Source organism: Diplotaxodon limnothrissa, linkage group LG22 (assembly GCF_057381915.1).
Source record: "Diplotaxodon limnothrissa isolate DT_005_m linkage group LG22, D_limnothrissa_male_GT1.1, whole genome shotgun sequence".
Lineage (NCBI taxonomy): Eukaryota > Metazoa > Chordata > Actinopteri > Cichliformes > Cichlidae > Diplotaxodon > Diplotaxodon limnothrissa.
The window spans coordinates 27,672,013-27,744,101 of NC_140616.1; the positions used below are offsets into that span (position 1 = coordinate 27,672,013).

General features: G+C 40.1%; 1 protein-coding gene across 1 annotated transcript; it reads right to left on the reverse strand.

Moving 5' to 3' along the window:
* Window positions 1–6,642: 6,642 nt before the first annotated feature.
* On the reverse strand, window positions 6,643–34,135 carry oprd1a (opioid receptor, delta 1a). Its single transcript, XM_085346220.1, has 3 exons — window positions 33,885–34,135; window positions 11,422–11,777; window positions 6,643–7,172 (listed from the first exon to the last, which is right to left on the reverse strand). Exons 1-3 carry the CDS (start codon window positions 34,133–34,135, stop codon window positions 6,643–6,645), a joined length of 1,137 nt encoding a protein of 378 aa, XP_085202346.1.
* Window positions 34,136–72,089: the final 37,954 nt, after the last annotated feature.

Genomic DNA, 72,089 nt, shown 5'->3' on the forward strand with positions numbered 1-72,089 from the left:
AATTCTTCACATATCTTTAGTCTTGTATAGCACCAATTTAAAACTCACTTTTACACTACATTGAGGGACAAGGTATGTGAGGTAGTGAATCTTCGATATCTCAAGTGAAAATTTCACAGTGTACACAGCCTTATATTAGCTTACAGAATTGCTACTACGCTGTTGACTTTGAGGTTTTATATTGATAAAATAAATATTACTGTTGGTAAAATGAGTCATTTATCACTCTTCCTAATTCAAAGGAAACTATTATACATCTCTAAACATAACCATTACAAATGTAAATGATGATCTAGTTGAGTTAGAGTGTATATTGTAGAGAAAAGATCCTTTATGTCCTCATGGACACACTTTTTAAAAAGGTCCCAGTTTATTATGTTATTATTTAAATAATAATTACTTATTTTAGCTGCCTAATATATTTCTCTCAAAACACAGTTACAGTGGTAATCTTAAATAAACAGGATTGTTCATCAAGTTCAGGAGTCTTTATTCTGACAGTAGAATGGCAGAAGGCTATCCTGCATGTCAGAATACTCTTTTGAATACTTAGGTCAGGGATTTGAGCCGTCCCCTTGCTTGTTAAAGCGGTCAGCCCTTGGCTAATCACCAGGGAGGTGTCTCTGTTGTTGTGGGTAATTGATGAGTGGCTGCTACAGAAGGAAAAAGTCATCATTAAATTGAAACTCTTCAGCTCTTTCACTAGAGTATTCTTTGGCTGAGGTGACTGTCAGTCTCCATGGCAACTGCAAGCTGCTGACATGTATTTGCAAAGTTGGGTGTTTAATTTCCTGCTGGCGGTGAGCAGCACACTCTGGGACTCAGAAGAGCCTTGGGTCACCTCTTGCGTGTTTATCCATGCACCCGTGGAAATGCACTTTGCCACGACTGACCAAAGAGAAGCACTCTTAGCTGTTAACCTCAATCATGTTCATGCAAGATGGATTGTTCCATTATGAAACAAATCAGTTTAAAGGAAATATTATGCCCTCTCTTTTCCTCATTACCAGGAAACCAAAACAAAAAACAAACAAACAAAAAAAACCCCAAAAGCTCACAAAGTTCACTGAAAGCTTTATTTTGTTTTCTTCACTTTTGCCTACAATTGAAGTTACGCTAGAAACACATTAGCTGCACGATAAATGTTTTAAACAACATTTGCACCAAAAAGCCAAGAAATATGTTAACACTGCAAAAGAAGCAGTATAGTGTTAAATATGATTAGCCTTGCATTTGATATTGCAGTCAGTGGTTATCAACAGATTAGCATATAACACAAATCTACATCTATTAAATTCACAAAGGCTGCTTTAATATTCTGTTTACAGTGTTAAGCTGTAGTGTATCAATGTCAAAAGTGTCAAAGTAGCTAACAATACTGATACAATGTAAATGACAGGCGTGCAAAAAATTTATAGAACCTGACAGAAGAGTAAGAAATGAATCAGATGAACTGTTCTGAACAATAAATCAGTAATAGCATTTACTAATATTTCACATCTTACAAGGCTCCCTATTGATTATCTTCTGTATCAGGAGTGAACTGCTAATGCATTTAATTATGAGTTATTATTAATCTCTGGCTCTCTTCCACAGCGCATCTTTTATCCTGTCTTCCTCTCATCTCCCTCTCCCTCATCCTGCTTCTGCCAGAGGTTTCTTCCTGGTAAAAGGGAGTTTTTCTTTCCCACTGTTGCCAAATGCTTGCTCAAACAACGTTGTTTATTGTTTGTACAATATAAAGCGCCTTTAGGCTACTGTTGTTGTGATTTGGTGAATTGAACTGATCATTGCAATTTAACCAGTTAAGCTGGAATTATTAAATTGGCCATGATAAATTACTATGACAACATAGATCGTACTACCGAAAGTCACAGAAGTAACCGTGAAGCTTAAAAACTTTAGATTGCTGCATAGCCGTGATCATCATAGTGTATTTATGTATATATGTCTGTATCTCCTTAACACGGTGCCAATCTGAGCGAATCTTTGCATGGACTTTATCACACATATTGTGATCACTAACAGCAATATAATTTTACAAAAGATTGAAGATTAAATGGTGATTTAGATTGCATGTATTATGTTAATTTCATATTCCAACAGTGAAAGCACACTGCGTCACATTCTCAGTTTGCTTTAGTTTCATGTGTCACAACACTGTATGTAACTTAATGATTACTAAAATTTGTATTTGCAAGGGAGTTTTGTTCGAGAATCAAACTTTAAAAAAAAAAAATGTTGGAGATGTGGAAATATCCATATGTAATGGGCATTTCCACGCAGTTTCCGTATAATACCAAAGTAAACCAATGGATCAAAGACAGTGCACTGAACATAAAAGTCTGACAAGTCTGTTTTCTGTGGTTAAAGTTCTGAAAGTTGATTAATCAATGTAAAAATACTCTTAGTGTAGTCTTTTTTGCTGATTTTAATCAGTAGCCCAGCAGGTTATATGAGAATAACTTAGAGGCAGGGATCGCTTACCCTTTTGTCATCTTTGAAATTACATCTTTGGCCACACAGCTTTTCTGTATTAAAATTTACATTTGGGAATACCAAATTCCACATACCAAAGAAGCTGTGTACCCAACCCTATTTCATCTAACACAGGACACACTTCTGTGTAATTCCTCTCTGGAGAATTTAGGCTTCCTTTTGACTATTAACAGGATATTGTTTCAGTGCCTTCCATTACAAAAAAGACTCATAATTTTCTGGAATCATAGCCCGGCACGACCTATCATGTTCAAGTTTTGGAGTCCTGAAGCTCCAGGAGGCGTGGTTTAGGACAGAAATGTTTCTTTTTGTGCCAAAATAAGGATTTAATGTTTCTGACTTAATCTTCCAAAAATAAAAGTAGTATTTATTCTGAAAGGCAACAAATAATAAATATTGCTTTGCACCTAAAATAGACTAAGTTGATTGGTTTACAGGGCTAATGGCAAAGAGATTAATGGGTTAGCAAACCGTGTGGAGCTTGAGGTCAGTGTTTTCTGTGTTACAATGTTCCTATTATTCACAGCATATTGCTAGTGTTATATAGCTATACGATTCCAGCTGTAGCAATATGGTTTATATTTGTAACTTCTTGTATATATGCAGCTAAAACCCCTGAATGAAACCCTGCTGTTCCTCTTATTTTGCACATATTCTTCTTGTTTGTTATTTATTCCTGTTGTGTCACTACTTATATGTCCTGCACAGTTGATGTGGAGCACCCACAGTGCCATTGTACATGTACAATGACAATTCTATTCTATTCAAGATACAAACTGTGTCGTATTGTCAGTTGGTGATGCAAAAACTCTACAAAGGTTTTTATCCTTGGCTCTAATCTGCTGCTGTTTTATTTGACTTTTACACTGCTGGAGTTGTAGCTACTAAAACACAGATTAGAACATTAAAAAGAGCTTTTGTTATAACTAAGATGACCTATTAAATCAACAAAAGTAAATACTGTGAACTAAACCAAAGTAATTTCCATGTCTACTTATAGTAGGCTATGGAACAGTAACATTTAATGTTCAGATGTATCGATTTTAAAGAGCTCTAATGTGCAGTTGTGACATTAGAAATTACCTGCAGTGTAAACATAATTAACAAATACGCTACTACTCTTGAGCTAAACCCCAATATTTTTAATAATTTTAATAATTTTCAGCTGCATTAGAACTTGAGTTATATTTGGACTTGGGTTGCATTGTGCTGTTATATTTTGTATACTAATTAAGGAGTTTTATCACCATTTTATCATCATTATTTAATAATGTCTCTTACTGGAGTAAGTTGGGACTTTGTGCAGAAAAACAGTCACATGTTCTGTGATGGCCCTTTCACATAGAAAGCGCCATGCACTGCAGTGACTGTTGGTTGAGCGAATGACCCCAAATTTGCTCAGTAGACACAGGTCTCTGCGAATACCACGTCATTTTTTGCGACTGTGTATGCTTATGTGTACTATATGCTCCCAGTCTCTGTCATTCCACAATTCTACTGGTATGCCCTTGACACGCCCCTTTTTATGAGAGTGTGCACAGACCCTGAAGGTTGGCTTATCAAAGAAAGTTGATAGCCGCTTTTGTGATAGCCGGTATTTTAAGCTTTTAAAGGTATTTTTTCAGGCCAGCTAAGACAAAAAAAGCCTGGCTCTATGCCTTCATGGTTTATCAAAGTGGTCAGATGTTCAGCTCAACTGCCTGAGCACCATCTCCCTGGTAAAGCTTTAAGCCTCCACATCCATTGAAGCAATATTAGATGACTAGAATGGACAAATAAAGATGGTGGTAGTATATTACTTATTTTTCAGGTTTGGACTCACACAGAGAAAATACAATTCCTTTTGTAGCTCTCTGTATCGAGCTATGGAAAGTATCTGAGTGTAAAAGAATGACAAAGCCTCATAAGCAGGGCTAATCCTGGTTGTACAGTGTAAATCATGCACATACGTTTTACTTATTCATACCCTGAATTCACATGATTCATGCTTTGCTTTTTGTAGTAATTGCTAATTTAGTCAAAAAAGAAATTTACACACTCTTGTCATCCTTTGGGATAGCAACGTCTGTACATTCCAGCCAGATATCGTTTGATTTTGCAAAGATAACAGCAGCTCAGATGTATTCTGCACACCTGACAGATTTGGCACTTAGAGCTAAGCAGAGCAGGTATATACACCACATTACACTTTATATCACACATTATCACTGTAAGAAAACTACAAAAAGTATCAATATCCTGCTGCAAACAGATTTTTTGTTTGTATGTTTGTTTTTCTCTTCTGACCATATCTCTGTGGGGAAGTCCACAGCCAGTCCAAAGGGAAATTGCTGAATCTGTAAACGGAACACAAACTCATATCCAAACAAACTGTAAACACTTATTTTGCTTCTCTTTCTTTTTTGCTTTTTTTTCTTAAATATTTTAGAGCCACATAGATCAAAAGCAAGGTGATGAAATATCAAGAATTATCAAATGTCAATATAAGCAAAGCGTAAAGGAAAAATACAGAACCACAGACGTACCTTGTGGTCATTTTATCTGTGACTGAAGCCAAATGTGTTGTAATGTAAAAGCTAAACATTATGTACAAATTTACATTTTTGATTCATTTTCTACCATCTTTTCATTCACAGTCTGCTCCGATGTGTTTTTACTGCTACATTAACCTCATTTAGTCAACTATGCATTTCAGCACTCACCAGTGTGACCGTGACTGTCTCGGAAATATTTCCACATGAGAGCAAATTCATATAAACTCAGATTATTATCTCTAACACAACTCTTTGTGTATGCAAAGCTGAAATGATCATTACCTTCACACTGACGGAGTTTGATTCATGTCGAGTCCCGTCATAGCACATAAATCACCACGAATGATTTAGCTCTGGCTAATGCCATCTTACTTGTCTTAAATGTGCTACAGATATTCAGTGTAACAGTTTTCTAATTTAAAAATGATCAATAATCTTAATAACCCTTGGAGCAGTTAGTTTGACATCAGGATGGAAGTCTAGAAAATGAGATAAAGCCAGTCTCAGTCAGAACAATAGACCAATACAATGAGTGAAGTGTTGTGGCTGCCGACAGTGTTCTTCCACTGGCAGGTTTATCCTCCTTTAGTGATTCTGCTCAGAGGCTTTCTGTGCGCTTGACACCACTACAGAAAGTCAAGTAGGTAAGCAGAGAAGAAGCCCATGGAAATCCAAACACAAGTGGTTTGATGCTATTCTGTCTTTTTCTAAGCACAAACCCCATAGAGTGGGCTCCATTCTGATTCTACATCTGTTATGACAGACCTTTTTCAAATCCACTGAGTCCAAAATTGTCTTTCAGCACACACCACGTGTCTCTTTTTAAAACAAAGAAAAATACAAAAAAATACCCAAAGGGTGGTTGAATCACACGGAATACCAAACAAGAATTCCCTGCTTCTTCATGTAGAGAGTTGCTGCCATTGTGCAACAAACTACACTGTAATTCATCATCCAGCTGTCGGTGGGCAAGAGTTGTGTGATTCTCCTCTGTAAGGCTCACTTATTATGAGATGATGTTAAATGTACAAATGGAAAGAGTTAATCTCCAAAATTCTTACTTTTCAGTTTTTTAATCCACATCAGATGTCTCTGATGAAATGGCAAAGTCGGATTTGAAAAGGCCATTGTTTTAAACTTTTGGCTTTTTGTACATCAGTCATTCTCTGCTCGATTATAGTACCAAGATAAATGCCATATGAATGACATTTTTTGAGACAGACTCCTTCAGGGATTTCTTTGCCCTTTTTGCGTCATCAGAAAGTTCAGCTTTCGATCCCTAAATTATGAACTGTTTCATTATCTTGATAAAACATTTTAGGCCATCAATATCATTCTACTCTCAGTGCCTCTGTAAGGCATCACTTTGAGGGGGGACAGTAAGAACTTTAATAGAAAGTGGAACTTGTTTTCCATTACCTTTAATTATTCATTTGAATATCTCGTTTGACAGCCAAATTAGAGAGAATAAAACAAGATTTGCCTATGTCAACTCTTCCTTTGAAAATATCTCTTAAAACTCTGTTGTGGAGATCTGGGTGACTTCTGATTGGAGATCTTGCTGGATCCTCCTTGAACGAGAGCAATGGGGGACCCGGTCCATGCCTAGTCATGCCGGCTTCTTTCCTGCTTCTGTTGGAGCACAGATGGACACTGGCTCCCTGGTGGTGTTGTGGCCTCTGGTCAGACTGTTTTGCTCCACACGGGTCCGACAGGGGAGGCAGAAATCCCTGAAGCATCGCTTGAAATTTTCATCCAAAAATGCATAGAGGACAGGATTGAGGCTACTGTTGGTATACCCCAAAGCGATGCACAGATGCCAGCTAGCTATCACAAAGGGATTCCTGCTGTCAATTTCTATCATGGTCTTCACAATGATGAATATGTGAATGGGGGTCCAGCAGATGATAAAGGCCGCCACCACCACCAGGACCATGCGGGTAATGCGGCGCATGTTGCGGTCTTTCTCCTTGGAGCCTGAGAGCAGACGAACACTCCTCAGACGCAGGATCATCAGACCATAGCATATGGTGATGACCATCACAGGCCCCACAAAAGCAAAGATGAAGACGCAGATCTTTGTCACCGTGTCCCAATACCAGTCAGGCTCAGGAAACTTTAACATGCAAGTGGTTTTACCTGAAAAAAAAAAAGAACAGTTACATTTTGATGGCGTTAGACAAAATAGGGCTGATGTTAATTAACATCTGTGAAAGATCAGAGCAAAAACCACAGGATTCAAATCCAAAAAACTGCAGTGAAGGCTGTGGTACAAGATCAAGAACCTTTCGTGTGTAGTGCAGACTTTTAAATTCAGACAGTCTGTCATGGAAGGTTTCATAATGTTGCACTCAACTGTTCACACAATAAGAGATAAAAAGTCCCCTAAAGTGCTGAAGAAGAGAGAATAAAGCAAAAGCTAATAACTTTTCAAAAGTTATAGAAGCAATTACACATGTAGTGACATGTAATTTACGTGTAACTTTAGGCACACACTTATAGAAAATAAGGTTAGGTAAACTTACAGCTGGATTTTACTTGTGCGGGCAACTCAAACTTTAATATCATCCCAGTACAGACCTGCATCACTGAATTTATACACACATTTTATGCATGTGCACCCAGTTATTTTTATAGTTTGTCTTTTCAACCATCACAATGAATAGACTACTGTACAATCCCTTCACTCTTTATATTTTAATTTTTTGGAAGATTAGTCACTACTTGCACATTTCACGTTTCCTTGCTGTTAGGCTGATCACTGCACTTTTGCATCCCCGGAGAGGGAACAGGACTGAACATATCGATCGACTGACTGATTGAGTTGAACTATCTGTTCTCTCAGCCTCATGTTCACATTCTGCAGCAGCTTCCTCTTTTTGTTCTTTTAACCCGTTTTTGTCTGAACAGAATAGAACATTGCACACACGAGGGAGACTGTGGCCAAAAACTCCTTATGTTTCTGCTCCACTGTTCAACAGTTTTTCAGTTTCTCCCTGGAGCAGGATGGAAAATAATCTGAAAGGGAGTTTAGTTGTAGTCTTGCAATCAGCGACCCTGCAAAGAGCCCCCATCTTTGAGAAATCTAATAGGTTATATCTGAAAACATTGACTGATAATAACATATTGTTTTTAGCTGTAAGAGGGTGGCAGACTTTCGCAATCTTTTCAAAGTTTTCTGGCATGGTAGTCTTCAGTTGATCTTTGTCAAGAGCAGTGTATAGAATAGGTTTTAAGTCAGGATCAACCAAATTTAAGCCTAGACTCAACTATTTCCAGTTTTATTCATTGGCATGCATGTCTGATTTGCAGCAACACTGAATCAAAATAAAAACAAAGGGGAATTTAAATTATATTAAATTATGAAAATCAATAAAGCTGTAACGTCAACACCTTCACGGTCAAGCAGTCTAATTATGTATTAACAAAGTGAAAAGAGGTCTTCAACAAAGCAAAGAAAGGCATTTCTTTGAAAATGAGAGCAATGCTCACGTTGCTAGGTTTTTTGTGAAGATTCAACTACTTTTAAATGATCTCGCCACTCGCGACGCTGACCATGGTAAACACAAACTGTACATCCAATGGCAGCGGTAGACATTTCCTCCTAATCAGAGACAAAATCTCCCAATCAACTCCTCACTGCTGTGTACGCTCAGCTGCTTGCAAAGCGTCTGCTCAATTTAAACCCTTTAAATGACACGAGACGCCGTCTTCAGCGTTAGAAGCTGTACAGGAATGTCCAAGTGAAACGAAGGCTTAAGCTGAAATGGCACAACTTTGTTACAGCTGGTGCATTTGTTACAATGTTTGTCTTTGTGCAGCACTAATAGCTATGTGTTGACTGTCTGCTGCGTGGTTTGAAGGATCAGCAGTGACTTTATATGACTTTAGCACACAACAAGGTGAGCCTTGAGCTGCTAACTCTGTAGCTACAGACTGTGAGAAACCCAATAACACATACAGGAGCCTAAATAAAACAAGATGTGAACCCAAGGATAAAGTCTGGATTTGCTGTAACTCTGTTTCACCCCTCTGAGTCTTTCACAGAAACATCAGCTAGGGTGCAGAGATACAGCAGTTTCTCCAAACTGTCTGATAAAAAGATCACCTCATTATCACTCTATTGCACATCATAGTGGGACATACCTCATAATGGCCAACAGCTATACTCTAACAATACAACTGATTAAGCTGTAATTTTATGTACTGATTTTCAGGCAGCTCGTTGCAAGACTGAGTGTTAGATGAGAGAGGAAGCGTCTCCTCCACCCACATTTTGTATTTACTTTATAGGGCTATAAAATGTGTTATGCTTCATCCCTAATTGTCCTTACTTTTTGGCACTGAGGACAATCTTTGGCAAAGCAGAGACTGATCTTCAGAGAATTCATAGACATTATCATATTGTCTATAAGCCATCAAGAGCGAACTGAACAAATACCAAATTAGCTTCAGACAGAAAAGAAAAATTCCAATTAATACTAGTATAATCAATTTAGCTGATTCTGTGGGAGAATAAACTGTTTTGGTGGTAATTATTAGATATTACAAAATCACAAGTTAGAATCATTAATGATATTTTCTATGCTTTTCTTGCTTTAGTTTGGGTTAGCAAGGTGCATATTTGGAGTAGCTCATTCACTCTATGTAAATGTAACTTCCTCATATGGAAAGTGGAAGTGTTTTATTTTTCAGTGCCAATTGTTAATGCTTGGTCAGGACCAGTGCTCTTCACTTTATATAAAATGGGCTCTGAACACCTCAGGAACACACTATTCGGTCTATAATTGATGAATCCTGCTTCAGGGCCCAAACTACTCTGCATTTAATAAGGCTGTTGTGTTTTTAACATGTTTTAATGATTTGTATCTTGTTCTATTTAATCTCAACAAGCCCCTAAAAACAGGCAGTGATCACTGTCGGCCTCTCTCGGTGTTTATTGTCACTGTTCATTTTAACGCTCAGTTTTTAAAATCTTACGATGTAACTACGGCCCAGCCCATGCAGCAGTATATTAATGACTAACCTCGTATTGTGGATGGATTATCTCAGTTGTTCTCCCACCCTCACGTTAACATTTATTGAGTGGAAAAAAGTTAGCATTCATCCTCCACCTTCACTGTTTATATTAAGCTAACATAGCTGTGTCGCTAGCGATCACGTAGCACATCGTTATATATCAGCTAGCCAAACTAAAGTAACCCTACAAACGCCACTGCTGTTTACTTTCCTGTCTTCATTTATGTCGGAAGTGATAGCAGAGCTGTACGTCTTAATTTGTTTTAGAAATTTCTCAGTCAGGACGGGCTATATTATATTTAGATGGAAATTAGTGACCTAACTCCTTGCTAACTTCTAACTCCGTTAAGTTTAATAAATTCCGTTTTCATGGATGTCTGGATGCTAAACTTAATTGTTACATCTGGTAGAGCAGCCACAATGATTATTTTATTACAGATGAAAGAATTTAAACAGTTTTTAACTCTCAGTGATGCCGCAGTGATCGTTTGGCTTATGGACCTGCAGCGGAGTTTGGGCCCAGACACGGCTAATGACGTCACACTTAAAACACCTTAAACTACCTTAAACTTATCACTTCAATGCATCCTGTCAGACACAACTTCTCAGCTGTCACTGCTAAATGTCTGTTAGATTACTTTTTAAAATTTTAATTGCCTTGGGCAGCAGATATGTGATTTTTGGAACACACTGTGAAGTCTCTAGTAGGATTACACAACTGAGGATTACACACTTTGCTAAATAAAGGGCACACTACCTCCTATACCGGCAACTATATTTCGGCAATAGTATTTCAGCGATACATAGTTGTTTTTTTTCTACATTATGTTCCTTCAAAGATGTGCTAAAGGTTATCAGAGAAGGCTGTGACTTCATTACCAAATACATTTATTTGGAAAAATGAGTAATCCTCATGCAATCTTGTACTTACTTTGTGGCACCAAACAAAAGAAGACATCTGGAAAAGCAGTTCAAAAGGACCTACCCTCAACTACAGAATCTGTCTCCTGGAACATATTACCTTAGGTTTCATTAGACAGTTTTTGTATCAAGTAGTGTAGATGCTTCAGAGGCTCTTCTCCTTGCTCTTAGAATACACAATGGACAGTTCAGAGTATTGATTCAGAATCAGTTGCCGCTATTGTTGCATTTCCTTGTGTACAGTTTCATTTCCAACTAAAGGACCACAAGGTTTGCCTGATAGATGCAAATTATTCAAATGAATGCAGAATTACCTTTGTTCTCCACTACGACAACCAGCACTCAGTAACCATATATATTCAGCCTTATTTTTGAAACAATATAAATTAATTCAGAAATCATCTTAAAATATTACCAAGAGGTAAAGAACATGTACTTGCAGTCTTACCATTGTCTGCCACTTTGGTCACAGCCATGATCATGACAGGCACACCAATTGCCGAGGACAGGACCCAGATGAGTATGTTGATCAACTTGGCCTTGACAGGCGTCCGAAACTCCAGCGCCCTGACTGGGTGGCACACGGCGATGTAGCGATCTACACTCATCATTGTGAGGGTGAAGATACTTGTGAACATGTTGTAGTAGTCGATGGCAATAATGAGCTTGCAGAGGACATCCCCAAATGGCCAGGTGTTCATGAGGTATTTGGCGCTCTGGAAGGGCAGCGTGCTGGTGGCCAAGGCATCGGCAAGAGCTAGATTGAAGATGTAGATATTTGTGGCAGTGTTCATCTTGGTGTATCTGGTTGTGATCACAAAGTAGACAGAAGGTGTAGTAAAAGTTAAAAAGAAACTGATATTTTTTAACGATTTTTTTCCCCAGTCAAAAACAGGTTATTTCAGATCATCTCACAGTTGCCTCCCTGGTCCAGTCTACTTGCAGCTGCTGTTGAACTGAAAATCATATAGTTATTTGGGTATAATTTATTAGCTTGTTGGAGAGAGAAATAGTGTATGTAGAGAATAGATGACATAAAGGCCCATGAATTGAGATTTGAATAGAAAAAAATTGTCATTTGTGTTACTGGTGCATTTTTGTCCTTTCTTAATAATAATAATAATAATAATAATAATAATAATAATAATGTATACTTTATTCATCCTCGTGGGGAAATTACTTTCTCTGCATTTGACCCATTCACTCAGTGAAGCAGTGGGCAGCCACTAAGCAGGCGCCCGGGGAGCAGTGTGTAGGGACGGTACCTTGCTCAGGGGTACCTCAGGGTAGCCGTTCAGTGGATTTGAACATCCAAACTTCCGATCATGGGGCGACCATTCTACCAACTGAGCTTCATCAGGGAAAACGGATATTTCAATTATTCTGTTACCTACTTTAGATCCATTTTACCTCTAGTCATTTTCATAAAGTTATTATAGAAATAATTAGATATAATTCCATGTTGGAATTGATTACAAACAAAGGCTTAGTTTAATTTATGACTGCACTGCCTTGCTAATTTCCAGATTACCAAATCCCAAAAATAAACTACAAGTTAATTGCTTTTCTCCTCAGATCCAAAGTTAAAATACAGTGGGGCAAAAAAGTATTTAGTCAGCCACCGATTGTGCAAGTTCCCCCACCTAAAATGATGACAGAGGTCAGTAATTTGCACCAGAGGTACACTTCAACTGTGAGAGACAGAATATGAAAGAAAAATCCATGAATTCACATGGTAGGATTTGTAAAGAATTTATTCGTAAATTAGGGTGGAAAATAAGTATTTGGTCACCTCAAACAAGGAAAATCTCTGGCCCTCACAGACCTGTAACGTCTCCTGTAAGAAGCTTTTCTGTCCCCCACTCGTTACCTGTATGAATGGCACCTGTTTGAACTCATCATCTGTATAAAAGACACCTGTCCACAGCCTCAAACAGTCAGACTCCAAACTCCGCCATGGCCAAGACCAAAGAGCTTTTGAAGGACACCAGGAAAAGTATTGTAGACCTGCACCAGACTGGGAAGAGTGAATCTATAATAGGCAAGCAGCTTGGTGTGAAAAAATCAACTGTGGGAGCAATCATCAGAAAATGGAAGACATACAAGACCACTGATAATCTCCCTCGATCTGGGGCTCCACGCAAGATCTCATCCCGTGGGGTCAAAATGATCATGAGAACGGTGAGCAAAGATCCCAGAACCACACGGGGGGACCTGGTGAATGACCTGCAGAGAGCTGGGACCAAAGTAACAAAGGTCACCATCAGTAACACACTACAACGGCAGGGAATCAAATCCCGCAGTGCCAGACGTGTTCCGCTGCTGAAGCCAGTGCATGTCCAGGCCCGTCTGAAGTTTGCCAGAGAGCACATGGATGATACAGCAGAGGATTGGGAGAATGTCATGTGGTCAGATGAAACCAAAGTATAACTTTTTGGTATAAACTCAACTCGTCGTGTTTGGAGGAAGAAGAATACTGAGTTGCATCCCAAGAACACCATACCTACTGTGAAGCATGGGGGTGGAAACATCATGCTATGGGGCTGTTTTTCTGCCAAGGGGACAGGACGACTGATCCGTGTTAAGGACAGAATGAATGGGGCCATGTATCGTGAGATTTTGAGCCAAAACCTCCTTCCATCAGTGAGAACTTTGAAGATGAAACGAGGCTGGGTCTTCCAACATGACAATGATCCAAAACACACCGCCCGGGCAACAAAGGAGTGGCTCCGTAAGAAGCATTTGAAAGTCCTGGAGTGGCCTAGCCAGTCTCCAGACCTCAACCCCATAGAAAATCTGTGGCGGGAGTTGAAAGTCCGTGTTGCTCGGCGACAGCCCCAAAACATCACTGCTCTCGAGAAGATCTGCATGGAGGAATGGGCCAAAATACCAGCTACTGTGTGTGCAAACCTGGTAAAGACCTATAGTAAACGTTTGACCTCTGTTATTGCCAACAAAGGTTATGTTACAAAGTATTGAGTTGTATTTTTGTTATTGACCAAATACTTATTTTCCACCCTGATTTACGAATAAATTCTTTACAAATCCTACCATGTGGATTCATGGATTTTTCTTTCACATTCTGTCTCTCACAGTTGAAGTGTACCTCTGGTGCAAATTACTGACCTCTGTCATCATTTTAGGTGGGGGAACTTGCACAATCGGTGGCTGACTAAATACTTTTTTGCCCCACTGTAAGAACTGAAACCAAGGATTCAAAGCCAACACTAGAACAGCAACTCATTCAAACTCCATAAACCCAAAACAGTCACTGCAACTCAAACACAACAAGTAACAAGTGTCTGGAATATTAATGACATTTAATTAGGGGTCAAAACCTCATCATTAACAATAATTAAAGGCTAGGAGCGTAATTAATAATAATAATAATTAATAAGTTATTATTTCAGATCTCATAGAAACTCAAAGGTTTTGGGATTAAAATCCAGGACGGTGACAGTTTTATTAACCCAAATTCACACTGGCGTGCTCATAGTACAAAAGAGATTCAAGTCACATGCTTCATTTGTAGCTCATTTCCAGCATATTTTCTTTGTAGTCTATAATTTTAACAAGAAAAAAATGTTGCTTTCCCCCCCCCATTTCTATCTTTAACTTTTTAACATTGGAGATATTGACATTTCATTATAGCAGAAAAAGATAACAATATTATTGTAAAGCCTAAACCATGCTCAAGCAGAACATCAGCTAATGGAAGCCAACCTCATTTGTACCTGTCCATGATTCTATAGTGGAATCACTGTGGCTTTTTATTTGTGTTGATATGTAAAAAATGTAAAAATAAATGTATGAGAGGCTAAGCCATAAAAGGTTAACTAGAGACAATGCATCTCAGGACATGTTAAAGTCGTTTAAGTACTTTCTGCAGGGAGTAATTATTGTATTACTTTTTCAAAAGCTTATAGGTAATATGTAACAGATTACTTAATACAGATTACTTAATACACTGTTATTTCTGCATGAGGGGATCCCTCATGCAGAAATAATTGTGTAGGAAATGCAGATCAATAGTGCAACATATACTGTGGATACATTTAATGTGGGTTTCACTATTTGCACTATTTACAAGCTCCTACAGCTTGTAAATAGACTGCAAACTGCTGTTGTGACCCATTGTAGAGCCAAAGCAGTAGATAGGTCATCATACTCTCAAATGTTTTAGTGAGTCTTTTTTCAAGCCACAACATGTAGTGAGAGCTCAATAAATTAGAGGGGTTTGTATCCAATAACTCAATCACAGTCGTTTATATTTTAAAATCTAATTCTATTGAATCAATAGATCTTTTTTCTGTGTCCTTTTAGATACACTAACAACCATGACTGAATCACTTTGATACAAAAAAAAACCTACTTTAATGCCGGCATTTCATTTTTTTTTTCATTAACTGGATCTAGATTATTATGAGATAAATCATAATTAGGCCATGTCATTTTTTTAAGTTGTAGAACAGTTGCAGCGTGTCATATTAGGTCAGGCCTTAAGAGTTAAATCATCTTTGGGAGTTTTTCCACTACAAGTATATTAATGAAAGAACTCTGTAGTCTGATAGAAAAGATTTCTTAAAGTAATAAATTAGTCTAAAGCGAATGTCGGCTTAATCAGGAATTTATAATTACAAATGCTGTCAAAACGTCTCAACAGCTGCTCTATTATTCACTCTCAGCATCAGCTTTAGTCTCTAAATGACATCAATGTTTCATTTCAATCTGTTTCTTTTTTTCAGCTGAAGGTAAAACTGACACAGACCATTAACAAATTAGTAATTATTTATAAGAGCAACGGGCTTTATCATAATTCATAAAAGGAAAACTACTGGTGTAATTAATTAGAGGCTGCATTTAAATCTTGTGTTCCATGTCAAAGAAGCTGCTAGTTTTTTTTGTTCCATGCAAGTGGCTATCTTATCTTTTACACCTCTTACTAATTATGGAGGGAAAATTGCCATCAAATATGAAATGTTAATCATTCAGGAGGCTATGCAGAGACTGAATAACTAGCAGTAGCACACAGAAGATTTTGCAGAAATTACCTACAGTAATTCAGTGCAGCAACACAGAAAAGTCAAACTTATGATAGAGTTAGTTTTGAATTTCAAAAGGACAATGGTGGAATGGAAAGGCTAGAAATATAATGCATCCAAATGACTTTGCACACATCAGAGACATATTGAACACTGTGGGAGTGCCTGAAAAAACAGTTAGCTGTGAGGTACCACCAGTTAGAGCTACAGCATTCTTCTTCCCTGAATGTCTAATCATTCTGCAAACTTTCTAAAATGATATAACTGCACCTTGTCATCTATTTTTTTTTCCTGCTGCACCAATTTAATTCTCCTTCCTCATTCCTGCCTTTATCATCCCTCTTTCTCTTTCTTTTTCTTTTTCTTTGGCTATGAAGAGTCAACCAAACACTTATCCGTAGACTTTGCCAATTGCTCTCAGAAGAACTGAAGAAGCTTCTCGGATGAGAAGTGATACATCTTCAAGGAACCTTAAAGAAGTACAGACGCTTGTACTTGCAACTTGTAGGGGATTCTCAGTGATATAACACCCACTCTGATATGACATAATAGTGGAAATGACACGGTAGTAGGATTGTTCAAATTTGAGTATATAAATCAGCTTTTGGCTGTAGACTATTTCGCTGACATTTTAGTCCCTCAAACCATGTAATACAACAAGCCTCATTCACTCGTTCATACAAGCAGCTCATCTATACTTAAGTGCTTTTTATCTAGCATTCACACACACATTCCTACTCCGATGGATGCGGTCAGAGAACAACTTGGGGTTAGTTGACCCAAGGATATTTGGCATGCAGACTAGAGCAACCAGGGATTGAAACACCTGGTCAGAACAACCTTCTGATTAAGAGATGCCCTGCTGTAGCTCCTGAGGTATAGCCACTGCCAAGCTGTGTCAGATCCATGCTAGTATGCACTAGCTTGGCTGGATTGTAAGAAATCAAAAAACAAAATGTCACGAAGAAGGGAAAAGCGCCTGCATGGAAGGCTCTGTTTTAGTATTATTGCTTTGGTCTGGACTGCACAGTATGCATGCTCTCAGCAGGCAACAAGCAAAAGACACATTGACATTCAACATAAATTTTACACCAGACACTGACAGGTTGTTATGCAGAAGTATTTTTCTGATAGGCACTAATACAAGTCCTGAGGTTCAGTCACAGTCAGCTTTCAGCATATAAAGGTGACAGGCGGAAAATCTTGTTCCTGTAGTTTAATCACATTTTTGTTTGTTTGCTTGTTTTGGGTTAAAACCACGGGCATCATGCTAAGTGGCTGTCACAGCTATCCAATCATTTCCTCTTCAACAGTAATGAAACACAGAATGAAAAAAGAAGTCTCAGAGCAGTGGGCTACAGCGGGGGTCCCTGACCTTCACTTCTAAGCAAACGATGATGCACACTGAGAGTGTCTTAGTAATGCTATCCATCCTGTTTCCTGGGCTCTGAAGGTAATTTCTGCTTGTTCACCTTGTCAGCACACCAGTGATCCCAACAAGTGATCCCTTAATCAAATATTGACAGCTCAGAATTATATAAATCCCAACAAACCAGGAAGGATGTAGAAACACAGAGTCAGACACTGATAAAAATTAAATATCTTTTTTTTTGGATCATGAAGAATCCATTGCACACAGCCTTATACTTTTAACCATTAAAGAAAGACATGTTATGAAATAATTATCATGATTTCTTGGGCTTCTAATTTCTTTTTTTCACTTTTTTAAGATCTTTATACCATTTTTGCCTGCATATATCATTTTTTTTCTCATGCTTAGAAATGTATGATGATGACATCCCTACAAGCATGTACCTGTACAGGTGCCTATACTATGACTCAGTTTCAACATACCCTGGATATATTTACTTAATCTGCCTTCATTTATCTTAATATCAGCAATCAGGCTAAGTGGCATATGAAGGTTGTAATTAAGTTGAAAAGTCAACCCAGGGATTCCCAATCTGGGTACAAGCGTATTCATATGAAATTGGTGGGACTGGCAGCATCTGAACAGTCACAAGCATGGGTAGGTCTGCTTGCAGCAGAGCGAGCGATTTCACGAAGGCACGGTGTGTTGCTATTTGATTTCTTTTAGCCTATTTCACAGGTGCTGTTCAAGTAATTTTTTATTCAACAGCTTTGGCAGTAATCAGGCCTTGGTGTGGGTAGTGAAATTGAGCTCAGCTTTAATAAAAGATGTGGTTAATCACATTTAATTCATGATTTAACAAGGTGGAAGGACAATTACTTTTTATTACTTTAGGGCCAAGTTGATTCGGATAGTTTTCTTTTTAAAAAAAAAAAATAAAACCCTTAAAAACTTTGTGTTTACTTTGTATTTACTACTTGTTTCTGCACTGTATTGTGATGCATAGAACACTAAAATTGTAGTTGTGGCCAGCTAACAGAAAAATAAGAAAAAAAGAAAATTAAGGAGTACAGTACTATTTTCTATATTCCTTACTGATGTACATCAGGGGATGACAAAGACTTACTAGCCAGTAAAAAACTGTGGAGCCTTGTACTATCTGTGTACTGATATCCTGGCAATCTTCCAGGGATGTTGACACTACAGGGAGTGCAGAATTATTAGGCAAATGAGTAGTTTGTCCACATCATCCTCTTCATGCATGTTGTCTTACTCCAAGCTATATAGGCTCGAAAGCCTACTACCAATTAAGCATATTAGGTGATGTGCATCGCTGTAATGAGAAGGGGTGTGGTCTAATGACATCAACACCCTATATCAGGTGTGCATAATTATTAGGCAACGTCCTTTCCTTTGTCAAAATGGGTCAAAAGAAGGACTTGACAGGCTCAGAAAAGTCAAAAATAGTGAGATATCTTGCAGAGGGATGCAGCAGTCTCAAAACTGCAAAGCTTCTGAAGCGTGATCATCGAACAATCAAGCGTTTCATTCAAAATAGTCAACAGGGTCGCAAGAAGCGTGTGGAAAAACCAAGGCGCAAAATAACTGCCCATGAACTGAGAAAAGTCAAGCGTGCAGCTGCCAAGATGCCACTTGCCACCAGTTTGGCCATATTTCAGAGCTGCAACATCACTGGAGTGCCCAAAAGCACAAGGTGTGCAATACTCAGAGACATGGCCAAGGTAAGAAAGGCTGAAAGACGACCACCACAGAACAAGACACACAAGCTGAAACGTCAAGACTGGGACAAGAAATATCTCAAGACTGGTTTTTCTAAGGTTTTATGGACTGATGAAATGAGAGTGAGTCTTGATGGGCCAGATGGATGGGCCCGTGGCTGGATTGGTAAAGGGCAGAGAGCTCCAGTCCGACTCAGTTGCCAGCAAGGTGGAGGTGGAGTACTGGTTTGGGCTGGTATCATCAAAGATGAGCTTGTGGGGCCTTTTCAGGTTGAGGATGGAGTCAAGCTCAACTCCCAGTCCTACTGCTAGTTTGTGGAAGACACCTTCTTCAAGCAGTGGTACAGGAAGAAGTCTGCATCCTTCAAGAAAAACATGATTTTCATGCAGGACAATGCTCCATCACACGCGTCCAAGTACTCCACAGCGTGGCTGGCAAGAAAGGGTATAAAAGAAGAAAAACTAATGACATGGCCACCTTGTTCACCTGATCTGAACCCCATTGAGAACCTGTGGTCCATCATCAAATGTGAGATTTACAGGGAGGGAAAACAGTACACCTCTCTGAACAGTGTCTGGGAGGCTGTGGTTGCTGCTGCACGCAATGTTGATGGTGAACAGATCAAAACACTGACAGAATCCATGGATGGCAGGCTTTTGAGTGTCCTTGCAAAGAAAGGCGGCTATATTGGTCGCTGATTTGTTTTTGTTTTGTTTTTGAATGTCAGAAATGTATATTTGTGAATGTGGAGATGTTATATTGGTTTCACTGGTAAAAATAAATAATTGTAATGGGTATATATTTGTTTTTTGTTAAGTTGCCTAATAATTATGCACAGTAATAGTCACCTGCACACACAGATATCCCCCTAAAATAGCTAAAACTAAAAACAAACTAAAAACTACTTCCAGAAACATTCAGCTTTGATATTAATGAGTTTTTTGGGTTCATTGAGAACATGGTTGTTGTTCAATAATACAATTATTCCTCAAAAATACAACTTGCCTAATAATTCTGCACTCCCTGTATTTTGTGGAGGACTGGTTGTTTAGTACATCCCATACCTCTTTAATTTGGAACAGAACCTGCTCCAGTGCTGGTTAGGCCTGCAGCATAAGTCACAATGGCAGTGCACCTTGGTACGATGTGAACCACCTTCACATCGTACCAAGGTACAACCTAAATCATATGAATGATGTCAACTGAAAGCACAACAGAACTAAGAAATTATAGTACCATAATTTCTTAGTTAATTTGCTTAAATTAAACTAAGAAATTATGCTTAAACTAAATGCTTAATTTAAGCATTTAATTAAATTAAATGCTAAAATTAAATTAAGCATTTAATTTAATTACAAGAAATGCTTGTAATTAAATTACAAGAAATGCTTAGAAAATTCTTAAAGGAAAACATAAGATTGTTTATTACCATTTGCGTTATAGCACACTGTTGTCACTGTTTGTGTTCTACCACAGGGTAAAAGTAAATATTCTGCATACACCTACTTTTTTATTTAGTATTGAGGATGCCCACTTCTTGAGCCCCTCTGGTTTGCATTGTTCAGCAGTGCAGTAGTGCACTCAGGAAAAGCTTTTTTGTTTTAGGCCAACTAGTGGGCTGCCTAAGGAGTCACCAGCTCAAGGGTTACCACAGAGATGGAATAAATATTAAGCAATTAATTTTATCTGCTCTTCAAAGTCTGCTGCTTGTGCTTGCTGCACCCTGCACACTGTTATAAAAACTTTCATTTCCAGTGCGCTCCATTGCCAGATGGAAGCAGTGCACAACCGGTATGTGGGCTACTCTTGCCAGTCCATCAGCCAGTCGCAGAGAAGAGCAAAGTCAAAGCACCCAAAGAGCTGAAGTATTTTCTTTGAGGTGTTTTTTACACTTGTCCCATTCCTGGTGCTCTCAGCCTTTATTCTGACCCACTTGTCAACCAGTCAACATTAACACTGACGCTTGTCATTTGGTTCTGCTGACCCACAGTCAGGATATTTAATAAAGACTGCGTGGGAGCCCATATGGGCAGTGTTGGGGAGTAACGGAATACATGTACCACCGTTACGTATTTAAAATACAAAATATGAGTAACTGTATTCCGTTACAGTTACCGTTTAAAAAGGTGGTATTTAGAATACAGTTACTTTGTTGAAATAAATGGATTACACGGCGGTACTTTCCTGTTTCATTTTGTCGCGGGTCAGGACTGTTTGGGTTTTGCTTGACAGCTACGTTCTGTTGTTCCAGGCGGCAGCGTTACGGTTGCCATGGTTACAGGGTGATGCTCTCTCTCTGCGTGTTTCCTGGGTGAGAGAGCGCCTTTTTGTTGTTGTTGTGCTAAGCTAATAGGCAGAATGCTACAGGTATAGCTCTAAAGAATGTAGCAATATAGGCAGTGTAGTCCGTGTTGCACGGAGAATGGACTGCCATACTCGTTATGTGTCTGTGAGCGAGGGAGGGGAGAAAAAGGAAAAGTACGAGTTGTCATCGAGCAAAAACGGGAGCTGGAAGCATGTAAATATAATAATAACCACTGCAGCCAAAAAGAGTGCCTGACGAGCCCAGTTGTAAGTAAGCTATTAAGACTCGACTGTACACCGTGTTCGTGTTTTCCTCCGAAACAATAAGTTCCGTTGGAGCAGTCTTTCAACGCCTCTCTCTGTCTCTCGCAAGAAAAGTTGACCCACACAACAAAGTAAAGCTATTTTTCAGCTACAAGCCCGACACGGAACCCGCCGTATTAGTCAGAGGTCCCTTTACTACGGGTTCGGAGCCGCGAACCTTCAGTAACAGTAATAAATCACACAGCAATAGTACATTCACGTAGTTGTAAACAGCATGATAATATATTAAGTAATCCAAAGTATTCAGAATATGTTACTCTCATTGAGTAACGTAATGGAATACGTTACAGAATACATTTTGGGGCATGTATTCTGTAATGGAATACATTTTAAAACTAACCTTCCCAACACTGCATATGGGGCAGGTGAAAACCCCCTCTGTCCACAACACAAATCATGTACATGGAGACACATCTGTGTGATGATAAATTAAGAATTTGAGAATCATATATGAGTAAGCAGACTAATGAAAATATTAGAAGATTAGGATAACGTTACCCACGCTGCTATAAAATAATGATGCAGATAATACTGAAAGCCTGGGAGGATGAACAAGAATTGCGAAAAAGGAAAGATCATATTACTGATGTTCTGAGGAGCACATCCATTTTTGATACTGACAGCTTATGAACTAGAAATGTAGATATTTCCCCTAAAGTAAATGCAAAAGACACAGTTTATGTTCTTAAATTGCTGGGGGAGAAAAGAGCTGTGGAGGAGGTTAATAAAAAAAATTGAGAGCATGAGGGTGGGAATGGATGTTTGTATCTGTGTGTGCCTGTATGTCTGTGTCTATATGTCAGGTTGGGTATCAGGCGCCACCTCTCTGGGGACATCTCAGGCCCTCCAAGGTTTGGAGGCCTATCTCCCCCTACCACCACTTCCCCTGCCAGTGGCGGACTCCCTCAGACATCGGTGCGTTGGTGGTTCTTTGTGTCTGGGGATGGGCGTCCAGGTACACACCGGCTCACTCCTTGGCGGCCGCTTATCGGGGCCTGGAGCCTGGGGCTCGCTCGGGCCACTTCGGAGGTGGGGTGCCCCCGGCCTCTCGGCCTGGGACTCGGTCACTCAGGCACGGCTGGCTGCCGGCGGAGCTCACGGGCGCGTCACTGCAACTCCCCCTGGCTTCTGCTCCGCGGCTGCTGAGTGAGCCCTCATCTGGGACTCTCCTCAGCTCTTTCTGGGACAGTGGCGCGGCTGCCCCTCTGTTGGTCTTCCTTGGTCTCTTGTGTTCTGGGGGCCTCTGGATGTCTGGAGTTTTGATCTCCTCCATACCTGCTTCATGCCCTGGAGGACGGGGCTGTGGCCCCCCCCCACCCTCTAGCAGATCATTACATGAAGGAACCTTTTAAAAAAAACAAGCGCGTCCATGCTCACAGGTGTACACACGGGTGATCACACCCACAAACTACACCCTTTTTGGCTCCTACCTCAAAGCACACTGTGTTCTGTTGATCTTATGTGCTGCACAATAATGTTTAATATTTAGTATTTACTGTCATATTCCCATATATCATTGTGATGTTGTTTATTCTATTACTCTTGTTCTCTTCTGCTTGTTTTCTTTTTTCTTTCTCAGCAGGTGACCCAGGTGATCGATATATGCATTTTTTCTTCTCTTTTTTTTTCTGCCCGTTCTGTTGGTTTTTGTCTTTTGCCCTTCTCCCCCGTCCCTCTTCTCAGCTGTTTCTTTCCCTCTTTCTTTCTCCCCTTCTTTCCCCCAGTCAAGTCTGTCCCGTATTCAGCAAGTGAAAATAAAATAAACAATAAAAGGTGAATCAAATGGACCATTATGGCAAGGCTGGGATGGTCAATTTGGTAAAGTAAATCAGTTGGGCATCTTTCTTTGCCTTTAGACAATAATTCTGATGGCAAAAGAGACAAACGAGACAGGCAAAAAAAATAAATAAAAATTTGTCATTCCAGGAAATGATGTTTGCTGTCTACTGAGTTCTACTCACTTTCCTGTGAGATTATTTAAAAAAAACACTAAAGGTTTATTTTAAATTTACCTACAGCGGAGTCTGTGAGATTTCTGAAAGCAAGTAAATTGCAACCCACAGATGTGGTTTTCATTATATCGGAGCGACAAGACCTATCAGAACCAAACCTTAACTCTCTGTCTGCACTTTTCTTCACCTCAGACAGGTGAGGCTTTACATACTGTGAGAGTTTTATAGTGAAAGGATCTGATACTCAGTAGCTGTCCAAAAGTTGAGATTTGAGCTCCATCACAGCTCAGACCTCAAACTTGGGACTAGTGCTGTCAGCGTTAATCTCGTTAAAATGACGAAACGCCATAAGCGCATTAACGCGGCAAATCTTTGTTAGCAAGGTAGCGTGCATGGGGCTGGATGGCGCTAACGTGTTAAAGAGCTAACCGCGCTAACGAGCTAACCGCGCTAACACGTTGACCCCGTGCAGGCCCGCGCACGCCAACTCGCTAACGGAGATTTGTGTTAATGCAGTTATGTCATTTTAACGAGATTAACACTGGTAGCACTACTTGGGACATTTTTATTTTATTGTTATTAAAGCTTTAATTATTCATCTATATATTATTGTATCGTCATTTTGTCCAAGTACAAAAACATGAAATATGGCACCCAGTTGTATAGTAACAATCAAACCATATGTGCCGCAAGTTGCTGAGAAGATTATTATTAAAACACCAAGGGTTAAACATTATTTTATGAACAACACAAACTCTGGATTTGGGCTCATAATTATTAAAGAAGTAATAAAATGATTATGCTTGTATGTTCCTCATTAGGCACCCGTTCATGTCAGAGTGAATGAATAGTGGCATTGTAAAGCGCTTTGGGTGCCTTGAAAAGTGCTATATAAATCCAATCCATTATTATTATTATTCAATCTTATGGCCCAAAATAACTGCTCGTGTATTTATGCTTGGATAGATACAAATAATGAGTAATTGGTAATCCATTTATCTAACATACTAGTTAAGTTTATTATGATGCAAGAAAATATGGTCTATTACAGCTAAACATCTCTGCTTCTGTCTCATCTTTAAGGTTTTTAAAATTTTGTCCTTAAAGATAAATCTTGGAATTAAAAGCTTACTTCTTTTTTTTTTTACATAATTTCTATATGTAAAAGGGAAAAGGGACCATGTGTTTAAGGCAGCCATTACAAGACTGGTACACTGTTCTTTCAATGATCCTGGGTTTTACCTCAGGATTTTCTCTTTGGGACCTTTCATTTCTGTCTGCTGTGTTTCACATTTTAAGTTTGATCTAATACTATGCTTTGCCTTGGTTGCGCTCTCTTTCATATTTAGTATTTCAAGTTTTATCTGGCAGTGATAATGTGTGCTTTGTTCGCTGTTCTTACTATCATGATTACCTGGTTTATTTTCTTGACTTTCGTTGGCTTGTATTAGTTCTCTTATTTCAGTTATCAGCCCTTCCCTGTGTTCCCTGTTCCTTGTCAAGTCGTCATTGTCCCTGTTTGCGATTCCATAGTTTGGCATAGTTTGGTACTTCCTTTTTTATTTTATCTTCATCCTGTGTTTGCTTCTCGTGTCTAGTCTCCCTTGATTGTTGTCAGCTGTTTTCCCACCTGCTGCCCATCCTCTCGTTATCCTATGCATGTGTATATTGTTTCTGTCTCCCACTGTGCTTTGTTGAGTCATACTGTTTGGTCCTGCTGTGTATTCTCTTTTGGTTTGCTTTCAGTTTCCCTCTGTCATCTGGATTTGCTGGCTCACCTGAATAAGGGCTCATTTTCATTTATTCCAATCTGTTTTTCTAGTCTGCATTTTGGCTCCAAACTCCACACACATCATGACAATTATTAGCACAGGCTGGTGCGGCAATGCTGTGCTGATCCTCAGCTACTACCAATGGACCTAAAGTGTGCAAAGAAAATCTCCTCCACACTACTACATGACCATCAGCAGTTTGAAGTGCTTCTTGATACACTGAGCTACAGAGACTTAAGATTTGCATTTAGATAATTCCTTATCTTTCATCTCAGTGCAGCTTAAAGTTACAATACATTTTGTGACTACATCAGTCCTTTCAGTTTTGACACAAAAGTCAGCTTCGACTCTCCCCTGAAGGGTACACATGGACACAAACACAAGCGCACACTGACATCAATCCCTGCTGTGTGAGATGCAAGACAAGCCATGGGATGCAGTCGCCATGTTGACTCAGCCCAGGAAATGAACAGACTGACTGCCATCTCTCAGACACACACAGTCATGTTCCTACTGGCAACGAGCTACAATATTTCCAAGCAAATTTCAAACCCCAGTAATTAACTTTAAATTTTGTCATTCCACAATATTCCCATTACAGAACATCCAAAACATAAATTGTAAATGTTTTCAAAACCTACTGTCTCAGTAGAGATTGAACAATAATCCACAAGAAGAAGCTCAGTAAGAGTCTATTTTCACACAAACTGAGCCCAGCTTCCATTACCTGCATATCGATCTGATTTCAAATTTAGCCCACTTGACAGTATATTGCATGAGCACTGAACTGGTTCTTATCTAAACAGTGCAGCAGCAAGAAGGTGGAAAACCTGTGGAAGATAAAAGGATCCTGCCCTGTGTAACTGAATGGACTATCGCTTGAAGCGTGTGTTTGCGTCTGCGTCATGCTCTCCTAGGGTTGCAAAATTCCCGGAATTTTCAAAGATGGAATCTTTCCATGGGAATTAACGGGAATTAACGGGAATTTATGGGAATAAACGGGAATTAACGGGAATTTATGGGAATAAAGTGGGAATTTTCAAAATTGAAGGTTGGCTCTTCTTAGGGAACTTAAATATAGTTGAGGAAAGTATATTTTAGCATAATATTGACAAAAACAAACAAATGCAATTCAAATACACTTGAATATCCATGCCATTCCTTAATCACATGTACAGAGCACAAGCTTGCTGCATGGCTATTGAGACCACCTACTGGCACTGTGCATGCCTCCATCACATGTACACATGGACCACACTTTTGAGCCTGAAGGACAAAGAGTATTAAAGGCACACATTTGAGCCTGTGGACTTAACAAGTGAGGTAAGTTTTGATGATATTATGGGAAAATATATTCATTAAATGTTTAAATTGTGAATATCACATAAAATGTATTAATCTGGTAGATAGCAATCTGATAAGATGCTAAATAAAATGCTAGCATCTGATAAGATGCTAAATAAAATGCTAGCATCTGATAAGATGCTAAATAAAATGCTAGCATCTGATAAGATGCTAAATAAAATGCTAGCATCTAATCAGATGCTAAATAAAATGCTAGCATCTGTTAGATGCTAAATAAAATGCTAGCATCTGTTAGATGCTAAATAAGCCATAGCTAGTATAACATAAAGAAGATGCTAGCTTCCTCATTTGGTTGTTTTGTTTTGAAGATCATTCCAGTTGTTTAGCTAGCCTTACTATTTATATCTGTTTATTATCATATTGCAATTGTATTATTACGATCTCTTGCATTGCATTAGCATTTTTACAAGCTCTTGTTTTATTTTACAGAAAAATGCCACGTGCGCTATCTGATGTGTGGAGACATTTTACACCAGCTAATGTACAAGGGAAATCTGTATATATGTGTAAGTATTGTGATAAGACGTACGTGAAGAATGCCACAAAAATGCAGCAGCACATTGCAAAGTGCAAAAAAATTCCTCAAGGCCCAACACATGCAGCAGCCAGGAGTTCCACTCAAGGGGAAAATGAATCTGTTTCAGCTGTATCAGAGTCAGATACCCACTCATCAGCTCCTGGTCCCTCTGGCATCAGAGGATTCTTTGATTTTATGGATGACACTAGCCAGAAAAACGCAGATGAGTGTTTCGCTCGTGCAATCTATGCAACTGGCTCACCCCTGATGCTGACATCCAATGTGTACTGGAAGAGATTTTTGAATGTTCTCCGACCAGCATACATTCCCCCAACCAGACATGCATTGTCTACTCATCTACTGGATGAAGAGTTCAGTCGAGTTCAAGCAAAGGTGAAACAGACCATTGACCAAGCTGACTGTATTTCAGTCATCTCTGATGGATGGTCCAATATCAGGGGACAAGGAATTATTAACTACATAATCACCACTCCTCAGCCTGTGTTCTACAAGAGTGTAGACATAAAGGAAAACAGACACACAGGCCAATACATTGCAGATGAGCTAAAAGTGATCATCAATGACCTTGGACCAGATAAGGTTTTTGCACTGGTCACTGACAATGCAGCCAACATGAAGGTTGCCTGGGCACATGTGGAGGAGACCTACCCTCATATAACTACTATTGGCTGTGCAGCCCATACACTAAACCTTCTCCTAAAAGACATAATGGCACTAAAAACAATGGACACTCTGAATAAGAGAGTGAAGCAAGTTCTGAAATATGTTAAAGGCAAACAAGTAACTTCCGCTACATTTCTGTCAAAGCAAAAGGAAAAGAACAAGAGTACTACACTGAAGCTTCCCAGCATAACGCGATGGGGTGGTGTTGTTATCATGTTTGACAGCCTTCTGGAGGGAAAGGAGTCTCTGCAAGAGATGGCCATATCCCAGTCTGTAGGCATCGACAGTGACATCAAGAAGGTCATCTTGGATGATGTGTTCTGGGAAAGAGTATCTAGCAGTCAGAAAATCCTCAAACCTATTGCAGCAGCAATAGCGAAGATAGAGGGGGATGGTGCCATCTTGTCAGATGTCCAGTGCCTTTTTGCAGAACTCAAAGAAGAAATCCAGACAATTCTGCCCACTTCCCTACTACTGAAAGCAGAGGAAACGGCTGTGGTCAAGTCATTGGAACAGCGGAGGGAGTTCTGCATGAAGCCAGTGCATGCAGCAGCATACATGCTGGACCCCAAATATGACAAGGGCATACTTTCCGGGGAAGAGATCAACGGTGCCTATGCGGTCATTACAGCCATGTCTGACCACCTGGGTCTCGATAAAGGCAAAGTTCTAGGCAGTTTGGCAAAGTATCGAACAAAGCAAGGCCTTTGGAAAGGGGATGGAATATGGCAGTCATGCCAGCACATATCTGCAGCCACCTGGTGGAAGGGACTATGTGAATCTGAGGCCCTTGCACCTGTAGCCTCCATCCTCCTCCAAATCCCACCATCATCAGCCGCCTCCGAGCGCAACTGGTCACTGTTTGGGAACACCCACACAAAGGTTCGCAACAGGCTCACAAATGTGAGAGTGGAAAAGCTGGTCGGCATTCGGGCAAACCTACGGCTCTTTGAGCCTGACACAGAGCCATCCTCAACAAAGCTGGAAAGTGACACTGAAGAGGAAGACTCAGAGTTGGATGCTGAGGAAGTGGACATGTTGTTGGATGATGATGAGGTCCAGGAAGAGTCTATTGACTGAGCAAAAATGAGAAAAGAGGATTGCTTGAAGGAAGATTTGAATGTTTAATGGGACGTTTTGGAGGATAAGTGGCATTTTTCATTTAACCTTTTGAATGGGACTTTGTGGAGATTTTTGGACAGGGGGCATTTTTGAATGAGCGGGGTTAGGGGATGGTAATATTGAACTCAACATTTCTGTTTTTATTCATCCATGAAACAAGTTATTGAAACGTGTTCTATTCTACTGTACTTACAAATAAATCTGTTTAAATATCTGTTGAAAACATTTTGCATGGAGGTTTTCTTATGATTTCTGTTTATATTTATGCTTGGAAATAATATATTCCCAGTTAGTTCTCCTAAATTCCCATTAATTTCCATAATTCCCATTATTTCCATGGACAGTTTCCAATATGGAATATTTCCAAAATTCCCAAGCTTAACTTACCATGGAAATTTACCGGAAACTTTTCGGAAATTTACCGGAAATTTTCCGCCCCTTTGCAACCCTATGCTCTCCATCAGAAAACAGGCTGTCAGGTCACGTCAGACCGGTGTGACATCCACAATGACGCTAGCATCCAGGGAGACTCTGCTATAAATGTGGAGCATGTTTGCGTGTGTGTGTTTCTATCGAAGGACCTAAGTGGAGGCACAAATTCAAAATTCATTATATTAAAAAAAAAATAGATGGATGCTTTCAAATGGGCTTTTGGTTTATTATTATCAAAGCTGACACGTGGCAGTAAATAAACTAGTTCTAGTTATTGATTTATTCATCCATGCATGCAGGTCACCCCTTGGCAAAACACCCCCAGTACTGTTTGCCATTCTGTTCAGCCTGCATCGATCTCACCCCATGTATGGCAGAAAATTCTCAAATATTTCATTGCAATACTGCTACAGAAGGAACAGAGGCTACTGTTTACTTATTCATAAGAGGTTCTCACAGCCCCTGACACAACCCCAAAGGAAGTTGTGTCTCTTTCTAGTCTGGGACCAGGGACTTTCAGGTATTATGCTGAAACGTCACACGAAATGCTGTAGTAACACTGTACTGCACCACCAAGTCACTTTAACAGTGATGACAATATAACTGTTGAACTTGGCTGTAACTTTCTGCATGGATCATGAAAACAATGCATTCCTCCGAAACAGTCACTGTGCCCATCTTCAATTATCACAGCATTGAGTGTAATGGACACACTGGTTCACCATGTGGATCTCACCCCTTGCATCTTCTTAACCGTGAAATAGACACGCATGCTTAAGTTGTATTACCAGTAGGGGGAGATAATGTAATTAAAGCCAACACTTGGCTAGTGACCAAGGAAGGTATAAAGTACATTGCAGACTCCTTCTATGCCAGAAACAATGAAGCTTCTTGGCTAATATGTATTTACATGTAAATGTGTTTGGAATGTCTCTTTAACCATATTCATGTTGTCTTGTAATAAAATATCGCCCTCTGCTGGTACTGCAACTTAAACCAGCATGTCCAATAAACACTGCTGTGATATTTGGTTGTTCCATCAGAGTTCATCACTATTAAATAAATAAATATCAATTAAGCTCTTTTTCATTTATCTGAGATGGCAAAAAGAAAATCATTATACAGTATTATAAATTAAAAGTGGAATTCTGAATTTATAGCTAGTATTATTAGTATTTTGAGGCGAAAACTTAGAATTTTTGAGAAAAGACAATAAAGTGACATTAACATTAACATGACATTAAAAACCTTTCATATAGTCGAACTGCCCTGCAACAAATTGTCCAGGAAGTATCCCACCTCTCACTCTGTGGTAGCTGGGATAGGCTCCAGCCCCCAGCAACCCTCAATTGGATAATCGGAAGAGGATGGATGGATGTTATCAAATTAGAGTTCCTCAAATGTTTACTTCAATTCTGCATTGTCCTGATTCCTGGGTCCACACCTTTGCAATTTTGGATATAAAAATACAGTTTTCAGCTATATAAACGCACTGGCCCTACATTCGGAAAATACAGCAAAATATATACAACACAAAATCTACTCCAATACACCTTCGATAATAATAAAACAGTACTGTCGGTTATAACAGTTTTTACTCTCTAAATCGCTCCATTACTGTTGTTCTATAAAACAGATGGGATTCAAGCCTAACATTATGGAGAAATCCTACTTTTTCTAAATTTCTGAATTTTTTAGGAAAATTCTCCTGTGGCTTAACATCCGGTTATTATTTGTAGTACAGGTGGCATTAAGGCAGTGTGTGCAGTTATTCTTAACACAGTAAGCAGTCTTAAATCAATCAGGATGTTAGCCTCTTACGAACAGAATTCCTGAAAGAAAAATTAAAGGACATAACTGCCATATTATTAATGCTGTATTTTTTTAATTAAAATGTTGGTTGAATTGCAGCCAATTTATGTCAAATGGAAATTATACAAAATGTATTTGTTCCACAAAACAATGAGGAAAAGCACGCATTGATTGTCTATCAAGTAGAAGTGCACAAAGATGATATTTTGACCAGGGACGATCAGGCTGCAATCTGCCCTCCAGTGTATGGACTTACACAAGGTCCCTTTACTGTTTTCTTCAAGATTGTTTAACCGTATTTTGTGGATCTTTTTTGGGGGTTTTTTTTTTTGAAAATGTAAGAAGAGTGAGATAAATTTAGAAGTCGTGGGTTCTTTACTGGAACATCGTGTTGATAAAAACAGTGCTTTAAAATGCAGCTTTAAAAAAGAAAAAAGGAAAATGTAATCTGTCAAATATTATAGTTCTGGAGACTCCCCTGCTTTTTTGCTATTCATGCCTCCAGTTTTTGCAAACACGAAGGCACTACAAAACAAATTCACCTAAAGCATTTTGTTATTTCGTGTATTAATGAGCTCATAAATCCATAGTACAGCTATTACAGAATGCCAAACTTTTCATTTGAAGGCAACTCTAAGATTTTGTTAATAAGATCATTACTTTCAGAGCTTACAGATGTTCCACAGGAGATGATACATTCTCACTGGGTTACTGTGCTCGAGCTTCCCGTCTCATGGAGGTGTGGGTGCTGTCTGAAATATGTGACGTCATTGTAAAGTAAATCGCTTCACAGTGTGACTCACTGACTTTGCTGACTCCTCAGACATCCCCTTTTTGTCTCCCTCCTTCCTCCCTTGCTCCCCTTTGTGTTTAGGTGGCTTATTTTTCCCAATCTTTTCACGCCAACACCTGAATGGAAATACCTCAGAGCTCTGAATATGGATCAGTTTTGATTGCCACAGCATACATTCCAGATTTTCTGTTATTTCTCTGTTTGGATTCCCCCTGCTGCTGTCTTCTACTGTTCCCTCCATAGGCTGAAATATGACCAGCAGCTAGGATATAGCTAGGATATAGATAGATATATAACTGCATTATTTTTTGCTGATCTTGTCACATTTTTACAGCTGCTTTACCCCAAAGCTGGTGCCTCCTAAATTAATTTTACCTGCTTCTTCAATTTTCCAGCCAAGAGTCGTGATTAATACTTTGGCTGATATTGGGGATAAAGAGAATATCTGAGATTAGGAGGTATAAATGAGGATAAGAAGCAAGCAATATAAGCTCTTTTTTCTTGTCTATTTATTTGTTTATATTTTTTCCTCATCATGCAGGTTAGGGCTGGGAGGCTTTTCAGGGAAATAAGTGCGTACAGGGTTTATTTCTTTTTTTTTTTTAGAGTCAGACCTTGGACTGACAATAATGCTGTCAACACCCACTAATGGAATGATAATAATAATAATAATAATAATAATAATAATAATAATAATAATTATTATTATTATTATTATTATTATTATTATTATTCATTCGAATGAATGTGAGTGCGAATGGTTCTCTGTCCCTGTGTGTTGGCCCTGCGACAGACTGGCGACCTGTCCAGGGTGTACCCCGCCTCTCACCCTATGACAGCTGGGATAGGCTCCAGCGCCCCCCGGGACCCTGAAAAGGATAAGCGGAAGCGAATGGATGGATGGATGGATTATTATTATTATTATTATTATTATTACAATAATAATCTTAAAACTAGGGCATATAACCTACAGTTATATAAAGAGACCAAATGCTGTCTCCGTCGGTCCTTCTAGCTGCAGGATTTCCATTTCTACTCTGCTCCATCACACTCAGTGAAGAGGAGCGTGCAGCTGAAGGTCCACAGATCAGTTTGAGCTCATGAAGACTATTTGAGTAGCCCTCTCTCCCTGAGGCAAGGCTGAGTCAGTCATAACAACCATCTTTAGTATGAAACTGGTGCATGTTGTTGCTTCATGCAGAAATAATAAAAGACCAATCTCATGGTTTATGCAGGGAATCTTAAATCACTTGTTTGGCATGCGCATATTTCACCTACAAATGCAGGTGCAGTGCAAGTACACACTTGTGGCTCAACACAGACACAGACACTAAAAAAGTGCAGGAAAGGAGCAATCGATGGGTAATTAGCAAGCAACTTTCCGGTATATACATCACGTGTATCCTACAAGGGTCTGATTGGGATTTTTTTGTTAATTCGTGTGCATTTCCTCAGAAAACATAAATTTTATTTGTATTTAGAAAAGCTCTTGAGATAACTGAAGAAAACTTAAAGCAACACATTTGAATTGAATTGAATTTGATTTGAAATCAGCGCGTATTTGGGGCCTGAAACCCCCAAATGAAGCTTTGCATTAGGCATAAAGTGGGTTTTGTTGCTCTCATCAACAGCCACAAACTCATTAAAGTAACTGTGCTAATAAAGCATGATAGTGTTTACCTGACCACTCCGTACATGACAAGGACGTTGCCGAGAAGTCCCACCACGCAAATAACGGAGTAGAGCGCCGTGATGGATATGGCTATGATTATACCCCCGGCGCTCCTCGCCGGATTCTGCTGCTCGGTGTAGTTCTGCAGCCTGTCGCTCATTAAGTCGCTCTCATCAGCCGGGAGGGTGACATTGAAGGGAATGACGGAGTAAAGGTCGGACAGGGAGAGCTGAGCTCCGGGGACCGTGTAAGGCTCCATGCTGCAGTGCTGCCCACTCTGTCCTCGGTGATGAAAACTTAACCGCGCAACAGTGAGAAGAAAGGCAAAGATTTAAACTGACACAGGAGGAAAAAGAACTAGTCAGACTGGAGGGAAGAAGTGGAAAAGGCGAGCAGGAGAGTTTCCAAAAAACGTGCAGATTAGAGCCTCTGAGTAAGAGTTTTCTATCCAAACGGACGAAGAGTAAGTGCCCCCCGGAAGCGGGCAGCTGCATCTGTGCGCTCTAGCTGTGTGTACACCTCTTATACTCTCGGAGACCCCCACCTCACAGCCCGGCAGCTCTCTAATACCCGTGCGTCGACGTCAAACCTGCTCATTTATATGAAATCACACTGGAATAAACGGGAATGCAAGGTTTGGGGTTTCCTTCTTTTAAACAGAAATAAAACCTTAAAGTTGCGCAGAAAAGGAAACAGATTCAATCAAATTCCACTTATCTCGAGTAAACTGGGAACAGGGCACGTTAATGATACTGAAACTGCCTTTTAACCGCACTTTCAGTAAAGCCATTATAGAAGACATAAACACACGCTAAAGTTAGCAAGGTTGATGTGTCCACCTACAGGTATGGCGTTATTTTTGTGCCACTATTTTGAGCGCACGTAAAAAAAAAATTTGAGCGCACGTAAAAAAACAAAAATAACGCCATAAAAGCCAGGGTGGGAACTGTCCTTGTCCTGATGTTTGCTGCTCTGCTGAGGCAGCGGGAGGAATAAATTATGCCTTCGGAAACATGGTACAGATAAAAATTAGAGATCAACTTTCAAATTCCCTGCTTTTTACATTGTAAAATGATACTAAAATTAAAAAGAGGCATCCATCCATTCACTGGGCTAACCAAGTGACTCAAACCCAACATGAAGGTCCTGGGTTTGAATCCCTGCGTCTGTGTGAGTTCTCTTTGGCCAATCTGACTTCTACTTACAGTCCAGAGAGATGCGTGGGTTACATTAGTTGGTGATTCTAAATTGACTGCAGGTGTGAAAGGTTGCCTATTGGCCTTGTGATAGATGCGTGACCTGCCCCTGGTGTACCCTGCCTATTGCTCCCTGACAGCTGTGATTGGCTCTCACCCTCCCACAAGGTTTTTTCTTAAACCTTGATTTATCCAGAACAACTCTTGAAATTGTCTGTAAATACACTAGTTGTATTTATGCATACCAGTTTAAGACAATTTAAAATAGGCTTGAATTTACTATGCAGTTGATTATGGTGGTGGTTATAGGTTTACTTTGTCATACTGTTTTAAATGTAAATTTACTGGGTTTCCTACTATGCGTCTTCATTTATAACCTCTGTTTAGCTGACACTTTTTTGTCAGTTGAAATGACAGTATGAATGTACGCCCATCTGTCATAGCTTATTTCTTTCATGAAACACCAAAGTAAAGGGGGCCAAATGCCCCTCTGTCAGAGTTGGTTGCCTGTCCAGTCCTTATGCACTGGCGCTGACCCTAGTTTGGCCACTGCAGAGTGGATTTTCAGTCCAAATTCTTCCAGGTGGTGAGATACTTTATGCCAAGAAAAAGATTTGCCCCGTTCAGGAGAGAACTGGCAAGAAATTCAAACTAGAGTGTTCTCAATTACATGACATGTAATGTCTTAGATACTCTAACAATTATCCTCCTACAACTACTTCTCATATTTTCAGATTCTAAGAAATTAAAATGCATCCCTCTGACTGAATCATTTTAAACGGGAATAAGTAGTGACTTTAATATTTAGAAAAAAAATTCTAATTTTGATCTTGAGTGCCGTGTGTCTGGTTGGCAAACTGGAACCAAATGCAGAACCAAGAGACACTCAGAGAAATGTTTACAGTCTTTATTGATTTTGTTACTATGGAGCAAAGGTAAACACTGGGAATGTCAGGAGAAAGCCCTCCAGGTCCAGAAAAGGCAGGAAATACACACGACAAAGAGAAGAGTGTTTGAGCCAGTACAAAGAGCTTTTGGTGACAGAGATTAGTGTGGAGGTATGAACGCGCAGAGCTTACTTGCATTTCTATGAATGGTCCTCAGAGGGGTGAAGTGACAGCAGGGCTGCCTGTAACTCCTGACTTAGTGTTTCTGTCTGGCCGTTGGACTGAGGGTGGTATCATGAGCTGAAGCTTGCCTTGGTCTCCCAAAGCCATACAGAAAGTTTTCCAAACTTGTAAGACCACAATTGGACACATATCTACAGCTGGAATGTCAGACTCATCTTACATTATGGGGCGATCGTGGCTCAAGAGTTGGGAGTTCGCCTTGTAATCGGAAGGTTGCCGGTTCGAGCCCCGGCTTGGACAGTCTCGGTCGTTGTGTCCTTGGGCAAGACACGTCACCCGTTGCCTACTGGTGGTGGTCAGAGGGCTCGGTGGCCTCGCCTCTGTCAGTGCGCCCCAGGGTGGCTGTGGCTACAATGTAGCTTGCCATCACCAGTGTGTGAATGTGTGTGTGAATGGGTGGATGACTGGATATGTAAAGCGCTTTGGGGTCCTTAGGGACTAGTAAAGCACTATATAAATACAGGCCATTTACATCGCAGGCCACACACAATCCATTTAGCCTCTTTTCCACTAGTACCTGCTCAACTTGGCTCAGCTTTTTAGGGTTTTCCATAGAGATGGACCGATCCAATATTATGTATCGGTATCGGTCCGATACTGATCTAAATTACTGGATCGGATATCGGAGAGAAATAAAAAATGTAATCCAATCCAAAGTATCACAGAATCACCTCACAAAACGCGCTACTTGGCGAAACTCAGCTCGGCACATCGGAGCAGTATGTGTCACGTGATAGAGCGGCTGTTGTCTGCGAGACCTGTCAGCGGTCTGTTGGAGCATTTGGAGCCTCGCTGCATGCTTCCTAACCGCGGCATTTCATCTCGGCAAAAACTATCCCAGAGAAGTAAAGCAAGTGTGTAAGTTCATCCCTGAATGTTTGCATAGTATTTCCACGTTAAGCTTAACAACTGATATATTGAGCCACAGCTGGACTGGCCATCGGAGTTCCATATTGAGGTGGAAAGGAAGCGATTTGTCCTGTACTTCAGCTAGAATTAAAAAATAGACACAAAGCTGGCGTTATTCTGTCTTTGCTGCGCAGCTGCATCTACTTCTCTCATTCTCTCCCCCTTCCTCTCCTGTTATTACTTCAAACATGAAACTGATCAATGATCAGCTGATTGGCTTTTCTGTCGCAAGTCCCGTCTTTCTTGTTTGTTTATCGCTCACTTTGCGCTAGAAAGAGGAGACCAGCGGATAAACAACAGCAGCACGTTTAAGCATGATCAGCTGTTGTTAGAATGTATTTAATATTACTTTCTAGTATCAGCTGAGGTTTGCTGGAGGCATAGCTGTAAAAGCTGCTGGTCATGATATCCGTTTGGATATGTGGTGAGAGGGAAACATGAAGATGGAACCAGGAGATGTTCTTACTAAACGTCCTTACTAGAGCTGAGCAGGTGATGGATAAACAGGTTTACCTTTTAGGTGACATTAATGAGTTGAAGGGAAGTTATGAACTGTTTCTGAGAGACAAATAACACCAGGATCCTTTTTTATGTAGCTGACAGCTGGTAACTGTGCAGGGGAGGGTCTAGCAAAGTTTTGTCAGGGGCCAGGTAGGCAATTAACAGGGAGAGGGGGGCACAAAGAAATATTTTTCTTTGTTATGCCATTTAAAAACTTTGAATAAATAATTATCTGAATCTTACAACAAAAGTGGTCATCTGATTAAATGTATAGAAATCCATAGTACCTTTTTCCTTTGGGAAGGTACCATCTGTGCAGTCTGCAATTCTGTTGAAGAAAGATGTTGAATCTATTTAATTAGTGTAGAAAAATAATTGATTTCTGTGCATTTGTTTTACATTTGCATGGTTCCCTAATATTTTTGCTGGGAGTTGGCAACCCTATTAGTTAGGTAGGTAAGTACACGGCTGGCCTGGGAACGCCTCGGTGTTCCCCTGGATAAGCTGGAGGAGGTGGCTGGGGAGAGGGAGGTCTGGGCCTCTTTGCTAAGGCTGCTGCACCCGCGACCCGGTCTCGGATGAAGATGGATGAATGGATGGACAGTGTTATATGTTTAAAAGTAACCTAGTCAGTTTTGAAGCTCTAAAGAATGTAGCATCATAGGCAGTGTAGTCCGTGCTGCAGGGAGAATGGACTGCCATACACGTTATGTGTCTGTGAGCGAGGGAGGGAGAAAAAGGAAAGGTACGAGCTGTCATCGAGCAAAAACGGGATCTGGAAGCATGTAAATATAATAATAACCACTGCAGCCAAGAAGAGTGCCTGACGAGCCCAGTTGTAAGTAAGCTATTAAGACTCGACTGTACACCGTGTTCGTGTTTTCCTCCAAAAACAATAAGTTCCATTGGAGCAGCCTTTCAACGCCTCTCTTTGTCTCTCGCAAGCAAAGTTGACCCACACAACAAAGTAAAGCTATTTTTTGGCTACGAGCCTGACACAGAACCCACCGTATTAGTCAGAGGTCCCTTTACTACGGTTCGGAGCCGCGGACCTTCAGTAACAGTAATAAATCACACAGCAATAGTACATTCACATAGTTGTAAACAGCATGATAATATATTAAGTAATCCAAAGTATTCAGAATACGATACTCTCATTGAGTAACGTAACGGAATACGGTACAGACTACATTTTGGGGCATGTATTCTGTAATCTGTAATGGAATACATTTTAAAACTAACCTTCCCAACACTGATTATATGGCACATAAAAGTGAGTAGAACTCCCAATACAACTGTGCAACAGCCAACATGTGCAGTGGGACATATTGATCATTTTTGATGTTCATTAAAAAAACCCATGATGGATGCACAGGAGTGTAGTTATTGATTCAAAAATAAATGACTGTTGGATTGTATTAGATGGATCTGGGATTCAAGCAGAACTGAAAATGCCATTTAACTTGGAATTAAAAGCTTCCCTGTTGGGTACTCATGTTCCACTTACATTCAGCATTACCCACCAAAAACACTGTGTTTATTGACCTTTTGTCAAACCAAGATCGATGTATCCTGGAGAGATAGTCTGAAAATGTGCAATTATCTCCGCTGTTAAACTATTAAAGAAACTATTACAACTATTACATTAAAGAAACTGATGGACATTATGAACAATGCTGGGCATCCTCTGCACACGGCCATAAACAATCAGAAGAGTCTGTTCAGTGACAGGTTGCTTCTCCCCAAGACAAGAACTAACAGACTTAAAAACTCCTTTGTCCCACACGCCATCAGACTGTTTAACTCCTCTCTGGAGGGGAGAGGGAGGGGAAACAGGAGGACAAAGGAGGGGGGAACAACTAAGCTGTAGTGCCTCTTCACCTCACTGTACAATACCTTGTGCAATACTTTTTGTAAATAGTCAACAGTGCAATAGACTCAATACTTGAAATGTGCAATTCACTTGTATTTTTATTTTTTATTCCTATTTATTTTATTTATCCCCTTTGTATATTTTATTTATATTTGTCTCTGTATTTATATATGTGTGTGTGTGTGTGTGTGTGTGTATATATATATATATATATATATATATATATATATATATATATATATATATATAACAATTCTGTAACTGTAACTTCGGTCGTTGCTGTGCTTTTTGGAAGTCGAATTTCCCAGAGGAACCCACCCGAGGGATTAATAAAGTTCTATCTTATCTTATCTTATCTTATCTTATCTTATCTATGTTGTCTATCGCCCTCCTTCAGTCTTGATGAATGCTGGCATAAACCCATTAGATCTGATTGAGCTATGTTTCATCATGCTAACATGCAAAGGTAGAATACAATACTGTAGGTATATGTACAAGTCTGTTTACATCTTTATTCATGTATCTGGCAGTAAGTGAGCTGGTAAATTGAATAACAAATCCAAATGATCTACATCATGCAATTATAGTTGTGTTATTGATGTCTCCAGGCAAGAAGTTAAGATATTTTGAAATACTCCAGCAAAATGAATCTATGAATCCAGTTTCATTTATGCCTTCTAAAGGAAGGAAACTATAGGTAATAGACATGGTATATGCCGCACTTTTCCCTTGTAAAATTGATCTAAACTTTGCACTCTGAGTTCTGCAGTTATGAACAGCAGCAGCACAATTAATAATCAAGGTAGTGTATCATATTCAGTGTTTTTCTGTATGTTGTGTTCAAGTCTTGCAAGTTCTGCTCTGCTTTAACTACTCAGTGATCAGTAGCCAATCATCTTACAAAAGTAGGTAGCTGCTGTCTGAGCACTTTCATGCTCTTCTGACAGCAATTTCACGTCCCGTTTCCTGGCAACATGACTTCCATAACTAAATGGTATATGGACCACTTATTATATACTGCTTTTCTACTCTAACTGAGTATAACATGTGATAGGTTTGTAGCTTAAACCTATTCGCTGGAACGTTCAAGACAATTCAACTACACAGCAAAAGCATTGAACACCAAGTAGGCAAAGTTCTTTGTGTTAACCATATATGAGGGAGAGAACCACGACAAGCGCCGTTCCTTCGCTTGACCCCACTCGCCCTCGTCCGCTCCCCCGTAACACTGATCTTTTATTGAGGTTACATGAATATACATAGGTTCATTAACATATGACGTCTACATACAAACAAAGAGTACCTTGCCTGTGCGTTGTGTAAGTATCTGTGTGTGTGTGTGTGTGTGTGTGTGTGTGTGTCAGAACGTGAACCTGTGAATGGTAAATGGCCTTTATTTATATAGCGCTTTACTAGTCCCTAAGGACCCCAAAGCGCTTTACATATCCAGTCATCCACCCATTCACACACACATTCATACACTGGTGATGGCAAGCTACATTGTAGCCACAGCCACCCTGAGGCGCACTGACAGAGGCGAGGCTGCCGGACACTGGCGCCACCGGGCCCTCTGACCACCACCAGTAGGCAATGGGTGAAGTGTCGTGCCCAAGGACACAACGACTGAGACTGTCCGAGCCGGGGCTCGAACCGGCAACCTTCCGATTACAAGGCGAACTCTCAACTCTTGAGCCACGATCGCCCCGTCCCCTGTGAAGACCCCCCAAAGCTGGTGCCAGGAGTCTAGCAGTCCATCTAAACAAAAGGCTCTTATACTTAACCAGATATAGAGTACACAGCAAAATCTCCAGTGTTAAATTAACACTAGAGAGTGTCTATATGGGTCCACACCTCTGAGTGTTAAATACAACACTGTTGAGTGTTAAATTAACACTTTTGACAGTGGAGGAGTTCAAGTATCTCGGGGTCTTGTTCGCGAGTGATGGGAGAAGGGAGCCGGAGATCGACAGATGGATTGGGGCTGCAGCTGCAGTAATGCGGACGCTGCACCGGTCCATCGTGGTGAAGAGGGAGCAGAGTGTAAAAGTGAAGCTCTCAATTTACCGGTCGATCTACGTCCCTACCCTCACCTATGGCCACGAGCTGTGGGTAGTGACCGAAAGAACGAGATCGCGGATACAAGCGGCAGAAATGAGCTTCCTCCGAAGGGTGGCTGGCCTCTCCCTTAGAGATAGGGTGAGAAGTTCGGCCATCCGGGAGGGGCTCAGAGTAGAGCAGCTGCTGCTCCACATCGAAAGGAGCCAGCTGAGGTGGTTCGGGCATCTGACAAGGATGCCCCCTGGGCGCCTCCTGGGTGAGGTGTTCCAGGCATGTCCCACCGGGAGGAGGCCCCGGGGCAGACCCAGGACACGCTGGAGAGATTATATCTCTCGGCTGGCCTGGGAACGCTTCGGTGTTCCCTTGGATAAGCTGGAGGAGGTGGCTGGGGAGAGGGAGGTCTGGGCCTCTTTGCTTAGGCTGCTGCCCCCGCGACCCGGTCTCGGATAAAGCGGATGAAGATGGATGGATGGATGGATGGACAGTGTTATATGTTTAAGAGTAACCTAGTCAGTTTTGAAGATTAACAAAGACTAACACTGAGCAGTGCTGATTGTTTAACACTGGAAAATAACTCAAAATGTTAGAAATATTCCAGTGTTAGAAAATCAGCACTGCTCAGTGTTAGTCTTTGTTAATCTTCAAAACTGACTAGGTTACTTTTAAACATATAACACTGTCAAAAGTGTTAATTTAACACTCAACAGTGTTGTATTTAACACTCAGAGGTGTGGACCCATATAGACACTCTCTAGTGTTAATTTAACACTGGAGATTTTGCTGTGTACTCTTTAAAATACCAGAATAGGGAGGATGGTGTAGGTTTAAATTTATTAGATTGATCAGTGTTGCTGAACTATAAAATGTTTTGGGTGGAGTGTCTTTTTTGCATACAGGTATAACAGAATAGCTTCAGTCTCTTGTTTTTTTAAAACTTGAGTATAAACTTATACAAAATGCAGCAAGATGCACAGCAAATCCAGCATGTCCAAATTAACACTGTCGGATTTGATTTCAACACTATTAAAGTGTCTATATGGGTCCACACCAGAGAGTGTTAATTTAACTCTTTTTGGAGAGTTGGTACGTTAACTCTGATTTAGTGTTAAACACCAAATCTGTCTGGAGTTGATAATTTAACACATTGTGTTAAGAGTTTATATATTAACTCTCAAAGAGTATTTTAGTTTAACTACGTAAGAGTTATCTTCTAATTCATTCTAAAAAGCGGGAATTTTACTGTTCTGAACTTCTAGAAATTTCTTTTGGAAATAAACATTTACTAAAAAGATGCAATGGTTTTTGAAAAACATTTATTCTGAACTGTGCACCACAATTTTAAAACATTTTCTGAAAGATGTAACAGTGTACATGTTCTCACTTTCATTAGAATTTTGTTTATCAAAGGTCTGACATGGTAAATGCAAATAACAGCATTCTCATCACTTATTTCTTCAATACAATATGCATGTCCTTCATTCATCCCTTTGTGGAACTTCAACGCACTTCTGCTCTCCCCCATATTCCATCTTCACAAGCATATCCTGTGCGGAGATTGAATAAAAATTAGTTGACACTAATTAATGGCACAAATAATCCAGTAAACAATTGCAGCACAGTAAAAAAAAAAAGGAATCCTCTTTGAGCCATTACTTGTGTAAAGTATTTTCCCAAAAGACAAAGACACAGGCAACAGGTAATACTGAACTAAATGTAAAACCTCAACCTTTTTCATTTTTACCTAAACCGTGTGCGCAAAACTCTGGAGGGATCTATGCTAACGTAGAATCCAGTCAGGACGTCAGCTACTGCTGTTTGCTCGTTTTTTTTGTTTTTTTTTATGGGCGATCATTTTCAGGCTTCAAGTAGCACCATTATACCAACATTTCACATTCTAGACATTGTTTTAGGTGTATTTGACCAAAAATGTGACTGAAAATTCACATGCAAGCTTTTTTTCAAGGCTGTGGTATTTGCCTGCAAACAATACCTTTCAGCTAGCTAAAACAGAATATTATGCTATCACCGAGCAACATGGCTAATGCCTTTCACACAGCTTTGTCTCAACTCCAAAGAGCCACAGAAGTAAAAGCTCATAATAATAATTGAAACAATCTTTGAAAAAATGACTTACCAAGCATGGCAAACAACTCAAATATGTAGAGCAAAATGTTCTGAAACAGCTTCACTTCAGCTTCGATTGGAGCCTATGGTGCTGGGGGCGGAGTCTGTGAATTTACTCTGTTGGTGTCATAGCCCCTGTAGGAGTTCAGAGTTAAGAGGTCAAGAGTTAATGTTTCCATTGTAACACCTCCAGATTTGACAGAGAAACACTCATTTTTAACACTCGATTTTAACTACTATCATTTTACACCTCAGAGTTACATTAAAAGAATGTGACTCTGCTTAGAGTAAAATTAACTCTACTTTTGCAAGAAGACTATTAACACCAAAACATTTAACACTTTTGAATTTGCTGTGTGTTTATAAAAAAAAGTTTTATTGATTACAAAATACGCTATATCGGATTCATATCGGTATCGGCAGATATCCAAATTTATGATATCGGAATCGGTATCGGACATTAAAAAGTGGTATCGTGCCATCTCTAGTTTTCCATTTAGTAGTAGTACCTGGTACTTAGTAGATTTTTTAGCTCCTGTTTGGCCAGGGTTCTTGTGACTCATCGAGTTAGTCATGAAATCAACTCATTCACAAAAATCACAACCAACACGTTTGAAACCCGACAATGGGGAAAATGACTACTCACAAACCAACACCATGGTTCTGGATTCTGACAAAAAGCCCTAGACTGAGCAGTGGGTACACGATTGCCATGACGTACTCCATTGTTGTGTTATTTTTGTGTCACATGCAAATGATGTCACAGACTTTCAGATGCATTGCTATAAAGATCCCATCGACACTGAGGTGGTATCTGAATTGTAATGGAAAATGATTGAAACCGAGTAGAGCAGAGTTGAGCCAAATAGGTACAAGTGGAAAAGAGACATTTGATCTTTTGTGGGCCGGACCAAGAAAACTCCCTTTTCTGTGACTTTTCTTTGTCTGTGCAGAAAATTAACTGGACATTTAATCAATGAAATATCTTAATATAAGAAAAAAAATATCACAATTTCAATAGTGTGTCTCAGTTTTGCTACGTCATACAGAAATGAATGTCTAGTAAATATAATCTGTCAGCATGACTGAAGAAGCTAACAAGTTTCTTACAACATAGTGCCTGAAACGAAGCAGACGTATTGGTTACGGTGAAGGGCATGACTAGATATTCGAAGTTTTCCGGAGGCATGTTAAACACAGTTTTCCATTCGTTACCCTCATGGATGTGGATGAGGGGAAATGCATTACATTATGGAGGTCTATTTTAGTGAAAATAATTCCAACTGCGAAAGAGTCTTTGATATATTTTTCCATGTCCACCCTCTTAGGACAAGAGAAGTTAAATATTTTTTTGGTGGGTAGTGGAGCACCTAGGAGAAGGTCAATAGTCAATCGTATGAACAGTGTCTTGGGAATGAGAGTGGTTTGCCTTTATTGAAAACTTGTTGTATATCTGTATTGTTGTATTCCTGGGAAAATTAATGTGAGACCAGGAATGTAGGAGTTTGTAGACTCAGAGCTAGCTGGGGAGGTAGGCTTTGTGGATTTGAAACAGTTCGACAAACAAATTGGTCTCTTGGGCACAATTAAAGGGCGGTGAAAGGTTTTCTTAAATTCCTCAATAAGCAAATCATAAGAGCAGGTGGAGATTGGAGTACATTGGAAAAAGGTGTCTGCCTAAGCTAGGGCCTTAAGTCATAGATAACCTACGACATAGGAAAGTTTAGCTGCTTCAGTAAAACTGAGGTTTTTGAAGGTGAGGCAGGTGCTTATGTACCTGCAGGAGCCTCAGTGGGGGTGGGGGGTAGGGGGTGGGGGGGGGGGGTGGAGTTGGAACCAGGGAACCTGAGGAGGAAGTGGAAAATACCTCAGCATGAATTGCTTCAATTAATTCAATAAGCCAACCAAAGTGCTGGTTAGTGATTACATGTTAAGCTCTCCGGAAATGTGTAGCCACAGACTGATCTTTAATTATGGCCGCTTGTTTAGAGATGGCAATCTTAATTGGATATGCTTAGAATGCAAATACATCCTTGGCCAGATACATAGATCTGGAAAGAAAAGTGGGGAGAAAGAGAAGGGCAAAGACACAGCAAGTCAGAGGGACGCTGGTCAGACTTGAACTTGAACCATGCCTCTGCATTCCAGCCATCTGACATATGGCTGCCTGCTCACCCACTGAGCTCAATTGAAGCCTGCCATTTACTTCTTTTATACATGCACATCTTTTACAACTTTGTACCATACTAAATTTAAACACTAAGACTAAAAGCTTTATTTGTGGGAAATTGTCATTGAGTATTTTAGTTTTTGACTAGGCTTAATCAGTGAGTAGGATGGACGTTAAATGTACACTGATCATTGGGTGATGTTCATCTACCACTAAAAGTTTCTGTTTAACATGATGTTGCCATAACATAGGACATGGTAAGATGGAAGTTTTGAAGTTTTGAAATTCTTAACTCTACGTTTCAAAGAAATCGAAAAATGCGAAAAATGTGTTCAACATCTGCATTAATCTTCTCCTCAGTTTAATGTCGCATCTCCGAATGAAAATAATCTTTGTCCTGGCTGCCTAGATCTCTAATGCACACATCTATAAGATCGATCAGCTAGAAGTTCAGAAACACAGCAATTGCAGTGTGATCTTCTAGGAGAACTGGGGTTCATTGATCATGGATAGTTTCCAGTTGCTCATCTGATTGCTCTGTTACCCCTACTGGGAACAGAAATGCTTAGATCCTACCTGTTCTGGAATACACAGTAGATAGGTCATTAGATGCTTCAGATCAAGCTTTCATCTTAACCCCTGTATCCTGTCACACTGTGTTCTTCACTTTCCCAATCAATCTCTACTATAACCACAGAGATCATGAGTTAGCCTCCTTTGACAGCCTTTTCAGAACAGAATACATGTATAATGGTCATCACTTTCTCCTCCTCTGCAGACAGCCCCTGCTTTACCAAAGATTGAAACTGTCTATATCTCCAGTAAGCCTTTGTATCATTTACCTAGTATTGAGTTTTGCTATCTGTAGTACACTTTCCATTTGTTGAACAGAGCACAGCCCTTTGCAGTGACACCGTCTCAATTTTTAATTACCTTCAACAGAAAATAACTTTCCAACACAGATTCATTACCTTCTGTGCACATGCATTTCTTCTTCATGTCAGAAAATCTGTCTTCACCCCGTCGAAATAATTAAGCAGACACTGTGACACAGAATATCAGAATTTTTATCTCCACTTTTTCGTAATATCATACAGTCTCTGAACTGAACAGTCATTTGCTAAAACACCCAGACAGGATTGTTAAAATGGCCGGAAAAAAAACACTCTATTCACTCCATTTGGAACTGACCTACGGACTCTGGATGGATCCTAAAACAATAAGCTTAAAGCTCAATTTCACATTTAGACCAACATTATTATGTTGATGCAGAAACAACACCAACACAGGGGCATCAAAAGAAAACTCTACAAACAGCTAAGCAACAATCACAGCTTCAGCTCCTGTTAATGATTTGTCGCTTACAATTTTACGTTTAGCAATTATCTTCATAGTTGTCTTGAGTGCTATTACATCCAGTTTTTGATGAGCAAGAAAGTGAAGGCCAGTATAAACACAAATTACAACATTCTTCAAGCAGAAAGTTTAAAAGATAGATGAAGCTCACAGGTCTAAAAAGCGAAGGCGACATAGAAGGACCTTTAACCATTTCTTTTTTTAATTGCCCTCAGTGCCTTTGACCTGAGAAGTGAGTAATCAGTTTCCTCCAGCGTGTGTTTGCTCCACATCCAAGTCATCTTCATTGTTATTATGCTAATCCAGTTGATGGATGCTGGTCTTCCAGGTGTTGTTCAATAAATTAGATTCATACAACAGAGTGATGTTGCAGTTTAGCTAACACCTTTGGGTGTTGCCAATAACAGTATTTTTCTGAGGTTACGCAGAACTTTTGCAACTTTATACTTAGGGGAACATGCAGATATTTAAATATAAAAAAAAAAACAATATTTAAAAGAAAGAACAAGTGCAGCAGGCACTTTGAGTCCATGTCAGAGCTCAGTATATCACTTTCCCTTTTGCTCTTGAAACAGAGAGACATTGTGTTATACAGACTCAACAGCCTGCAGGCAAGTTCACTAAAAAAAAGGTAAACATTTCAAGTTACACCTTCATGCCAGGATAGCTCACATGCCTTGTGGCATTTAGTGTTTTTTGTTCTTTCGTTTTTTCATTTCCTTTTTAACTTCTAAATTCTTGCCAGGTTGAGTTTGAGAGAAAACAGCTGAAGTATCCATTACAGACTGGTCTCAAATTTAGGACTGAGAGGAATATTTTTGGATGTGATTTTATAAAATCATGTTGCCAATAAATACATGCACAGTAAGACTGTATTCTTACTGTGCAAGTAAAAATATGTTGGAAAAAATACAAACGTATAAAGGTTTTTGGCATGAGGCACCAGCACGAGGATGTGAATCAGCAACCACTTGCAAAACTGAAAACAACTTAAATGTAAGTCAAAACATATGGGAGAAAGAGGGGGATGGGTGGTGGTTAAGGAGGTAGAGCAGATCATCTACTAACTGAAAGTTGGTGTTTTGATCCCTGGCTGCTCCTGTCTATAAAGTATCCGCGAGCAAGATACTTCACGCCGAGATAAGTACTGTTCAGACTTAAGAGACAAAGTGCTTGTGTGAATGGGTGTGTGAGCCATGTTGTTAGATTTGTATTGTTGATTGTCATTTATACTTAGAAATATTTACTCATATATGGTTAGAGTTTTATAATCAATGTCATGTTGGTAGAGGTTTGATCCTTAGTAGTCTCTGGAGACTCTGTGTGCCTCCCAGAGCACTTTGGCATGCATACAGAACTTAAGGTCAGAGGAGAGGTTATATCTGCTCTTACTGATTTATGGTATAGGGGGACACCTACTCTATATCTGGTTAAGTATAAGAGCCTTTTGTTTAGATGGACTGCTAGACTCCTGGCACCAGCTTTGGGGGGGCTTCACAGGTTCACGTTCTGACACACACACACACACACACACACACACACACACACACACACACACACACACACAGAGAGATACTTACACAACGCACAGGCAAGGTACTCTTTGTTTGTATGTAGACGTCATATGTTAATGAACCTATGTATATTCATGTAACCTCAATAAAAGATCAGTGTTACGGGGGAGCGGACGAGGGCGAGTGGGGTCAAGCGAAGGAACGGCGCTTGTCGTGGTTCTCTCCCTCATATATGGTTAACACAAAGAACTTTGCCTACTTGGTGTTCAATGCTTTTGCTGTGTAGTTGAATTGTCTTGAACGTTCCAGCGAATAGGTTTAAGCTACAAACCTATCACATGTTATACTCAGTTAGAGTAGAAAAGCAGTATATAATAAGTGGTCCATATACCATTTAGTTATGGAAGTCATGTTGCCAGGAAACGGGACGTGAAATTGCTGTCAGAAGAGCATGAAAGTGCTCAGACAGCAGCTACCTACTTTTGTAAGATGATTGGCTACGTATCACTGAGTAGTTAAAGCAGAGCAGAACTTGCAAGACTTGAACACAACATACAGAAAAACACTGAATATGATACACTACCTTGATTATTAATTGTGCTGCTGCTGTTCATAACTGCAGAACTCAGAGTGCAAAGTTTAGATCAATTTTACAAGGGAAAAGTGCGGCATATACCATGTCTATTACCTATAGTTTCCTTCCTTTAGAAGGCATAAATGAAACTGGATTCATAGATTCATTTTGCTGGAGTATTTCAAAATATCTTAACTTCTTGCCTGGAGACATCAATAACACAACTATAATTGCATGATGTAGATCATTTGGATTTGTTATTCAATTTACCAGCTCACTTACTGCCAGATACATGAATAAAGATGTAAACAGACTTGTACACATACCTACAGTATTGTATTCTACCTTTGCATGTTAGCATGATGAAACATAGCTCAATCAGATCTAATGGGTTTATGTCAGCATTCATCAAGACTGAAGGAGGGCGATAGACAACATAGTTTAACAGCGGAGATAATTGCACATTTTCAGACTATCTCTCCAGGATACATCGATCTTGGTTTGACAAAAGGTCAATAAACACAGTGTTTTTGGTGGGTAATGCTGAATGTAAGTGGAACATGAGTACCCAACAGGGAAGCTTTTAATTCCAAGTTAAATGGCATTTTCAGTTCTGCTTGAATCCCAGATCCATCTAATACAATCCAACAGTCATTTATTTTTGAATCAATAACTACACTCCTGTGCATCCATCATGGGTTTTTTTAATGAACATCAAAAATGATCAATATGTCCCACTGCACATGTTGGCTGTTGCACAGTTGTATTGGGAGTTCTACTCACTTTTATGTGCCATATAATCAGTGTTGGGAAGGTTAGTTTTAAAATGTATTCCATTACAGATTACAGAATACATGCCCCAAAATGTAGTCTGTAACGTATTCCGTTACGTTACTCAATGAGAGTAACATATTCTGAATACTTTGGATTACTTAATATATTATCATGCTGTTTACAACTACGTGAATGTACTATTGCTGTGATTTATTACTGTTACTGACCGCGGCTCCGAACCGTAGTAAAGGGACCTCTGGCTAATACGTCGGGTTCTGTGTCAGGCTCGTAGCCAAAAAATAGCTTTACTTTGTTGTGTGGGTCAACTTTGCTTGCGAGAGACAAAGAGAGGCGTTGAAAGGCTGCTCCAACGGAACTTATTGTTTTCAGAGGAAAACATGAACACGGTGTACAGTCGAGTCTTAATAGCTTACTTACAACTGGACTTGTCAGGCACTCTTCTTGGCTGCAGTGGTTATTATTATATTTACATGCTTCCAGATCCCGTTTTTGCTCGATGACAGCTCGTACTTTTCCTTTTTCTCCCCTCCCTCGCTCACAGACACATAACGTGTATGGCAGTCCATTCTCCCTGCAGCACGGACTACACTGCCTATGATGCTACATTCTTTAGAGCTATACTTGTAGCATTCTGCCTATTAGCTTAGCACAACAACAACAAAAAGGCGCTCTCTCACCCAGGAAACACGCAGAGAGAGAGCGTCACCCTGTAACCATGGCAACCGTAACGCTGCCGCCTGGAACAACAGAACGTAGCTGTCAAACAAAACCCAAACAGTCCTGACCCGCCACAATATGAAACAGGGAAGTACCGCCGTGTAATCCATTTATTTCAACAAAGTAACTGTATTCTAAATACCACCTTTTTAAACGGTAACTGTAACGGAATACAGTTACTCATATTTTGTATTTTAAATACGTAACGCAGGTACATGTATTCTGTTACTCCCCAACACTGCATATAATAAAAATGTATAAAAAGGGAAAAAATGGACTTACACTGACAAATAGCTAGAGGTCTGTTTTCAGACTCAGGCTCAATGACAAATGGGAACTTTCAGGTTACATTTGGAGCGCTAGGTGATCACTACCTTTTAATTCTCAAAACAAATAATACACATTAGCCTACTCTACACTGTGCCTAACAAAATCGGGGTGTAGGATTTAGAATTAAGATTGAGATTTTGAATTCCCTCTTATTATTTATTAAAACATATTTTGCAGTAGAAACTTTAACCTTTCATAATGAGTGTTACAATTCATGTTAGTTTTGGGTGTTATTAAAGTTAAATTAAGCTTTCAGTTTCATTTGTCTCCGTTGGTAAATTGGAAAAAATGAATAAGGGGCTGCACTGCTAGTTTTGCTTTTTCTCATTTAATAGGTGACGAATGTACCATTTTGAAAAAGCCACTAGAAATCATTTCATATTTCTCCTCAGTATCTCTGAGTATTCCTTTCAAATAAATATGACTTTTTATGAGGAAAACATTTTGAGCCACATAATTAAAGGAAAGCTGTGCTGATTGTTCTACACCATATGAAAAAAGTAGTTTCTATTATTGGAATGTTTGGGACAAAGACTAAAGTGATCTTAGAAGAAGTGCCTGAAGGAATTTAACCGAACTCTGTGGGTGAGTTTTACAAACAGTTCAGGGGGTGACATCTTTTTTGGCCTGGGCCTCATCTCTTCAGCAGGTTTGAGGTTAGAGACTAGATTAGCAGCTAGTAGAATAAAAACACCAGAATCGCGAGCTGATCATTTTGTGGTTGAGTTGCATTGTTGCAAATATAATTACGAGATTTGAATAGAAAGAGGAATGCTATCCGGCCCGCTGTAATTTTCCCTTCTCTCTCTTCCATCAAGGCCGGTCCATTTAATGTATATTCATATTTCCTCTTGAAACTCTGCTCAGGGTTATTGTGCTTCTCTGAGGGATTTTAAATGCACAGCATGGACTTATTAGTGCAGTCTCACATTATGGAACCAATTCCTAGCTTTTATATAACTTTGTTATAAATATATAGAGAAAACTGTCTTGAAGGTGGAACCTTTTCACATATAGCTGTAAAAAATGAACGCTGGCTTAGTGTTGATTCAGAGGTGCTACTTAGATTGAAGTGCAGTTGTCTGACAGAGTAAAGAAGGTGACAAAGTATTTGAAGTTCCTGGTATGGTTTAATATGGTCAGTTTAAAGAAATATATTTAGTTAGCAGTTGGTTATCTAAAATTAGTACATGGGTTGTTTATGAACAAAAATTGTTGCCACAGGAAAACAAGGAACAGAGCAGCAGTCATTTGGAAGTTAGCCATTTACATACACACAAATAAAGAACCAAAAAAAAAAAAACAATTGTAAAGGAAACTTTTGTAGACAAATTTCTAAATGATTGAATGGAACGGCTCATAAACCAAAGCGCTACCTCATCTGTCAGAAGCAGTGGTGCTTCTATTATGGCTTGAGCTGCCAGAAAGCTGGCCCTTTGTTGATAGTTTCAGTACTGATGGAAGTAACAGAAGTAATGCAGTAGTAAACTCAAATTCAGCCAAATGCATTAAAGCACACCGGACAGCAATTTATCATTCAGCAGGACAGCAATCCTATTGCCAAAGCAACCAAAGAACATTTCAGGTTGAAGTAGTGAAACTATCGACCTGCTGAATCAAAGACAAGAGGAGCCTGCTAGAGCTGATGCTGTTTGTAGTTCAGTACTATTTCAGTTCAATTCAACTCAATAAAACTTTATTGATCCTGAAGGTTGACCCCGAAGGTAAATTGGGTATTTGTACTCTTAACCAGGTGATATTTAATAGGCTGGAAAGTTAAAGATTAAATGTCCCAATTTCTGTTGGGGTCACATTTGATCCTTTGATAAACTTATCTGACTGTTTCATTTTTTTATTTGTTTATCAGTGTTTATGAGTGGACAGTTTTGTTAGGAGGAGTTGGCCGTCCGACTGCGGTCTGGGGTGTGGGGCCTCCCTGCTGCTGCGGAGTCGGGGTGGTCTGCCTCTCCCCACCGCAGGGAAAAGGGTAACACCACCTGGGTCTGGGTGCAATTCCCCCCTCCAGGGGCAAGGGTACCTAGACCCGGTTTGTAGAGTACGCTTGGGGAGTGTGATTGTGTGTACAGCGTCTCTTTATGTCTGTCTCCACGTTGGTTGAGTGTGGAGTGAGTGCATATGAGAGCATGAGGGTGGGAATGGATGTTTGTGTCTGTGTGTGCCTGTATGTCTGTGTCTATATGTCAGGTTGGGTATCAGACGCCACCTCTCTGGGGACATCTCAGGCCCTCCAAGGTTTGGAGGCCTATCTCCACCTACCACCACTTCCCCTGCCGGTGGCGGACTCCCTCAGGTGTCGGTGTGTTGGTGGTTCTTTGTGTCTGGGGGTGGGCGTCCGGGTACACACCGGCTCACTCCTTGGCGGCCGCTTGTCGGGGCCTGGGGCCTGGGGCTCGCTCGGGCCCCTTTGGAGGTGGGGTGCCCCCGGCCTCTCGGCCTGGGGCTCGGTCACTCAGGCACAGCTGGGGGCCGGCGGAGCTCACGGGCGCGTCACTGCAACTCCCCCTGACTTCTGCTCCGCGGCTGCTGGGCGAGCCCTCATCTGGGACTCTCCTCAGCTCTTACTGGAACAGTGGCGCGGCTGCCCCTCTGTTGGTCTTCCATGGTCTCTTGTGTTCTGGGGGCCTCTGGATGTCTGGAGTTTTGATCTCCTCCATACCCGCTTCACACCCTGGAGGACGGGGCTGTGGCCCCCCCACACTCCCTAGCAGATCATTACATGGAGAAACCTTTGGAATGCAAGCATGCTGATCCACACAGGTATGCACACATGGGTATTCACAGACGCGGACTAAAGCTTTCTTGGCTGCTGCCTCAAAGCACACTGTGCGCTGTCTATCTTGCGTGCTGCACAATATCGTTTATTATTTAGTAAATATTGATATCTATGACTAGCTAGTTTATTGTGATGGTGCTTTGTTTTCTCTATTATTATGTTACTCTTTGTTGTTTGCTGTCTCCTCTGTTTGTTTTTTTTGTTTGTTTTTTTTTTTTTCTCCATACAGGTGACCCAGGAGTTCTTTTTTTTTTTCTCTCTCTTCCCCCCCCTTCTCACCGTCTCTTCTCCCCTTTGGTTTTCTTTCTTTCTCTCCCCCTCTTTCTCTCATTCATTCCCCCTGTCCTATTTATTAAAAAAAAAAAAAAAAAATGACAAAGGATGAACTGAAGCTCTGCCATCACGTAATGTCGCATACTGCTGTTTCTGATGTCATTTAAAAAAAAAAAAAAAAAAAAAAAAGAAAGCTGGCCCTTTGTTGATAGTTTCAGTACTGATGGAAGTAACAGAAGTAATCCAGTAGTAAACTCAAATTCATCCAAATGCATTAAAGCACACCGGACAGCAATTTATCATTCAGCAGGACAGCAATCCTATTGCCAAAGCAACCAAAGAACATTTCAGGTTGAAGTAGTGAAACTATCGACCTGCTGAATCAAAGACAAAAGGAGCCTGCTAAGAGCTGATGCTGTTTGTAGTTCAGTACTATTTCAGTTCAATTCAACTCAATAAAACTTTATTGATCCTGAAGGTTGACCCCGAAGGTAAATTGGGTATTTGTACTCTTAACCAGGTGATATTTAATAGGCTGGAAAGTTAAAGATTAAATGTCCCAATTTCTGTTGGGGTCACATTTGATCCTTTGATAAACTTATCTGACTGTTTCATTTTTTTATTTGTTTATCAATGAGTGGACAGTTTTGTGTTATTCAGAAATAATGTGAGAATACTGAACAGTAAGTCCAAGGTAAAGAAGTTTTCAGTACATTTGTACAGTTTACAGAATGAACTTTGTAGGATTGGTGCAGGGCAGGTCTAAGATCTCTTGGTCAATGGTTGGTTTGTTAAGCAGTTATTAAAGTGAAATTAAGGTAATAATGCTCTTTAATACCATCTAACATGCTTTATAGTAGGAGCAGGCTTGATAGTTCATATAACATCTGCTTATATATCCTAGAGTGTAGCTGGTGAAATCCAGATTCAACAGTAAACCTCAGAGTAAAAAAGTCAACTGTTTACGCAAAGAAAAAAACCTAATTGATCTCACAGTACAAACTAAACTATTTCTTATCTTATTATATAAGTATTTTTAAAAAATATATATCAGGTTCTACCTTTTAGAATACAACTCTTGAACTTTGAATGGTATATTTTAAAGCAGTAATTTAATATGAAAAATGAGTTCAAAACTCAACTCCACAATACTGTAGTGCTTAAAATCATCAAAGACTTGCGTCAGACGTTTTACTTGTTTCATGCTTATTTTATTGTGTTGCTTAGGAAAACTCCACTGAGGTCCCTTTCTGTAAATCATAGCTAAGACCAGTTATACACAGTTATATACACCAGTTATATACAAATCAAGCATATTTTTTCATCAGTTTCTTTTTCATATTGCATATCTCTCACAGAGATTGGCACTCTAATGTTGGATACATGTACATTTATTTCAAATTCAAGTGCAGAAGAATGGAAAATCCAAACGTGTGCAACTTTTTTTTTCTTTTTTTTTTCTGTTTTCTTGTCTCTGTAGAAAGTACATGGAGTTTTTTAAGACCCTGATCTTTGATTCTCTTACTGCTGTCGAACTTACATCCATGTTGTAAATGGTGATGTGTTGCGCCTTGTAATCCACAGTGCCATCCGACATAGAGCTGGGAGCTTTTCTGGAAGCCTCTTAATCAGTGGCACAGCAGATGGAGTGGTGGGGAGGGAAATGTCGAGATGCATTAGCTTCAGCCTTCTTTCCTTTCACACTCCTGAAAAATAGACGTTAGCGAGGTGGATCTGTTATGGAGCTGGGTTTTGGCCATAACATATGGTCAGTGCTTCTGGTCTCACATTTTTAAGCTAGGGCTTTCCAATTGGGCAGTTATGATTTGATGTAAATACAATTGTGGAAACTGAGTAGTTACAACTCAGCAATATTTTTCAGCATTTTACAAAATCAGTGGCAATGTTTTTAGTTTGGTCAGGAAACTTGACTCTACAGAGAAACTACTGTCTTCCTTTTGCTTCATTGCTCTGCTTCTCTGGGGTTCAGAGGGGTCAAAGTCTATTTTGTTGTTATTACTTTACTTTAGTCTGGCTGTATAGGACTTTTTGCAGGATACATCTCTTCCTTTGCCTTCACAGTTTGTTCCTCTGTGCTATTTCTGGGTCAGTCATTACATGTCTTACTTAATGTAAAAGGCTAATCAGAGGCTAGATGGCCATTAGAGTAACACTGGAGGTGTTAAAAGTGGCAGAGGAAATCACATCATCTACTTGCAACATCATTAAGCAACATATTTCACCAGACTGCAGCTGGCACGATGGCTGTCCCGCTGATCTTAGTTTTAATGTCAAAGCATTGTGCTGGTTGTGCTTGCTTGGTTAGACGGACACATGGTCATTTGGCAGCACCACTTTACTGATGATTGTGGTGTCAAGACAGCATCTGCTCTCAAAACTGTTTGGCTTCAAAAGTGACAGACATATTAAAGGCCTGTTGTTAGTTTTTTACTATGCCTCCATGGGCGGTCATAGACCTAAAATGGTGAAAATAGAGTGAATTAGAGTGGTGGTTTTACTTATCCTTTAGAAATCCAAGATAATTTTTTTTTAAGTTTAGTTGTTTAGCTCAAGGAAACGTATAAATGGAAATCACTAGCAGCTTCATATTAGGGTGGGCGATATAAACGATATACGATAGAAACGATATAAATTTGGCCAACGAGAGAGATTTTGACTATATCGCTCTATCGCTATAGCGCATGTTGATGATGTCATCAAGCTGCGCCTGTTTTGGTCAAAAGCATCGCAGCGGCTAAAACCATTATCATCTGCAAATTATGGCGGGTGACAGTCATAGCAAAGAGATGAAGCACTTTTGAAATATGGGGAAAGCCAAAAACTGCGCTTCCTCCACCTCCGTAACATTAATTGATTCATTAATGTTGAATTCTCTCGCAGCTGTTCTATTCCTATGTTGTTGCAGTATATTAATAACTAACTTCGTATTGTGGATGAATAATCTCAGTTGTTCTCCTGACTGAAGTTTGGCCCGTGTATAGCATCCTGCTATGCGATTGAATTTGTCCCTAACCATCAGAATCCCTCACATTAACTTTTATTGAGTGGAAAAAAAGTTGGCGTTCATCCTCCAGCTTCACTGTGCTAATGTTATGCTAACATAGCTGTGTCACTAGCAATCACGTAGCACAACATTATATACCAGGTAGTCCAACTTCAGTAACCCTGCAAACGCCACTGCTGTTTAGTTTTCTGTCTTCATTTATGTTGGAAGTGGTAGCAGAGCTGTACGTTTGAATTAGTTTCAAAAATCTCTCAGTCAGAACATGGTATGAAATGTTTAGGTGTAAACTAGCGAGCTAACTTCCTGTTAACTTCTAACTCAGTTAAATTAAATAAATTCTATTTTCATGGATGCATGGATTTTTACATCCATGCATCCATGAAAACAGAATTTATTTAATTGTTACACCTGATAAAGCAGCAACGCTGATGATTTAATTACAGATGAAAGAATTTAGACCGTTTTTAACTCTTAGTGTTTGTTTGACTTTGGGACCTAAAGGGACGGAGTTTTGGACCCAGATTACTCCGCGAAGCTCCTCACTACAGCAGCCGTAATGCTCTGACAATCAATCAAGCAGTGCAGCTTACCAAAGTTGTACTAAAACATTTTTTAACAGATTTCTGCACGCCAAAATCAGTTCGAGGTCAGTAAGCACAACCAGAATTCATACATAAGGCACACTCTCGATTTTTGAGAAAATTAAAGGATTTTAAGTGTGCCTTATAGTGTGGAAAATACGTTATACAGAAGAAAAGAATATATCGTGATATATATCGTTACCGCACATGCTTCAAATTATATCGCGATATGAATTTTAGGCCATATTGCCCAGCCCTACTTCATATACAATTTTATCTTCATTAAAATCCACATTTAAGTGACAGATCTAGAACATGTTCCTTCTCCAATATTAAAGCAAGTCTCTATAATCAGTGGTTTAAATTAACAGAGTGTTATGATGTCTTTTAGGTTATAGTTTTCTAACGTCAGAACTCCGTCAAGGTCAGAACTCCGTCAAGGTCAGTCCTAAGCCCAATTGCAAAAGGAAGAGGTCGCCCTCCCTAAGTGACCAGAACCCGGAGACCGTGGAAAACAGACATGAAACCAATATGCCGAATGCGATGGTTTGGCCATGTGTGTTGAATGGACACGAGCCAACTACCACACCAACTCCTCTGGCGTAAACAACCTACCCAGTGGAGAATCCAACGAACGGCACCGAACAGAACATGGCTAAAACAGGTCTAAGATGACATCAGAAATCGCAGAATAAATCTCGACGAGGCCAGGACAATCACCAGTGATCGTCATGCATGGAAACCATTTGCGAATGAAAATTTGACCACCATAGGCACCCACAACGCCGTATGGGCTTAGGAGTCAATCCAGGCCTAACTCCAGCTAGGGATCAAGGAGACAAGAAGGAGAGTTTTCTAGCAAACAGCTGTTTTGGGAAGCAGCTGCTTGTATGTCTAGAACTTTAGAACTTTAAGTCCTAAGGAACCTTTGCCCTGTTGTTTTCACACTGGAGGGTTTATTCCAACTACAGGGGAATCACACTCCTCAGCCTCCCTGGGAAAGTCTATGCCAGAGTGCTGGAGAAGAGATTTCATCCGTTAGTCGTACCTCGGATACAGGAGGAACAATGGGTTTTTTAGTCCTGGTCGTGGAACACTGGATCAGCTCTTTATCCTCTCAGGGATACTTGAGGGTGCATGGGAGTTTGCCCAACCAGTCTAGATGTGTTTTGTAGATTGTGAGAAAGCATTTGACCGTGCCCCCTGGGGGGTCCTGTGGGGGATGCTCCAGGAGTATGGGGTGTCTGGCCCATTCCTACGGGCCATTCAGTCCTTATACAACCGTTGCAAGAGCTTGGTCCGCATAGCCAGCAAAAAGTCAGACTTGTTCCTGGTGGGTGATGGGCTCCACCAGGGCTGCCCTTTGTCACCGATTCTGTTCATAATTTTTATGGACAGAATTTCTAGGCGTAGCCTAGTGGCGGAAGATTTCATTTGGGTGGTCTCAGGATCTCATCTCTGCTTTTTGTAGATGATGTGGTTCTGTTGGCTTCATCGGGTGATGGCCTCCAGCTCGCCTTGAAACAGTTCGCAGCCGAGTGTGAAGCGGTGGGAATGAGAATCAGCACCTCCAAATCTGAGGCCATGGTCCTCAGCCAGAAAAGGGTGGCATGCCCACTCCGGGTCAGGGACGAGTTCCTGCCCCAAGTGGAGGAGTTTAAGTATTTTGGGGTCTTGTTCACGAGTGGCGGGAGAAGGGAGCAGGAGATCGACAGATGGATTGGTGCAGCGGCCGCAGCAATGTGGCCCTGGGGCAGACCCAGGACACGCTGAAGAGATTATATCTCTCAGCTGGCCTGGGAACACCTTGGTGTTCCCCCGGACAAGCTGGAGGAGGTGGTTGGGAGAGGGAGGTCTGGGCTTCTCTGCTTGGGCTGCTGCTCCCTCGACCCGGCCCCGGATAAGCGGAAGAAAATGGATGCATGGAACCTTTGCCCTATTATTTTCAGCCACCTACAGCAGTGTCTTCCATCGGAAGTTAGGGACGTCTAATTCCATATGCAGCATAGATGTTCCTGTACACTATCTGAGCCATTTGGTTGCAGATTCAGCTTATATATTACTTCCTACTACTATGGGCTAAATAGTCTCTTGTTTGTCAGCACCTGTCATACCTTTTGGAGGTATTTAGCTCTTTCTAACTTTCTTGTTTGGCTTAACAAAATCTGGGTCAGGTCTTTGAGAACTAGGACATACTTATGAGTAGTTGGTTACTGAAACAAGATATACATGGTCAAGACTGAGAATATGGGCTAGATGGAATTTTATGGTTTTAAATAGAAGACCTCTATTGAACAAGAAGAACTTGGTAACTCAGTGCTATAATATCACTAGAAGAAAGCTACTAATAATGCTGAAGATCTAGAGACTACAGCACAATGTTAGCAGTAGTGAATAATATGGTTATTATGAGCTGATCCCGTGCAAGACGGCAGTGTAACTGAACTAGACGGCCAACCACCTGCAATAACAAATGTTACTGAGCTGGAGATGAAGATTGTGGCCAGATTCAGGTCAGCCACATGATTCCCCTGGCTCACTGACAAAGCCTCATCAAAGCAGATGCTTGCAGATGTGAACATAGCTCTACTCACCATTAACCATTATAACCAAAACCATTCATTCATTCTGGTGATTTGCTGTTGTATGACCACCTTTGTAATGTTGATCGGTTCTTATTATTCGAGGTTGCTGTGGCCTCCTAGAATGGTTAACACGAGACACAACAATCCTGATCATGAAAGATTCATAATGGTGGCAAAGAGCAGGAAGGTGATTTGGAATGAAGATGTGGAAGCCAGAATAGCAGACCTAGAGGACAGCTACAACTACCTATCTCACAGGCCAATATCTTCATGGTGAAAACCTTAGAAAGCCAGCTAGAGCCAATTACCTCTGAAGACTGATGCTTTAAAGAAATCAATGATTTAAAAAGGTAATACTCCTTCTTACTTCCCAGTGTATTTCTTCACATTGCTAGACATACTGTAGATGCCGTTCATATATCATAATATCATACATTTTCCCTCAGAACTCTGTTGATTGATCATATGTGAATTTTGAAAGCTAACAATTTTACATACTCTACCTTTTTAGAATATTTAAAGCAAGGGCGTAGATCTGGTTTTGACATTGGTGGGGATGGATGATTCAACCACCGAACCCTGCCCTGTTTCTTTTTTTTTTTCTTTTTTGTCTTTGCTTCTTGATGAAAAAAAGGAGAAATATACTTGCCTACATATGCTATTCTACATGCTTTTCAACCATTTAAAATTACAATTCATAGTTTTATATGTGAATTATATAATGTTAAATTACTATTAAACAAATGACTGAATAAGTATTTTAGACTTTAGTTTAAAATATTCAGCCATATTCCATATAAATCAGGTATCATACAAAAATAAAAAATAGCTTCAAATACAGTCATGACAATAAAAGAATATGACTTTAAGGACTTAACAACATTACTTCAGTTATATCTTCTTGATGCATGCTCAATCATCCAGGTAATTAATTGTCTTCCACCCCTAGTGTGTGTTCTTATGCTAACTGGCTTATGTCTAAAAATGAGTGATGAGATGGGGCAGCTTTCAAACAGAAGAGAAGTCAAAGAATAATGTTGTTCTTTTCCAATCATCTGTCTCCTCTTTTCCAGTGGCGAAGCTCCCAATTGTGTGTTAAAGAGGTAAATTGAAGGACAGAACAGCAATCTATAACTAAAACTCTCAAGTGTGCTGTGCACCGTTTATGTTTTAGTTCAATCAACATTCAATCAGCAGTAGAGATAGGTGTGATCGATGGTGCGGCTTTAAGAGAGGTATGATGGCTTGCAGCTCTAAGTGTAGCTGGAGCCTTAATTGTTGTTTATTATTCTTTATCATTTTGGACTGGTATTTCCACCATACTTACTTGTACTTTGAATTTATCCCTAAGGAAAGGTTGGAAAATAATAAAACAATGCTTTTCATCCTTTTTCAACCTTGTGTCAAATAGATTTTTGATTTTTTGATCCTTGAATAGCAACTCTTGCCTTTCTGCCCATGTTAACTGGAAAGAAGAATCTCTACTCACCAAATTTCTGAGTTAACAGAAGCGAATGGTATTTCATTCTGTTTTATTGCTCTGTGCCTGTCCAACTACTCCAATGAAATAATCAGTCAGCAGCAACACCAAAATATTTGTGTTCTTGAAAGTGATATAATTGTGGGTAACCGGGGTCGCTGCGAGGCTTGTTTTTTATTGCAAACTCAAGAAAACATTTCTGTTGTTGATACACCTAAAGGCATTATAAAGCTTTGATTTATGTGTGGTAACATATTACCCAGTTGGTAGAAGAGATGGAGGAAAAACACAAAGCCCTGCGAGAAAGCTTTTGTGTGGGATGAGAATTGATTGAGAAAAAGCATCAATGATATGCAAGTCTAATCTTTGTTGGTTGAGATTAAGCATAATCAAACCTGATAACCTTTCCTAAAAAGCCCCTTCAACATTAGGAATTATAGTCTTTAAATCCCTTTGTTTCCGCATTTGTTTTCTTTAAAATTGAGAGAGGGAAGGAGAAAAAAAAAGAAGGAAAACTGAGGGAGTGGCTGAACGCTTTAGTCCACTGTGGTTATATCAGTAGCTGTATATTTATCTATTTTGAAATTTTTAGTCCCTGAAGGAAATCTGGTCGAACACAGATGCTTCGACCAGATGCCAGCTGGAGAAATGTGCACCGAGTTCTCCTATTAGATTACTATCCATTTAAAAAAAAAGCAACACCTTTCAAAAGAAGCCAGCTGTTACTCGTGCATGCAAATAAAAAATAAAGGACGCCTCCTGTGCTCTACCCTGCAAGGATTCAGCTACAAAGTTTTGGACTCTAGTGTGGGATCTCAGCCACTGTTAGTTCCACCACTCAAATAGTCTGATGTTTTGTACGTGATCAGGGTGAAGCATTCTTTCATTGTAGTCCAAAGCAAACACCAAATCAAATTGACCAGACAACGGGGTAGGAGTGTGTCAAAAAGTGAAACGTTTTGTATGCTGCTCCCATTCAGTAGACATTCAAGTTTCTCATTTCTTTGAAATGTAGTTTACATGAGGGTATTTTTTTTTTGCTAATTGTGGTCTCTGTATGCTCCTCTTTTCTATTTTCTCTTAAACCACACCCTTGAACTGGTCGAGGCAGATGGATGACTTTGCCTGCAAACTGCCTTTCATTTCTTCCAGAGAGGAAAAGGGAGTTCTTACCTAAAATAAAGACAAAGTATTTCTGAAACTCTACCTTTTTTTGCCATTCTCCGTCACTCTCTACTGCGCCAAGGAACAAAGCAAGCACACATGTAACAAACTGAGAGCTGCCTGCAATTCCTCAATATTTTCTTTCAGTTTAAAGAAAAAAAACTTCTGTAAAATGCTTAAATGTCCTTAAAGTGCCACAGTGTCTCTGTGGTAGTTTGTTTCAACTTCTCTCTCTTGCTTGGTGTTTCATTCTTATAAATTGGAAATTCAGCTCCACTTCTTACTGAAACCATTATGTGTTTAAGTGTACGGGAACAAAGGGTCATCCAAGCTTTGGCAGTGTGCTCTACCCTCAAGCCACTGATTTGGCTTGCCTGGATGCAGTCTGTCTCATCCCCCACCTATGGGACAGCAGAAGACACAGAAACAGTCTTGGAACAGACTTCAAGCGCTGCAGGTGGTGGGGTAACCCAGGGCAAATCTTGCCTGTCTAGCTGGCATCTGTCTCGACAAACGCATTATTTGCCTGCTGGCTGCTCAATACAGAACCACTGTGAAGTGAGGAAAAAAATTAACTACTGAAGAGTTTGTAACCAGGGCAACAACAGAAAGTCAAAATCATTCACCAAAACAGAAAAAACCCACAAAGTGATGATCGACTCTGCTCGACTTCCCCAACAGCAATAAAGTTGTGCTCACTTTTTACAGAGAACAGCTTCTTTAAGTCCCCTGTCAGGTTTAATTGTATAATTAAGTCAATAGGCTGGTGAGCTTGGTCCCTATGAATGTGATTTAAAGATATGATTAAAGTTTGTTGAATAGAAAAAAAGAAAATATTTCCCACCTCTTTAAAACTTTAAAATATATAAGAATATATGAAGAAATATAGAACAATAAGACCAGCTGTACAAGTAATAAATGGTAATGAAAGAAATGTAATGTCCAGGGTTGTGCAATCCACATATTTAAGTGCAGTGCAAATATGCTTAAAAGTGATTTATTTAAGTGACTTGCGATAGAATTTTTGATTTGATGACCACGCAGTGTAGTTGTGCAGTGGCGACTAGTGTAAACAAATGTCCAGAATGTCCAGTCTGTGTGTAAAAACCATATGTGTGGGTCAGTACTATGTGGTGGTGTGATTGAGAGACCGTATCGCCTGCGGGAAGAAGCTCCTCCTCAGTCTCTCTGTGTTGGTCTTCAGGGAGCGGAATCGCTTTCCTGACCTCAACAGAGAGAACGGTCCATTGTTGGGATGGCTGAGGTCCTTCACGATCTTCCTGGCCTTGGTCCAGCACCGCCTGTTGTAGATTGAATGCAGGAAAGGGAACTCGAGCGGATGGTGCGCTCAGCTGATAGCGCAACCCTCTGTAGAGCTCGTCTGTCCTGCATGGTGCTGTTCCCGAACCAGGTTAAGATGTTTCCCGTCAGGATGCTCTCTGTGGTGCAGGAGTAAAAGTTCCTGAGCACCTTGGAGGGCAGTTGGAAGTCTCTCAAGCGTCTGAGGTGGTAGAGACGCTGACGGGCCTTTTTCACCACGGTGTTGATGTGACAGGACCATGACAGGTCCTGCGTGATGTGAACTCCGAGGTATTTGAAGCTGTCCACTCTCTCCACTGGGCACTCGTTGATGACGGGGGTCTGGTAGTTCCCCTCCTGCTTAGTGCTGAAGTCCACTATCAACTCCTTTGTCTTACTGACGTTTAGAAGGAGGTTGTTCCTCTGGCACCAGTTCTCCAGATTCCTAATCTCCTTCAGGTAGGCCGTCTCGTTGTTGTCAGAGATCAGGCCCACCACGACGGTGTCGTCAGCAAACTTGATGATGGTGGTGGAGCTGGTAGTGGCCACACAGTCATATGTGTACAAAGAGTACAGCAGGGGGCTCAGAACACACCCTGGGGGGCTCCAGTGCTGAGAGTGGTGGAGGCTGAGACATGTCCGCCCATCCTTACTGCCTGTGGTCTGCCAGTTAGGAAGTTGGAGATCCACTGACACATAGATGAGCTGAGTCCCAGGTGCTCCAGTTTGGTTGGTAGTGTGGAGGGAATTATGGTATTAAATGCAGAGCTGTAGTCTATGAAGAGCATTTTAACATAATTCCCCCTTCTAGTGTCCAAGTGAGTAAGTGATGTGTGGAGGAGATGAGAGATGGCATCGTCTGTGGAACGATTTGGATGGTAAGCGAACTGTAGTGGGTCCAGTGTGTCTGGTAGTGAAGAAATGATGAAGTCTCTGACCAGGCGTTCAAAGCACTTCATCACTACTGAGGTGAGGGCTACAGGTCATTGAGAGAAGCAGGGTGGGGTTTCTTCGGGACAGGAACAATGATGGACTCTTTGAAGCATGTGGGGATCACCGACTGAGATAAAGAGATGTTGAATATCTCAGTGAACACAGGAGCTAGCTGGTATGCGCAGACTCTGAGGATCACTGGATTTTGATTGACATCTCTCGTAATAAAGACAGTTTTGCTGATTCATGCAGTACAGGATTAAAAGCTTTAACGATTAGTAAGCTTGTGTGGCCGAAAAGAATTGTATGACATGACAGAAAATTACCATTGTTCCAGAGTACTGCACAAGAAAAACAATCATAGAAACTGCTGCAATAAATTAAATCAATTAAAAAAGAAAATAATTCAAAGAGAGTTATGAAACCATCTGAAACAATTAAGAAAAAGAAATCAAAACAATAATGAAAAATAAAGCAATTTAGCCCACATTGTATACTGCGGGTATAAGGAAGTCTACAAAAGACACACTAGTAATTTAACTGAAAAGCTAATGAGAAGTTTGTTTTCAGCTCATGTCAAAAAACTTTTAGTAAAGCTGATGCTTATCTGCAGGCGGGAGAAATGCTTTGGAGTTGCATCTTAGAAAGTCTGGTTGGCTTTGAAATCTAGTCTGGAACTTGGAACTATTAGAATCTGCTGGTAAACTGACCAATAGGCAAGCACATTAAGTAAACAGAGGACACAGATGATCGTCCAAGGAAAATTTTCCAGGAAAATAAAAAACAGTTAGTGAGGCATGTACAAACATAAATGGAAATATAGTTTATAAGGCATAAACAAAGATTGTATAGTCACATTTATTCTTTAACACAGTCTGAACTCTCTTAGTCAACCTTTCATATAGTTTCTTTGTTCACCCCCTGTGCCTTTTGCTTGCATTTTTTGTGGACTCTAAGTTTGTAATTGGTCACTTCTTAGGTCTTCTACTCTTTGAGTATTTTCAGTGTGTTTTGATCTACCTTGTTGTTAAAGGCATATTTTCTTTGCTCTACTCACCTGGCTCCTATGTGCTGAATGTAGATTTAATTACCTGAGAATCTGGAAAGTGAAAACATTCATTACATTTTGAGGTTGATCATATTAGTCACTGAATTTCCCATACATGTGGATATCTGAAATTTTTATTAGCTGTGTTGCTCCTAGTCAAGGTTATTATCGTTAACGAAAACTAACGAAATAACGAAAACTAGAAGTGAAAAAACATTTTCGTTAACGGAAATAAAATAAAAACAAAAAAGGAAAACTAACTAAAACTGTAATCAGTGTTCACAAAACTAACTAAAATTAACTGAATTTATAGCAAAAATGTGTTTAGTTTTCATAGATGTGTGTGTGTGTCATACAATAGTCAAGGGTGAAAATGAAGTTTAGTTTCCAGATTTTTTTCTTGCTGTCTCATTATGCCAGCAGGTGGCAGTACGTTAGTCGAGTCGTCTTTGTTGCTGCTCCGTCCACGCGCAGAATCATGTCAGGAAAAGTCGGGAGAAAGCGCCAGAGTCCAATTTGGGATTACTTTGAATATGACTGTGTTTTGGATAAAGCAAGTGTCTTGTAGTGGAAAGAGACAAATTATGAGGGACATTTCTAAAGGGGAAAAAAATCCCACAAACCTTAAAGTGCACTTGAAAAGCTCACACAAGAAGGCTAACCTAGCTTACCTTGAGAAGGTAAGGGAGCACACTCAAACCTCATCCCCAGAAAACAGAAGCTAACCCCAGGCAAGGCAGCGTGATGCATCCCGAGACAACAGGACGGGGATATCTACATAACTGTGTGAGTCAGTTGCCTTCAAAAGGTTTATCAATTCACATGAACCAAAATTATGAACACCCGGTGCTGCAAGAGTTAATAGTCTCATTGGGGCCAAGATATACATTTTATAGTTGCCTGGTATCAATGGTTGTTCATCTGCCTTTATTTATTTATTTATTTAAAGAACCCATAGGTGGGAATGTGAGTTGTCTGTCTCTGCGTGTTAGCCCTGCGACAGACAGGCGACCTGTCTAGGGTGCAGGGTATGGTAGCTGCAATAGCAACATACCCAAGGATAAGCAGAAGAGCATGACTGATATGATGAAACTGGGATTTTGTTAGACTTAATTATTGCAAACACAACTAAAACTATAACTGAAACTAATCAAAACTAAACTGAAACTAAGGATTTTCAAAAAATAAAAACTAAACTAAACTAGCAAACAATTGGTAAAAACTAATTAAAACTGATATAAAATTGAAAATCTGAAGTCAAAACTAAATAAAAATAAAAACCAATGAAAATTGCAAAACTATTAAAATCCTGCTCCTAGTTAAAGGTTTTTCACAGAACTTGTTATTTTCTATGCTGAGGCCTCTTGACTAAGATTTTGCTGGGATATAAATAAAAACAGATTTTCAAATTGAAGCTGTCCACATGTCCCCAGCCATCTGTGGCTCCATATTCTGATTTTTAATTTTACTTCTATCCTGTTTGTGCCTATCAATGTGCAATATTAAGCAGGGTTTCTGTACTTTGTTTATTTTTAGTTTGTGAATATATATTCCTTCAGAATATTTCCCTTCATTATAAATTTCAAAGGGTGGATGTGATGGTATGGCTGTCTTTTTAAGTTGAGGAAATAAAATGTGTATGTTTTATGAAAGTTGTAAGCACAGAGAAAAATGGGTGGGGCTGTGCATTGTGTGACATATGTATGAAGAGAAAAACCTGAGTCTGACAATGATGTGTCTAATAATGTGCAAGTTATTAATGTTATTTAAAAGAATACTAATATTCTTGCTGTGGTTATATATTTAAGTTATGAACTTTAGCTGACGTTAGTTATTATTCTAGGGATATCGTGAAAGCAGTACAGTAACAAATACTTAAAAAGGTTTCAGAGTATATAGGACCCCTTTGGTTCATGAATTATTTTCAGTGGGTCATAAATCACACTGTCTGGCTAGATAAACAAATGTATGTGGATATCATCTGCATGGCAACAGAAGGGCATGAGCATTTTATAGTTCCTGTGGAACTGCCTGACTTTAAGACTCCTAATCTACAAACTGGAATTTATGAGATAGATACGATTCAAAGCAGTGCTAGGTATTTTATTAAATACCTAAGGTGTATTCTAGGCTCAGGTTAAATATTGTTATCAACTGTATTGAATGCTGCAGTAAGATCTAGCAGAACAAGCATAGAGACAAGTCTGCCATCTGAGGCTATAAAAATATTAATAAGGTGAATTCAGCTGAAGGAATGTGGCTGTATCCCCCCTCAAAAAACCCCCCAAACATCTGAGTTATTTACATGAAGGCAAAAACCAGATCAATTAAAGAGTGAAGTGGTATTTTTTAGATGTCTCCTCTTTGCATTTGAATTTCAAATCATTCCATGCAGATGAATCATACTGTCAGCAATTCACTTTGTAATATGTTCCAATAAAAATGTGTACCCTGCAGTAGTCTTTTTTTCATTAATCTTTGCATTTACGCTAAAAATCAGATTGTTGTTAAATATTGAATGCATGAGCATATAGGCTGTCATCCCAGTGGCCAATCAGCCCACCTTAGGGTGCAATGTGTTTTGGGTGGCAAGGACGAGGACATGGAATGTCAATTCTCTGGTGGAGAAGGAGCCTGAATAGTGCATGAGGTTGAGGGATATCTATTAGATATTGTTTATAGTTTGGTGCCTGGAACCAGTTTCCATGAGAGGAGCTGGACACTGTTTCACTATGGACTTGCCCTTGATCAGTGTTGGGAAGGTTACTTTTAAAATGTATTCCACTACAGATTACAGAATGCATGCCCTAAAATGTATTTTGTAACGTATTCCGTTACGTTACTCAATGAGAGTAACGTATTCTGAATACTTTGGATTACTTAATATGTTATCAAGCTTTTTACAACAACATGAATGCACTATTGCTGTGTGATTTATTACTATTACTGAAGGCTACTCGCCATACCAACTCAGTCTCCCTAAGAAGATCTATGCCAAGGTACTGGTGAGGAGAGTCGAGTCAGAGGAAAAAAACAGTTTTCCTGGTTGTGAAATCCTGGAATCTCTTTATCTTCTTGACGATATTTGAATGTGTGTGCCAGTTTGCCCAATCAGTCTATACATGTTTTCGTAGACTTAGAAAAGGCATTCAACCACATGCTTTGGAGCATCCTGCAGACTGTGCTTTAGGAGTATGGGGTATGTGGCTTGTTGTTATAAAGCATTTAGTCCCTATACAAGAATATGGTTAAGTTGGACTCGTTCCCAGTGGATGTTGGTTTCTGACAGGGCTGCCTTGCGTCACTGATTCTTTTCATATTTTTTATGGACAGAATTTTTAGGCTGAGCCAAGTGACAGGAGGCTTCCTCAGAATCCCCTCTCTGTTTTTTACGAATGATGTGGTTCTGTTGGCGTCATCAGGTTGCACTACAGCTTGCACTGAAGCGCCTCACACCTGAGTGTGAAGTGCTGGGAATGAAAATTAGCATCTCCAATTCTGAAGCCATGATTATCAGAAGGAAAGGAGTGTTGTGTCCACTTCAGGTCAGGAACAAGCAGTTGTACCGAGTGGAAGGGTTCAGTTTTGTTGGGGTATGGTTCATGAGTGAGGGGGCTGGAAATCAATACACTGTACTGTTGTTTACTGTTCTGGTAAAGAAAAAGCTGACTAATCAATTTACTGGTCAATCTATGTCCTTACCTTATCAATACTCAAGCTCTTGGTAATGAACAAAAGAATGAGGGTGTGGATACAAGTGGCTCTACAGAGTGGCTGGCCTCTCCCTTAGAGATGCTGTAGGGTGAAGAGTTCAGTCATTTGAGAGGTTCTCAGACTAGAGCTGCTACTCCACCACATTGAAATGAGTCACCTGAGTTGGTTCTGACATCTGACTATGATATCTGTTCGGTGTAGTGGGCATTTCCCATTGTTAGGGTAGTCCCAGGTCACCCTGGAGAGACAGAGGTGACTGGAGAGAGGGAGGTTTGGACCTAGTTGGTGCTTAGTTGGATCTAGTTAGATAGCAGCAAAAATTGAATGGACGGATGTTTTATAGCATCACATATGTTACTATGTGCATGGAACTCTCCCTGCAATTGGATCATACCTCTGTCTTTGATACTGCAGCCTTTTTTTGCCTGTCCCATTTGGTTCTTTAGCCGTCAGAATTGTTGTCTGAAGGCAAACAAGGATACCCGATTGATTTACTTTACCAAGTGGATCGTCACGGCCTTGCCGTATTGGTCCATTTGATCTGCCTTTGTTGTTATTATTTATTTTATTTTTTATTTTCAGTTGTTACAGGACAGGCATGGCTGGGGATAGGAAAGGGAGAAAGAAAGATGAAGGAAAAGAAAAACAGAGGGGAAGAGGGACAGTGGGAAAGGGCACTTAAAAAGAGAAAGAGAGACTGGAAAAAACTAGCAACATAGCAACAAAAAAGAGAGCAACATAATAAACACAACACCATCCCATTAATCTTGCTAAGTGTAAACAGCAGTAAATACTAAATATTGAATGTTGTGGTGCAGCACGCAGGACCGACAGCGCACAATGTGCTTTGAGGTAGCAGCCAAGAAAGGTGTAGTTTATGTCTATGGACAGTGAACACCGTACGCCCCGGAAGAGGCCTGACCGAGCAACAGGCGCCAGGCCCTGCCAAGTAGCCACCAGGAGTGAGCTGGTACATACCTGAGCACCCAGCCCCGGACACCAAGAACCCTAGACGCACCGACCCCTGAGGGCATCAGCCACCAGCAGGGAGTGTGGTGAGGGGAGATAGGCCTCCATACTTTGGAGGGCCTGGGCGTTCCCAGAGAGGTGGAGTCTAAGACCCGACCTGACATACAGACACAGACAAACAGGCACACACAGACACAAACATGCATTCCCACCCTCATGCACACATATACAAATACTCAGCAGTCACCCAACGTAAAGATAGACACAAATGGACATTGTACACACAATCACACTCCCCAAACAAACTCTATACCCTGGGTCCAGGTACCCTTGCCCCCAGAGGGGGAAACGGCAACTAGACCCAGGAGATGTCACCCTTTCCCCCGGGGTGGAGGCAAGCAGACCGCCCTGGCTCCGCAGCAGCAGGGAGGCCCCGCATCCCAGATCCCAATCGGATGGCCAACACCTCCTCCCAGCCCCCCCGCCCCAATGGCCAGCAGAGAATGTAACGCTGTGAGGAACCTTGGAGTCATTCTTGACCAGGATATGTCCTTCAACGCACATATTTAACGAATATGTAAGACTGTGTTCTTCCATTTGCGCAACATCTCTAAAATTAGAAATATCCTGTCTCAGAGTGACGCTGAAAAACTAGTTCATGCATTTATTACTTCCAGGCTGGACTGCTGTAATTCATTATTATCAGGATGTCCTAAAAACTCACTGAAAAGCCTTCAGCTAATCCAAAATGCTGCAGTAAGAGTCCTGACAGGGACTAGAAAGAGAGAGCATATTTCTCCTGTTTTGGCTTCCCTTCATTGGCTTCCTGTTAAATCCAGAATTGAATTCAAAATCCTGCTCCTCACATACAAGGTCTTAAATAATCAGGCCCCATCTTATCTTAATGACCTTGTAGTACCATATCACCCTATTAGAGCACTTCGCTCTCGCTCTGCAGGCTTACTTGTTGTTCCTAGAGTATTTAAAAGTAGAATGGGAGGGAGAGCCTTCAGTTTTCAGGCCCCTCTTCTGTGGAACCAGCTTCCAGTTTGGATTCGGGAGACAGACACTATCTCTACTTTTAAGATTAGGCTTAAAACT

What these genes read in the sequence shown, in the direction of transcription:
- oprd1a (XM_085346220.1), bottom strand. Translation starts at nt 34,135, where the DNA reads ATGGAGCCTTACACGGTCCCCGGAGCTCAGCTCTCCCTGTCCGACCTT. An exon ending in GTCATGTACGGAGTGGTCAG is followed by an intron (nt 11,778 to 33,884) that starts GTAAACACTATC and finishes GATCACAACCAG; the next exon opens with ATACACCAAGATGAACACTG. An exon ending in GACCAAAGTGGCAGACAATG is followed by an intron (nt 7,173 to 11,421) that starts GTAAGACTGCAA and finishes TTTTTTTTTCAG; the next exon opens with GTAAAACCACTTGCATGTTA.